General features: G+C 38.8%; 1 protein-coding gene across 2 annotated transcripts; it reads left to right on the top strand.

Annotated features, from left to right (window-relative positions):
• Positions 1 to 29,785: 29,785 nt before the first annotated feature.
• Positions 29,786 to 71,635, top strand: PKP2 (plakophilin 2). 2 transcript variants are annotated; one of them, XM_057427969.1, is made up of 13 exons: positions 29,786 to 30,063; positions 37,634 to 37,746; positions 39,687 to 40,381; positions 47,822 to 47,960; positions 50,435 to 50,642; positions 55,751 to 55,928; positions 63,794 to 63,911; positions 65,338 to 65,499; positions 66,299 to 66,472; positions 67,069 to 67,222; positions 68,135 to 68,324; positions 69,315 to 69,402; positions 70,943 to 71,635. In XM_057427969.1, the coding sequence occupies exons 1-13, from the start codon at positions 29,850 to 29,852 to the stop codon at positions 71,009 to 71,011; spliced, it is 2,502 nt and encodes an 833-aa protein (XP_057283952.1). In that variant the 5' UTR covers positions 29,786 to 29,849; the 3' UTR covers positions 71,012 to 71,635. The 2 variants fall into 2 exon arrangements, with proteins under 2 accessions (XP_057283952.1, XP_057283951.1); XM_057427968.1 differs by lacking the exons at positions 69,315 to 69,402; positions 70,943 to 71,635 and adding an exon at positions 69,144 to 69,288 and having other exon boundaries at positions 29,806 to 30,063.
• Positions 71,636 to 72,089: the final 454 nt, after the last annotated feature.

Here is a 72,089-nt window from a genome sequence, read left to right as displayed (position 1 = left end):
CTCCCTGGGCAACCTATTCCAGTGCCCCATCACCCTCACAGGAAAGAACTTCCTCCTTATATCCAATCTAAACTTCCTCTGTTTAACTTTTAACCCGTTACCCCTTGTCCTGTCACTACAGTCTCTAATGAAGAGTCCCTCCTCAGCATCCCTATAGGCCCCCTTCAGATACTGGAAGGCTGCTATGAGGTGTCCACGCAGCCTTCTCTTCTCCAGGCTGAACAACCCCAACTTCCTCAGCCTGTCTTCATACGGGAGGTGCTCCAGTCCCCTGATCATCCTCGTGGCCCTTCTCTGGACTTGTTCCAACAGTTCCATGTCCTTTTTATGTTGAGGACACCAGAACTGCACACAATACTCCAAGTGAGGTCTCATGAGGGCAGAGTTGAAGGGCAGGATCACGTCCTTCGACCTGCTGGTCACGCTCCTTTTGATGCAGCCCAGGATACGGTTGGCTTTCTGGGCTGCGAGCGCACACTGAAGCCGGCTCATGTTCATTTCCTCATCGACCAGCACCCCCAAGTCCTTCTCCGCAGGGCTCAGTATATGTGCTATACTGATTTTTGTATTATTCATGTCCCTTGATCTAACCAGGCCAAGCAGCCCTGCAGAGGCCCAGATGTAGGACACAATCATTTCTGTGAAAATCATAGGAGACAAAATATTAATTGAGTCACATGAGATCAGTTTTCCATAAATTCATATCAATTGACGTGAATTGTACTACTTTTGCTTAAAGTTGTTATGAGATGGTTCCATTGCTTTTCACTGACACTATGTTAAATTTACTATAACAGGCCACTTAACCCTTTTGCTGCTCTTAGATTTTGGCATCAACTTCAAAAGTTCTAGAACATCCTGATCTATTTAAAACAGTGTTCTTTGTCATGGTTTAACCACAGTAGACAGCTAAGTTCTTGTGCCTGCTCACTGGCAGGACAGTGTGAAAAGCAGGAGCAGCCTTGAAGCTCTGTAGGCATTTCTCAACAAAAACTAATACATTGTTAATCAGAGATAAGTTGGTACTTCAGAGCAGCATGTTTCTGTTCCTTTGATAACTCCTGATTTGTGTTGTATTTTGATTTAATTTTAATCATTCCATGTGTATTTATTTTTTGAGAGATTGATTTAGTGATGATACAGCGACTAAATTTTACTTATGGTTAGGTATAGAATGCACAAAGAAAAGCTTAAATTTCAGTTATGGTTATTGTTACAATACAAGATAAAAACTTAGAACCTGCATATATTTAAGCCTCTGCTTTACAAACACCTCTGCAAGTGAACACATTTAGTTCAAAAGTTAGACTAATAATTTTATCAGGCTAATCAGTATTGAAAATATGACTCCACAAAATAAAATGGGTAGTAGAAGGGGAGCATTTTTCTTTGGTTTTGTTATCATTTTGGAACTAATTATATTACAGTTACATAATTCAGGTGATCTATACAGTTATTACATTTCTGTATTAAAAATCCAAATCAATAAATCAAATATCTTGAAAGAAGATTTTTTTATATTAACTGGCTTCACTGTGTTGTTCTTCATTCAGTTACTAATAAAATTTGTTTCAGATGTCTAAATAATCATGTGGGGTTTTCTCACATTGGCCATTCACATTTTCAAAATCACCTATATATTACAGAAGAAGCTCATGTTGTAAATTCATTTGACTGATGAGTGCAGCCAGTGCATGAATCTGTTAATAACATCATTTATTTCAGTTGAAACCAAGAAATAATGATTTCTGTTTCAGTAGCAGTCATTCTCTTTCATTTTTAAAAGCATAACAGCTCAGTTTTCCTAATGATCTATTAAAAATACAATAGAAATTGTTTGGTTTTGAGATACAAATTGAGCCCTTAAGTATTTCTGTTTCAAGCAGACTTTGTTGTTGTTTGTTTGTAATAAACCTGTCCCTTTTAGGAGCATTGCTGATTGCTCCCCTGACTTATTAACTCATTTTAGGGTCTCTCCTACCATTATGGAAAGTGTTAAAAAACAAATTAAGGGATAATATATGGCACATGTCTGTTAATAGCAAAGCTAAGACTATAAAACAAACAATCTAGTTCAGTTTCTTAGACTGTTATAAATACAACACATCTGAGCTTAGGTGAGAACAGAGGGATATGGAAAAGGTTTGCTCAGTCTTTACTATGAAGGAAGCGTGGGATGTTGTCTTGCAGAATGAGATTGTAAGGAAAAGGCAGCAGGCATAGCGGATGATATTAAACAGAATTAGAGAAAGAGATGACTTAATCAAAGGCATCCTGCAAAACTGTCTATTAGGTTTTCCCCCTCAAAAAAAAAAAAAAAAATGAACTGCTATTTTGATGTATCTCTCACCATTACTTTCAACTGAGGAAGGTAGGATCACTTGTCTAAAATATTTCTGAATGACTCAGTCTTTAAAGAATGAAAAGAAAACAATGGAGCAGTAAAAATAACAGGTTTTAGTGTGTACTCGGATACTACTGTTTAATGTATATGGTTTAAGAACATACTGTGAAATTTCTGATTGGAATTAACAAGCAAAAATATAAAGGATTAAAACCCTTCTTCAATACACTAAGCTCTTGGGAAATTTCCAAGAAAAAAACAGTATTCAGTTGCTGCCTCCCTCATATGTTGTATTCTCTTCCTCACATTATTAAATGGATCCTGAATCTAAGATTGCTGTAGAACAATTATTGTGTCAGTGGCTTTAGGAAAAAAAAAAGATGAAATAGCATTTAAAATTTTATCACTGTAGTTGAAAAATATCTCATAAAATATGTACCAGCGCCTCTTTCACTTTCAATATTTAGATGGCTTCTAAAAGAGTGCATTAAATCTTTAAAAGACTTGTGAGATAGTGACTGAAACAGTTTACAGGAATCCGTGTGATCATCCACATTCCAGCACCAATCTGCCTTATAATGTCTGCCAGGGCACTTAACCTCTTTGAACTACTTCCTTCCCATCCTTGATACAGAGATAATATATGATAAAAATTCAGAGAAAAAAGCTTCTCAGACAGAGTATTTACCAGACTGTTCCTTGTTAAGCTGGAGATATTTATTCTCAGTAACTCTGAACGCTCTGGGGACAGAAACTGTCACCTCTTATTCTGTAGGGAATGCAGGGAAGTTAGCTGTGAGCTCCACAGCAACTCACAGGCTCTTGTACAACAGGTATTTTGGCTCAAACCTACAGCACTGATTTCCATAAAAACAAGCTAAGCATGTCAGAGTGAGACAGAGGCAAGCTGTGGTGCTCCTGTTTCACTCATGCTTAGAATTGAGGATGTCCAACCTAGCTCTGGGAACAATAGCATTGCCTTCATTATTAGAGCAGTGGACTTAGGTCTGTATTTATGTATTAAATGGGGCCTTTCTAAAGATCATTCATAAGCATCTTCATATTTTTATTCTCCAGTTTTTGCCTTTTGATGGCTCCACCCTTGTTTCTGTCCCACAGCTTCTTTTCTGAGATGTTGTGTGTATTGCCACACAGACCTTTGCTCTCTGTAATCCACCTTAGCATCCAGCCAAAACATCTGGAACAATTTAGATTATTTTAAATCTGGTGCTTCTTTACTGCTTTGTCTTAAAAGGTTTATGTATCCCAAAGTTTCCTGGAATATTAAAAAAAAAAAGTCAAAAAAAAAAAAAAAAGAAATGGCATTTCACTTATCATTTATCAGTTATTAGACTCTCTCCTTTAAGGTTGCCTGCTCCAGTGAGACGTTTTAAGTAAACTCTTTAAGGATTATTTCATGTTAGTGCATTTCAACAAGAAAGGAACTGTGACCCCATTAAAATACACAGATACCTGTAAGAGTGTAAACTTTCTGAAGTATGGTATTCTATACATGGTATTTATGTACATAGTATAAAAAAAGTAGGTATTTTGAGTCTTCAAGACTTAAAGTTATGATGGGATTATCATGAGAAAAAAAAATTTTCAACCTGTGCATAGATTCTGAGAGACATTTCCTTTTCAATTTTTTTCCATGGGAAATATCCTTTCAAAGAAAACATTAAACAATTATTTTCCAAAGTCATACTATTGCTTTTATTATGGGTTTTATTACAATAATAATTGTTGTTGTAATTATAACATTATTAATATTGGTATTAATAGTAGTACTAGCAACAATATCAATACTAGCAACAATATCAATAATAAGGACTTACCGTTCCAAATGTTTTTTGCTGCCCCATCATGTGAGAAAAACAACCCTTTGCTTTTTGGCCAATATTTCCACTACTATGAGGATTTCCTTAGCATGGAGAATATCCAGATTAACAAAAAAGCACAGATTTAATTACCCCTCTGTATGATTTCACACACAGTAAAGCCACAAAAATACTGGATGATATCTAAATCAAAGCAGCTTGAGACTTGAGAACCAGATGTCTTTAGTCATGTAGACTTTTTTTTGCCTCTCATAGTGTCTGCATGTGGTAAGAAGCCCTAAGGAAATTGTCTTTTTCTTTCTGTGGCAACACTTGAGGAGCCCTAGGGTCCTCCAGTACTCCTGGTGGGAACAGAGTTGAACCAAGGTCTAGGAAGAATTTCTTGATGAAAGTTTTCTAAGAAGAACAGGGTCTTAGGTTGACAGGCCATGCCACAGAAACACTGACCATAACTGTGTGAAAAGCAGCAAAAAAAAAGGACTCCTTAAGGAATTGTTTTAGCACAAACCTCAGTCTGTTTCAGTGTTGCTATCAGTTAAAGTGCCAGCAGACAGAGAAGCAGACCAGATTACTAAGAAACGGGGCAGACGGGGCAATACTTTATGCAGCTGAGGAAGACATTTATAGCCACACTGGCACAACTATTTGGGTATATTGATAAGAGAGATACAAGCCTCACATTCTACAGGGAGAGACACCTTCTCTACCCTCTTTTTTCGTGTGAGCTGGGCCTATGGTCTTTGTATGCCTGATTACAAATCATGGCCTGGGTGATCTCAATACGGTTACACCTGGTCTAGGTGGATCACCTCCCTGATTGCTTCTCAGAGTTTCAGGAAGACTCAGCAAACTGTGATTATCTGTACTGCATGTGAAATACTGAAACCAACTCAATCCCTTAAGGGACGACATCTTGCAGGTAGCTCAATATCTCCTTACACCACCACTACCTGCCAGAAAATACATATCCAGCTAGGTCACTCAGTAATCCACCATTATCCTGGTAAAATATGTCACCCGGGATAGAAGGGAATGAGTTGCATCCCTCACCATTTGGATTAGTGTGATGACACTGATGTTACTGTCAACTGGAGGAAAGATGTTTGTTGGCTGTTAAACTGCCTAGCATTAGAGAAGATGAGGTCATCATGTTTGGCCACTGTAGTCAATGATGGTGTTTGTGAACTTGCAACTGTGGTCAGCAAAAACTCGCACAACCAGAGATTGTTGTTTCCTTCACAAATGCCTTCTTACACAGCCAAGGACTCATTCAGGTGGGTACGAAGTGTGGATGTGAATACTATTTACTGTGCTGCATGGCTGCACTGAGAACACCTGCAAGCAAATAGCGGTCACAAGAGCTACAACGTGTGAAAAAGAAAGGAGAAAACCTCTGGAAACAACAGCAGTAAAACCTACTCTTAAAAATCCACAACTCTGACAGAGTCCTGAAGCACCCTCAAAGGGTAAGATAAAATATGTATGCTGCATTTAAACCTCTTTAGAGGTTTGTGATGAAGGAAATGCAAAGCACTGGAGAATGTTCAAATAAATGCCCCTACAGTGAAAATGAAGTGCCTGACACAGGTTTGCCAGAATAAGCCATCCAAAGTCTACTGTCCTGTCCCATGGGAAGAACTGAGCACAGCTTGTAGTTTGGTGGGGAGGCTGCTGCCACCTGTCTTTATTAAGATTTAATTTAATCTTCTCCCTGTTTCCTGAGTCCCCTAAACTGTTAAGCTTTCTCCTTTGTAAGTTTAATTTCCTGCCTCAGAACAGCCTGCTGGACAAGAATTCCTTTTAAGTTCATCTTTCCAAATGCAAATGAGCTTTCCGGGGCTGCCACAATCTCCATCAGTATAGTAAACACACCTGAGTGCTTGTATAACACTTAGCTCAGACAGCAGTACTTTCATGTGCTACTTTCATGTACAATGAAAAATTGACCCTTTTCAGCAAGGCTGGTTAATGAATTTAAAAATTATTTCATAAATGCCACACATGAAGAATTTCAAAGTCCCTTCCATTTTGCAGGGTTCCAAAACAACTTCTTGTTTCTGAAAACGTATATTTAAATTTCTTATCAAACTATTTGTTTGCAAAGCAGAAAAAAAGAACAGCTTTCAGTGCAAAACTGACAGGAAGATTAAAATTTGGATGATATCCTTGAAAATTTCTTCAGTGTTTTGTTATAAATGTCTCAAAAATTTCAATGCCATAAGTTTTATTTATCCCAAAATTTCATTTATAATGAAGAGCAGGGATGGGGGTGTCCCTTTTTTTGGAGAAGTTACTCCAACATTCTCTGTAGGGCACTGGTTTTATAAACCAAGCTCAAAAGAGAAAAATATCTTGAAGTTCTGCTTGAAGCTCAGTGTGAGAGAGGCTCCCTCCTGTGGAATATGAGGTTTCCATAACTTTCCACTCACACATTAAAAATACCTTACAGAAGAAGGACATGCTTTATTTAGTTATACTTCTGTTACATTTTTGAGGCACTCAAGAATATAGGGTAGTTAGACAAAAAGCTATTAAAAAACCTTTGAAATTAAAAAATATGGGCATTAAATTCTCAGTGAAATCTCAGCAGAATACCTTCCTGAATTTATTTCCAGTAAGCTGAAATTTCTCCCTTCATTTGGAAAGGCTAGTCTAGAAACCATACTAAAGGATGCTTTCTTCAAGTTTTCTAAAAGAAGGTAAAGAAGATTTGAAGAAACTCATGAAAAAAACAGAGTGATGAAGGAATCCCCAGTTGAGAATATTTGCAATTTAAGAAGGGCACTATTCAATAACTGTGAAGCCAAATAGGTCAAGAAGAAATTGGGAAGCTCTCCTCACAGCATCCTCTCTTTGTTCTTCTTTCCTGTTTAAAAAAATAAAAAGAAAACAAAAAAATTTTGTGTATTTAGAGATCTGCAAAAGAGATTTGCAAATGGATGATGCTGACTTTAGTTACAGTTTCCCATTTTTTTTCAGGGAAATACAAGCCTCTTAAATACCAAATGAGCAGTAGTTCTTAGGTATATATCTAAAGCATGGTATTAAGGACTTGTTTACCTTATTATCAAAAATCTATAGATTAAACACTTATTGAACATAGTCTCTTAATTTTCTACTTTTATTCTCACGTTTTAAAAGTGTTTGGAGCATTCTTAGAGCAGTAAGACATACATCAAAGACAAAAGAATGGTGTTGATTTAATAATGTTAACGAAATATTAAACCAATTCTGCATAATTTAATTACATTTTGCTTTTGAGTCCTTTTTAATGAATGGTATACATGTAATATCACTGCTACACTTCCAATGTTCCATTTCTTGCTGTGCATCACATTTTTAAAGAGCCTAGTGTGCTCTGGTTATATAAGATAATCAGAAAATTCAATCGAGGAGAAATATTTGTCTGAGTTTATGATTAGTCTCATTAGATTTTTTTAATGTTGTATTGCAACATTACCTAGATATTAAAATATACAAAAAAAAAAGAAACCCAGCCCAAACAAATAAATGTTATATTACATCCATTTTATTGTTTCAATTTTCAACAACCTATTTCAGCTTACATGAGCAAATTGCTGTGCATTTAATCCTAGATATATAGGAGCTATCACAATGAGGATAAGCAAAACACTCCTTTACTTTTCACATGCATATGTACTAGGCTAGGCTATACTAGGAGTATAGTTTATAATATTATACTATTATTATAATAATAAATATATAATTGTCCTTGGTTCAGCTGCTATATACAGAATAATTTATAATAATTATTGGCAATGGATATTTTGGTTACACAACTCCTGTAAAGAATTGGTTTAGCAATTTGAAATAAATATACTTTGCTGGATCTTGCTTTTGGATGTTGATTATTTGCGTTCATTCCCAAGCCAGTTGTTGTTTCTGAATAGATTAGTCCTACTCAGATGTTATTGGTTTATATAGCCAATACCCCCTGATAATAAAGTTCAGTTTCTGTTCTCAGTGACTATGTTCGATTAATTTCATTACTGGAGTACAGTAAGCAATAGCCAATTTGTACTTTAAATTATGGTATTCTTAATAAACTAATCATGGTGTAGGCTTTTTCTCTTAACTAGAATGAGCAAGAAATGTATGGGGAGAGAACAGTAGCCTCAGCTCTATTCCCTTGAGCATTGCTCTGCTGCTAGTCCCAGATCAGCTGATCCAACACTTACATGGTTCTTTTCCTTTCCACCAGGACAATTTTTAAAAACACAATTCTATTCAGACATCAACTTTGATGTCAGTCGCATATTGCAAGTTGAGGTTGTTGTGTATATTAGCATATTTTTTTTACAGTTCTTTAGAGCTCTTCATTTCTGCATATCACCTCTGACTGTAAAGATGACAATTTATATTTTACTGAGATAGAAACACCTATCTTTGTTTTCTAGACAAACTGTTGGACCTGTTTCATTTTAAACAGGTAACATTTGAAATTAAAAATATAATATGAATTTATAAATAGACATAAACAAACTGAGAGAACACATACAATGTCTGAGAGAACAATTTCCTTGCATGAAAGATGCTGAACCCATACACACTGATTTGTACCCTGCTCAAATGGTAAGTAAGTGTCCTATTTCTCAACTAAAGGTATATTTCTGTATGTGCCCAGCATAAAGCCAGTGGTACATATATATATTTATAGAAAGATTATTATTACACTATTCAGAGAAAGGACAGTAACATAAACTAAGAGTGTCTTTAAAACACAGATAGCTCCACAGTTTAAATTCCATCTTGCCATGGTAAAGTGGCAAATTATCTCACTCTTGATCAAAATTGTTCTTGAAAGTCTTAGTAATTACACACAACATAAGTAATTTCATTTTAGAAACTATACAAGACGGAAGATGAGCATTCACATATTAAAATCCAATACTGCAAAATCAGATGCAGCTGTAAAATTAGAGCTCAAGTAAGTAATCAGCTCAGTGTATCAGGTCTGACTGCAAGCATAATTGCTCCTCTTGTAATTAATTTCAATTAGGTGAGAAGAAAATAGGTAGACCAGTTTAGTAAACAAATCTTAATAAACATAATCAAGAATAGTATTGCAGAAAAATTGCTTGATAACACTTTCTTTTCTGCTATTAGGCACTTACATTCATCTGTTTTCTTTTAAAATATGTATATTTACTTGAGTTTCTGCAGGAATAAGAGTGTTTGTAATATGTAATTTGTGTTACAGACATAGCTTTTTTGCATTTTAATTACTACATGCTTTTTCTCACGCCTTGAACAGGCGGGTCAGAAATTAAATTGCAGACTCACACAACGGTCGGGGTGGAAGGAACTCAGTAAATCAAGTAGTCCAACACCCTGCCCAGAGCAAGGTCAGAGCAGGTTATTCAAGTCAATGTCAAGCCAGGTTTTCCATATCTCCAAGGGCAGGAGCCCCACAGCATCTCTGGTCAACCTGTCCCAGTGAATGATCACCCTCAGAATATTCTTTTACCGTATACCACTGAATCTCAAAGGTGACAGCATCAGGGTCCATATCAGTGCAACAGGCTCAGTGGAAAACAGCAGGATCTGTGATGCCACCCTTCCCTGACTCATCCAGAGCAGGTGTGGAGGATTTCACTTGCATTTGGAGCTGGAGTAGGGGGGTTGTTCTTTGCAGTGCATCTGGGCTTTCAGACCCCCAGCTGCACTCAAGGCAGGGTGAGTGTCACACATTTTCCACTGCTTGCTGCCCAGTTGAGAAAGGACACCTAAGCGAAGTCCCTCCCAGCTATATGTGGCAATCTTCATTGTGCAAAGCTATTCTGGTGCCAAAAACCTTTCCTGGTCCAAAGGTTATGACTTGGGAGCAGTCACCCTGTTACTTTTGTATAAAGGATGTTTTGGCAAAGTGTGCAACAACACCTACATGCCTCTATAACTTTGCTGTCTCAACTGAGCTCTGGCATCACTGTAAAGTCTCCTCAGCTCTGGCTACACACGGAAGCACTGACTGCACATAAACACTCCCACGCAAACCATATTCCCCTGTGAGTGCCTTCCAGTACTATAATGTGCTTAGCTGGGGGATTTTCCTTCTGTCGAGGACTGAAGCAGGTATTTCTGCTACCCCGTATGCATCTCAAACCAGCACTTTGAAGTGCCCCAGTCTTGGTACTTCCAGTTGGAGGAGTGTGGTATGAGGGTTAGCTAGAGATCCTTTTTCCCTTAGTTTATATTAGCCTGCATCTTGATAGAGCAGATGGTTACTTGTGTCCTAACAGTAGATCACTCTTGGAAAATAAAATCCATAGTGAAATGAAGAACAAAATAGCTCAAGAATACTGACTATATTCACAGTGACTTGGCACAGACCAAATGAAGGCTTAATAAAATGAAAGGGAAAATGTCTGTCCAGACTGTACTTCATTTGCTTACAGATGAGTATTAGGACAGTTGTACTTTTGAACTCCAAGGAGATGAGTTCTGCTGTTTTTCTTATACAGGTGAGGATAAGGGCATTGGATAAAATGCATCACTCCTGGTTTTAGCTAATATTTTGAAGCAATATCAAGCTGGATTTATTTTGTCATAGAAATTTTATATTTGAATTTTTCTAATTAGTCGTGACAGTGACACCACTAGGTGCTTTTAAGATCAGGACCCCTGCTTTATCACAGAAAAGGTGCAGCAGAGAAGTGTAAGATAGTCCAACATTACAATGTTATCATCTTCCTTCACCAAGGTTTAGAAGATTTTGGTTCCAAAGAAAAGAGTGCATTTTTTTGGCATTTTTTGTCTCTACTGAGGCTGAGAATAAAGGTCACTTACAATGATTTGTGAAAATTACCCTGATCAATTGAAAATTGGCCTATTGGCCCCATCTTATCGCACACAAACAGCCTAATGCAACAGAGCAATAAATTCCAGTGTCTGGGAGGCTAGCCCTGGGATTTGAACTGGCATTATAAATTCCTTAAACTGTCATCCATAAACAGGTTTGATTTCCCCCTTCTCTTGCCTCATGAAAGTCACCACAGCTTCACAGCTTGGAGGACACAAGAATTATCTGTAACTCCTGTGTCAGCATCTGCAACAAAAGTGAAAGGCCTTTCCTCAGCCCTGTCCATCTGCCTGGTTTACCCCATATAAAAGGGACAGCTTCTGTAGTATCTTTTTCTGGAAGCCTATTGTAGGACAGCTGTGGCTGACTTTTGAACCTCAACAATATCGATATTACCTTTCCTATATTTTACCCTTTTCCACCATACACTTGGATAGCACATGGCAATATTTAACTGCTCTCAAACCTTTCACAGAAAAAGAGAAGACTAAAAAGGAATATACCACTTCTTCCAGAGCACATTTTGTGACATGATCACTATGCAGACCAGCATTCACCTAAAAAGCTGTTTTCTTTTGCTTACGACTACATTGGTTTTTCTTCTATATGACATATGTTGAAATTTTGACATCAATATTTGCAAGTTTAGTGGCATCAGTTATCTACCTGGCAATCTCAACATCATCTCCCTCTCCCCACAGGCTCCTCTGGGCTCCTCCTTTGAGCTCCTTCCAATTTTAATCTTTTTTTTTTCTTTTAACTACAGTTTTGGAGACAGCCACAGCAGTACATGTGTGAGCCAGTCTGTTGCAGCTAATTGAGATTTTTGATTGTCATGATTTTGGATTGTATGCTTTGCTTCTTTTCACTTGACAATTACAAAGTTAATCAAATAATTCTGTATACAATTTAAAATTATAACTAAGCAATCTATGAATTGATACCAGCTTGTACATCCCACATAATACTTGTAAAATGACTTTTTACTTGTCAACTGCAGGGCAACTAGCACAGCTGTGATTGTCAGATGATAGTTCAACAATCTTTGACATAAGAATAAACTGGTGTTTAAAATCAGCCTTATGCTTTGATTTGTTTTTTAACATAGCACAATTTGGCTTTTAATACAGCACAATTTCCTCTGTAGGTTCGAAATACCCAGAACAAGAAACTAAAATAAAAAAGTAACACGAAGGTGGCTTCAAAAAAACCTAATGAAATGAGATTTAGAGTTTATTCCACCAAAGAAAGAACACCTGAATATGGTAGGAAGAGCCTAACTTTATATGTTACATGGTTTTCTGCCTTCTCAAGTTTCTGTATGCTCATCACTTAGGTATGTGATTCAATATCGGGACAAAAAACATTCCCTGTTTTATGAGCATAAATACCTTAACAGAATATGCAGCACTGTTCATATTCAAAGCAACTGTTTAAAACAAATAAAAATATAAAAGATAACATATTTCTCTTGCTGTCTTTAAAAAAATATAGGACTTACAATCATTCAAAATGGTAGGGTATATCTTGGAAGAACAAGCAAGTGATCATTTGTTTGATATCAAAAGAAAGTCCTAAGTAATCAATGTTTTAAGGCCTATGAATCTTCAGAAATGAATTATGCTGATGGCTTCTCTATTGGCAAGTAACTAAAGCACCCTGGACTCCCTCTTTACTTGTAAAAAATATTGACACTTTTTCAGGCACTCCTATGTTACTGAGGGTTACACCGCTGAAAAATCAGCTAAAGCAGGCATCAGGCATAAGATAGCACTATAAATCAGAATATGAAAGCATAGCTGACAACAGAAGAGCGGTTAGAGATAAGAACTGTTATTTCAATTAATATTGCTATCCAACCAAAGCAGAACTATGTAGAATAGAAAAATTCAGGAGCTGGTTTAAGAAGTCTGTGAACACACATGAAGAGTGAAAAAAGTCTACTAAAATGACCTCCCTTCAGCACTGCCCCTAGTAAATGCTGCATGCAATATTAAGATTTTTATTCACACTGGTTTGAAATAGCTTCTTCAGGATTTCATGCATGTAAGAATACAGAATTGTGTCTCCATTTTATATTTCATTCCTGAAAACTGTTGCAAGATTACAAAGAAATGTTACAGGTCAATTATTATCCATAAGAATAAAAGCAGGTTTATGATTTATACTTTTTATTTGATGGCCAACCTCCAGGTGACACGAAAAATATACACAAACCATTCTTATTAAACTTTTTTTTGGCATAGTCATTTTAATTCTTCAATTCCAATCCCTTCATATTGTATTCTCTTCATATTTGCTTCCCTCCAGTTTTATTTGAGGAATAAAACTGTTTTTGCAAGATTAATATCACAGGATTAAAGTCTTACTTCCTAAAGAAGCTGGAGTTTATATCTGAGATTGAACAATCCCTCATTTGAGCAATTTTGAAAACCCTGCTTAATGCAGTTAGGTTCGTATAAGGTTCCTTCAGTTGTATGTACTGATCAAAATCTAAAGTTCTTAACGTATCAATAGGCATTTAAACAACAGATGAGTCATTCTGCAATATCTTGGAATAGCCATTCACTGCCCTATACAGTTCCTCCTTCCATTGTTTGTACTCTTGCCTTTTACAGCTGAAAAGTACTTCTGCCCTTAGTTGTATACTCTGACCCTTCCATTTCACATTTTCCTTTATTTACCAGATTTGTGTTGTGTTGCCCAGGCTAGAACTGCACACATTTTATGTGTAGCTTAGTTCTGGCATTTCCTTAACTGAAAATCCTTGAATTTCTAACCTTGGTGTTCTTTTAATTTAAGATGCAAGCTCTAATTTACATCATCTGTCAATGATTTGGGAAATTTTATGCCAGGCACTAATTCCCAAGGCAAAGGACTTTTCAGTGATGTTAACAGTCTCCTATGATTAGATGTGACTTTAGATCCTCTTTCCTCTGACATTTTCACAGAAAAGTCTCAAGAAAAGGGAGAAGTGAAATCCAGCGAGCACTATCTTCAGTCCTAATATTGTGTGCACTCCTGCCCTATTTCAGCAATTAGTCCTCAGTTACAAAGCCAGAAAAAAACAAACACCCAAAGCTGACAAGTATTTTGGTATTCACAGAGCCAGGTCGCCTCCTCCTTCCCTCTGCATTTCCACCCTGCTTCTCTTTATCCCTGTCGACTGAGCCATCTAGGCCAGCCATAACGCTGGTCTCACTTCTTTTCCACTCAGCACGACTGGTTCCCTGTTATTTCTTTTTGTTCAGCAGGATGGCATATGCACGCCTAATAAACACTAACGCATCTGCCCAACCAGCCATTGCCTCAGTCACTCTGCTGCTTCTTTTGGAGCTTCTCATTCCTGCCAATATTCCTCTTATAAAATAAAACCATCAAAATCACCACATCCTAGCCTTGTGGTTTAATACAGACCTGCAAAGATGGAAGAATTGCATGCAAATGATGTGATGTACTTGTGACCCACACTGTACACACAAAGCAGAAAATAAAATGCTCAACACCCTGCAAGAACTTGCTTTCCTATGTTGTTTTCCTGAAAAGTTCAGGGGAATGCCACCCTGTTGTAGACTTTGTACAGGCTGGAGAAGGGCAAAATCTGATAAAAGCTACAAAATCAGCAACTCCCAAAAGAATGAGGAAAATCACACAGGCACTCTGCAGCAGCACAGCAAGGACAAAGAGCAGCAAATCAGAAAGTCATGAGGAAGAGCTGTATATAACACTACTAGCATGTAGTGTTATGTCCTGATTCATCTTAAATGTGCTTGACAATAATGCAGTAGTTCCTCTGATTTCAAGGCCTATAGTTCCATTTTCACTTGTGACTCCTAACCTAAACTGATTTAAAGAAAGAATGAAGGCTAACACTCTCACTCTCTACTTTGCTATCACTGCAGCTTGCCTTCATCACTGTAATGCAAGCAGTTACTTGTTAATCATTATGTTATGTTATATATTTTTATATATTCTTGTATCTTCTTTACTACCTACTGCTTGCATCAAATTGCCTACTTGAGGATTATTTTTAAGGAGTTATTTAATTATTTGGTTTTGGGTTTTCCGTATTTTCCATCAATATTTCAAGCACGATGGTACCTTTCAATCCTGCAAGGTACTAATGATGTAGCTCAATTTAGCTTGCCTTTGACACAGTACAGGTTGTTTCTGTGAACTCAAGCACCTCTTATAGATGAATGACCAAAGTAAGCCTTTCATTTTCCTCTATAAAAGCCATCTACTTTTGTGAGAGATTTTTAAACCATTCATGATTGCCACATCTCAAATGCATCCTCATGGAGGCTAAATTTAAAGCTAAAAGCTCTCCTAATGGTCATAGTTAAAGCTCACATCTTTCACTCCCTCATTTTGTTTGACATGCAAGAAATGTCTTCATTTCAGATATGACTTATCGCTGCTACTTCAATGCAAAAAAAGAAGATGACACTGATGTTTGAAATAGATCATGCAGCCACCTTCAGTGGCCTCCAGGTCATGCTACCCAGTCATTACTTAATAGCCATCATATTTTACCCTTGTTTCTCCTGAAGTGTTGTGCCTATGCAAAAATCCCTTTCTAGAGCTGTAAGTTTCTGCGTGGCTCATAATATCCCGGAGTTTAATTGCTTTTTTTCACTTCCATGTCATATTGAAACAATACTGCAATCTGTATGCTTTTCAGGCCTCAACCACATAGGACATATCAACAGGTGAACCTACAATTCCTTAAGGAAATTGTATCAGTTTGGTCTCGGCAGAGGAGAAGACCCCACAATGTAACCTTCTGTTTCTGGAGAATATATTACAGTGGATGTGAAACACGCAAATTCATTGGTACATTATGAATCTCCATTTCAGTTTATAGTGTGAAAGTTTCAACACATTATTTTTTCTTATACAAAACAACTTCCTTAAAACTTTTACTGGCCTGTGAGACCAACCAGAAATATTCATTTTTTTCTTATTATTTGTCTCATTAAGAAAGTATAGAAGTAGAAATCTAAAAATAAAGTATCCAAATTTTTAATGAGACATTTTATGATATCCCAACACATTTCTGCTCTCAGAAATTTATTTTAAATTTTCAGATTTATGTTTATTGCAACAGTTTCGTATAATTATGGTCCCATTACTATGCTTATTGTAACATGTAACTTGATTTGCCTTTATTTCTAGTCTTTTTTTTTTCCATTAAGGAGGCACTAACAACACAGAGGCACAATTCAAAGTTCATTAAAGTTTGCAGCAGATTGACTCAACCCTAAGTTAAAATATTTTCTTGCTATTATTGCTTAGTACCTGAAGGTTCTGTTTTATGTCCCATCCCTGGAAGTGTCCAATGACAAGCTGAACAGGGCCTTGAGCAACCTGGTCTAGTGGGAGGTGTCCCTTCCCATGGAAGCAGGGCTGGAACTAGATGATCTTCAGGTTCTTTCCAACCCAAACCATTCTGTGATTCTGCGATTGTCAGTGTGAATAAAAACTAACATCTCTTTCCATCTCTTTTTATTCTTCTTTCTTTCCCAGCTTCTTTCATCTTGATGACAACAAAAAATGTCACTCTGTAGATGGAAACAGATTTCACCTTATTCAAGGTAAGCCTTAGTTCCTTTTCTCCTGACCTCCCAATCTTTGGTCCTGCCTAAAAAACACTGCCTGTTTGAAGTCAAGGAGCTGACATGCTTCTCCGCTAAAAACAGAACATTGAAGTAAAACTGTCCCCTTCCAGAACACATGCAACTGCAAAACCTTTTCTTTGCAGTATCTTTTTTTTCTTCTTTTCTGAGCGCTACCTCAATAGCTCTTGATTTTAGTTCCCAGTGGGCATCCCTAAGTATGCAGAATCTTTCTTTGTTTCAATCAGTTATTTTCATGTGGATTCCACCCAGTAATTTGAAAGCTATCCCTTGTGCTTACGTTACTCTTATTCTGGTAGCCCTGTAGCACCTCCTACACCTGTAACTCCTCCTACATTTACTTCAGCTGGATTCAGATGTCATGAAACATACTCCTCCCAGCAAAGCAATAAATTCCTATTGACTGATCTGTTAACCCTCAGATGTGCTTTTCTTAATCTGGTCTTCTATCTCATCAAGAGCATGACAGCTACTGTTGATATGAAGAATAGACAGAGCAGGCTACAACTCAATTCCATTTCTTCAATGTCTGATGATTGTTTCTGCTGGTGTCCCTCCAGCAGAATTCTGCTATGATATCAGTAGAAACTTCACCAGGTATTCAGTCTACACTTGCACTTTGCTGCTGTTTCTTTTGACAACAGTATTATTGCAGCTTCAAATGCCTGAGTGGAATTATAGATGAGTGGGGAAGGAGAATAAGGTCTCTAATCTGCATATAAAGAAACATAATTATCCAAAGAGTGTAGCCAGACTCACAGAACTTAATTTCAATGTTTCCATGTGATTTTGAAGTCAAGTATTATATATTCACATTTTCTTATAACTCCATCAAAAATATCATTAGCCATATTCTAAGTAGTCTTTTTCTAAGCTTGCAAGAGGAAAACAAACAATACTTTAAGCAACTGTAATGCTAATTGGAGATTCAATTCAGAGAATAAATTTCAGTGCTTTTTAATTTACTTCTCAGTAGGCTTATAATTTCCGAAAAATAAAATCAATGTGTAGGAAAAGTGGCTGACAAGTGCAGTCATACTTTTCTTCCATGTACAGTAATCATCAATAAATTATGTCAGTAACTGTAAGCCAGTTTTTGAACAAGAACACATACAAAACCTTCTGTTTAACAATTGTAGTTTTGTTTAAGCAAAATAGTGTTTGATGCATAGATTCTTTCATTTTCTTAACCACATTCATTTAACACTGACATCTGTAATAATCTATACATCTATCCTTTATAAAATAGAAGATACTATTTATCTTCTAAGAGCCAAAAACAGAGAGAGAAGATTCTCTTACCTAGCTGAACAGCATTATTCATACAAGATAAGGAGCTATTTGATAAATATAACAGAAATAGCACAAAGAAACAAAAAAATTAATAATTAGAACAAGCCACTTGTCAACAGAAGGGTTAAAATCTTGGCCTAAAGCTCAGAATTCAAGACCTGTATGACTTTAGGCAAAGTAAAGTAAGAGATTTCCTAGAGATTCCTATTCTCTCCACTTTCTAATGGCAAGCTCAGAGTTGTCATACAGCATTTCACAGGCCTGTCTGCTGGACTGAATTATTGTGGCTATTTCTGAACTCAAGCAATTCAGAGTGTTTCTGAGGCAGACACAGACTGTGCCCTCACTAAATCTCAGCTTGTACAAGGGTGCAATGCACCTTCACACCTTGGCTTTCAGAGAAAGGTAATGTGGACACACAAAGCTAAATATTATACTGTGCAGCCATGGTATTCTGTGGCCAAATTCCCTATCAAATGATGAGGACAATAGCAGCAGCCCAACATATTTTCATCTCCCAGTGCAAACAGCAATCCATGAGAAGTTATATGAATGAGCTCTATGTTGCTATAGTTTTGGGAATATGTTAATAAAAAAGAGTAAAACTTCTATGATGGTTTGGATAACACATGCATTCCTTGGTCCCACATAGTACCGATGAGTGCATAAACCTATGTTTTTCACCTCCTGTTATTTTTCTTTGGTCTTTTGTCCATAGAGTATTGCAAATGATTAAAAGCTTGACATCTCTGGAAAACTATTTGCAGTCCTGTTCCATAGCTATGAGAAGTCAAGAAATCCAGAGTTTCTTCCTCTCCAGTGAACTCCCTTGGATGGAAGAATGAGAGCATTAGTCTGTGCTTGTCTGTGCATACCTGTGTGTGCTCATACACAAAACAGAAGAGTCATATCACCCATTACTAGCATACCACCATACCTCACAGCAGAATACAGTTCAGCGCTGAAGAGTAGTTCAAAAAGCCCAGAGCAGCTTGCAAAATGGGGTAGGAGAGGAAGCAGAGAAATAAAAAAAAAAAATCCTAGAAAGCTGATACAGCACCAGAGATCTACATAAACAGGATTCAACTTTCTTGAGCGAAACTGTTGCCAGCTTGCTTGCTTCAAAGCTGTGGAATATAGCCTATACTCTGTGAAGATAGAACCATTTTTTCAAACATCTCCCTATGATGGAGAAAAGAGAAGCTAAATTACTCAGGGCTGGAGGGAACAAACAAGCTGTTGCTGATAGATCCCAGTAGTGAGAGAAAAGCTAATGGAAAGTAATTCATGCATGTTTTCCAACAGTCTGCAGTTTCTACACAGACACTAATTTTCATCATCTTTTCATCTAAAATGCATACGAATATATGTATGCATTTTACATGTATATATGCCTATATACTTTTGACAAAACTACTTCATTTCTTTCCAATACTGTGCATGCTCTTAAGTTTGGCATTTCACAAGAGGCAAAGGTCCATCTCATCTGGACTGCTGCAATCTGAGTTTTACTGAACTCTTTGGAGAGAGAGAGAAAAGCATGAAGCAGCAATAGGAACTGAGAGACTCCCAAGATAAGTGGAGGGCAGCCTGCAAGAGGAAGCAGACCCATAGCTGTGCAGTTCCAGTTACCCGCCTGCTACTGCCAGAAGATTCGATCCTGCTCCTTCATCTGCCTATCTTACAGAATACTAGCCCAATAAAAAAGAAACTTCTAGTTTTTCAGCAGCAGCAAGGTAAGCATTCTTACCCTGTGGGCTAACTACTGCTACACCCAACACAAAAGAAAAAGCAGAAGCATTTAATCAAAAATGTGAGGGAAGAAGTCAGAACATTTCAGCTCATGTAGCAACTTATGTGAGAGGTGCCTTGAAGGAGTATCCTGAGACAGACACTTCATTAGAAAGCCAGAAGAGGCTGTATTGGTTTCTTCAATGACAGTTGATGGACAAGTGGAAAAAGCCAGACCTGCAAGCATCAGAATAGGCAGGAAGAAAATTTCTTATATTTCATCTGGTTTAACTCTAAAAAATGCTTAAATAATTGACATGCCCCGATTTACTATTTTAAATTTTAAGTGAAACATTTATTTAAAAACTGAAAGCCTTTGCTGTCCTTTCCATGTTAAAAAAGTAGAGTTTGGAGAAGAAATTCCATTCATTGGCTGCACGTGATTCCAGGCCTAGCAAGGAAAATTTTCAGCAGGGGTTTTAGAGAGTTCGGCAGGAGGCCTTTCAGTAACAGAAGATTCCCACAGTTATTTTGCCAGTTATATTACTGGCCACTGCATTTTGTTCAGTCTCTCCTTCCAGCTAAGATCTAGACAAAAAATGTCGTTGTCTGCTTAGACTGCTTTTCAGCTGAATATTCCAGTTTAAATTGCCTATTGAGATATGGGCTTTTTGTAACAGCAGGAAATAAGTTATCATCAACAGCATGTCTAGAGATAAATTAAATTTCATTAGTATTGGAAAAAATACAACTTGAATAAGAATAGCCAGCCTGGATTCAGATTATGGAGAGACTGACAGATTCACTTTAAAAAAAAAACAGAAGCGTATTGCCAAAACCAAATGAAACAGATTCAGTGGACGCCAAGGCAATATTCATTATTTCTGTATCTCCATTACTGCCAGTGGGTTTTACACACCATGGAGATATTTGGCTGGATTATTTCAGATTTTCAGGAAGCCCTTTAACTATTATCCCATTAGGAGTTATTGTCTGGAGTTGACAAAGAGGAGTGAAGTCCAGTGGCTGCTGGCACAGCATATCAGAGTAATCCAAAGTGTACAAGAGAAGGAAAATCCTACAGTTACAATTTTTGTTAAGCTAAAAATGAAATGGGATATTACAGAGACCAAAATGGGATTGCATACATTTTTATGATTTATCTGAAATATTCCACAAACTGGCAAAGGAAGAAACAACATCCAAATCTCGTGTTAACATTAAAATGACACTCAAGTACAGAGGCATAGCATATAGCAAGGAATACTCCATTGGCACAGAGACATTCCCTTGTTTAGATTCAGCACCTGGATTAACAGATGACAGATGCTGTGCTACTGGTAAATATACTTGCAACAGAGGAGCAAAGGTTAGGGAGGACACAAAAGTGCTTGAGTACATTGATCAAGGCACAGCTAGAGCACGTTTGTAGAAAAAATCCCCAAACTTTCATTTCATTTTGCAGATGCCTGTAGGTAGGGAACTAGTTGCCAAATATTCTGTTTTGGTGATGTTGTCAAGTGTAGTTCATGAATACATGTAAAACATTTTTGCAGTCTTTGGAACAAAACAAGCAATTCAACTTTGGATTTTTTCCATTATTTACTCTCTACAGATAAGGACTGTGTTTCTCTTTAATATTTTGGTTTAGTTCCTTTTGACCTATGGCTCTTCTCCACCGATTAAAATTCTCTGTTTGTGTGTGTTTACACACTAGACCTTCTTCATTAAAGCTGATGTGTATTCTACAGCACCTTCGATACCTTGTGAGACCACTAAAACTACAGCAGTGGTTGGATATCCAATTGCAAATCTCAGATCTTATACAGAAATGTCAAGCAAAATATTTAAAAGCAGCTCTCAAGGCAAAGTATATACATTACCACCAATCAGGTCAAGACAAGGCCAGCTAACAATAGCTAACAAGCTAGGGTAAAATCAGATTCAGGAAGTCTGCCAGGACTAGAAATACCATAATAATAGGAGAATCTAGCTACTCTTATGTAGCTTTAAATGTCACACTGGGGTATTTTTAAACACCGTACAGGAATGTTGCATGGATAAGCTAGTCAAGCAGCTCAAAGGGGAGAGTCCGATTTCAACTCTTTTTCCCAGCGGTATTTTTGGCTTGTGTTACAATATTACTAGGAAGGACTAACTCTGTAACAGTAACTCAAATGTGCTTGTATTCAACCTCCTTGCAGAAACTGCAAAGGCCAAGGAATCCTCTGCACTAGTGTTTGACTTCAAAACATCAGTTTAGAAGCTGTCAAAAAAAAGCTGCCATAGGAATTATTAGGTACAGAATAGGGAAGAAAAGAGGAAATAATGAACTTATCACTTGGGTATAAACCCAAGGTGTCTCAGCACCTTAAATACTGGGTGCAGTTCTGGCATCCCATCTTAAAAATGGTACAGCTGAGCTAGAAAAGTGAAGGCTGATAAATATGATCTACAGTCTGAAACAACTTGCATGTCAAGAGTGATTAAAAGGTTAGGACTTTTCAGCCTGGAAAACCAGTTGCAGAGGAACAAAATAGTAAACTGTATAAGCAGTAACACAGATGAAAGAAATTCTTATTCCATTTTTTTTTTTTTTTATGATACTAATGTAGATGACATCAAGTGAAATTGTCATCTAGCATATTCAAAAAAACAGAAAAGGGATTATATCTTCTCATAGGCTATAATTGGGCTGAATAACCTGTTACAAAAGGGTAATAGTGATGTGAAAGGACATTCAAATTCATGGGGAAAAAAATCATTAAAAACAATTAAAGCTGCCTCTGACTGAAGATATCCCTGAGCTGCACATTTTTATAAGCTGCAGAAGCACCCTAAAGAAGTACTATTCCACCTTCACGTTGTTTTTATACTAGACATCTACTGTTGGCCACCATGACAGTATGGTAGGCTTCACAGATCTTTGGTCTGACCCAAGACAGACATTGTTCTGTTCTTGCATTACTCCCTAAACAGTGCTGGAAATGCCTAGAATATGAACTTTTTCATTGTATTATACTGTGTATGCTAACAACAAAACCTAAAAAAGAGAAAGAGCTATAAAAATCAAAAAGTATAAGAACCAAAGCAGCTATACATAGTGCAGAACTAGTTGCATTTATTTTGAGGCAGGATCAGGTTGGGTTTGCACTTCTCTTGACGTGGCCTACTCATGGCAAATCACTACAAAAAATATGCCCGTAAAAAGTTAATCACTCTGACTTAACCCCTGAAAAAAAAAAAAGGGGGGGGGGGGGGGGGGGGGTGGTGGTGGAGAGCAGGGTGCTAATAAAAGAAAATAAAAGAAAAAAGAAAATAAAAGAAAAAAGAAAAAGCCCATTGGGAAATCACTGTGTTCATAGGGCAGCTCTCGACCGCAGTTCTTGTTGGACAGCTGGACCTGATGGCCTTACACACAGATTGCTTATAAACTATTCTGGCAACCGGGGCCTATCTGAGATATTCTTTTCCCAAGGAAACAGGCCAGGCAGCTTTGTAACTGCTTTGTACACAAAGCTGCTAAAGAAACCTTGAGGATCCAACCCAAAATGAATATGCATGTACACTTTGGTTTCCTTCCAACTTAATGGTTTAGTGCATTCTGTCATTTTCTCATGGTGACTAGCTTGGATGCATTAATCTGGCGTTATGTGAATTAGTGCCTGTTATAACAGATCTTTCATGTGTTCATCCTCAGGTTGTGGAAAAAAAAGTGTGATAAAGAAATAGCCTACCATCATGCGTTGGCTAGTATATTAAAATCAGATTAGATAGATACCTGTGATATTTTAGAGATAGTTAATCCTACTTTACAGCAGGAAATTAACAGATGTCATCCTCTAGTCCCTTTAGCTGTATTTTCTACAAGTTCACTAAATATCAGAGGAAAATAAATTAGGATATTTTCATGAAACTCATTATTTTATTTTTGCTGGGGAAGGGGTGTTGACACCTCTTATTAAAAAAGAAAAGAAAAAAAAATCACAAAATGTTAGTTTTACCCCAAAGGATGCTTTGATAGGGAAATATGACCAACAAAACCCTTTCTAATAACACTAGGGAAAAAAAGTGTTTTAAAATATTGCTTTACCATTGTCCTCAATAACTACATCTCATATATCTCAATCTTAGGAGCCAAAAAGTAATAAATGGTTTTCAGTTTCTAGGTTACCATCTTTCTTCGGGAATAGCATTGTAATTCTTCCATCCCTGACTTGTATATAAAGATGAGAGATCAGTCATTTGGAATTATTCTTGTTCCATACGGTGAAGACAAAAACCTCTGACATGCAGCCCTTAACAAAAGAGTGCCCTGATAAAATTCAGAGCCTCTAGATGGTACTGCAAGTAAAACCAGCTCCAATCAACAGTGGTGTTGTGCTCCCCTGTCAACAGTTTAAGAATATTTATACCTCCACCTACACGTACAAGATGTTCTTTTACTACAGTGACCAAAATACTAATGCATGGAGAAACAACTACCCCTGAGACAGCTGAATAAGTGTGTTACTCAAAGCAGTGATTGCAGCTTACCGAAATTAACTCTGTTTCATTCCTTTCATTCCAAACCTTAAAACAAGTCACATTTCATTGTTGCTCTTTTTAGCATAGCATCTGATAAGATCGCTTGAATATTTCTTCCTAGATCTTTCCTGGCTGTCTCTCCAGTGCCTAGATGACTCAAGAACTGATGGATGCAGAGCACAGCCTTTGTTCCAGTAACTATCCACGTGCATCGCTGAGTCTAAAAAGAAGGGGGAGGAGGGGGAAGGGGAGAGAAGGTGGAAATCACACTTTTGAAGAATTACACTTGTTTACTAAAGAAAGAACCTAGGAATGGTAGGATAAAACAAAGCACAGGACCCTGGAAAGAAAGGAGATGAGATCAGGAAAGCAAGCTTTTAGGCACAGGCAATTGCCTAAGGCACCAAGTACTCAGGCAGCAAACAGTCCAATACATGGACAGCCCATGCTACCACTTTAGCATTGCTTAAATGCAGCATTACCAAAATTGCCCATGCTTCCATGCTGCTCAGTTTTGTCTGCTTTGCTAGCAAGACTTGAATCAGTTGTGATAAACTGTATGAACAAGGGAGCAGTGAAGGGATTGTTATCCAGAAGATATTGACTATGACAGAATGGGCTTAACCACCTTGCCCCCAGAACTTTTCCCCCTCTGCCTATGGTTCACAGTGTGCAGCTGGACCTGTGAAACACAAAGGATCTGTAGGGAGATGGAGAATCTACACTAACCCTGTCTCCTCTGCTCTTACTCACTAAAAAATATCTTACCGATGGAGCTGTGCAATCAGGATCTTCCCTACCCACAGTGTGAAGAGGAACCCACTAACAAGTAAAACAGGCCTGGATGCCTGGGGAATCTTCACGGAGGTGATTCATATCCAGGCCTGTTAAAAACCTTATCTCAGTTCTCTCTGTTCCTGCTGTCTTGTCCACTGTGTCAAAACCTTTTTACAGCACAGTAATGACACAAACAGTATTACCACAAAGGACAGATGTCATCATACACAAGGGTAGCCACACACATACACGCACACACCTTTCTCTTGGAGACTGTTCTACCTACTTCATGTGACAGAGTATGATCTGACCCTACAAGTTGTGCTGTGCACAGCATCCAAAAATTTCCCCTGGTTGAATGCACCCCAATGTAAATCATCAGCAGATCAGCAGCATCCTATTCCCATCAGATTGAGGTCTGTGTGGCAGTGACAGCATGCAAAACTGCTCAACAGTCTGTGGCTCAAGCAGAAATTTTACCCAAGGGATACAACATTGACCAACATCAGCTGCCACCCTGGTATAGGTGAGCTAAATACCTGACTCCTCCAGTTGCAAGAAGAAACAGATTGAGGCAAGACTGATGTTAACATTGCTTTATCACCAAGGCCAGGATGCAAGTTAGTCCTACCCTATTACACAACAAAATAAAAACAAACATATGCCTGAGGAGCCACTGTTATCTGTGGCTTCAGAACCATACTGAACTCCTGCAAACCCTATAGCTCTCTTGAGACATAAAGCAAAGCTCATGGCCATACAGCAGTTTTAATACGACATTTTTCAAGTCATGACACGTAATCAGCTCTAGGCTATGGCCTGGATTTCCAAAACCAGCGGTTGCACACTCACCTCTTCAAAATGAATTAATGTTTGTGATGTTCCAATGAAAACATTGTCATCTTGTGTGTGTGTATGTGTGTGTGTGTGTATGATGTGTGTGTGTGTGTTTTCTCAGGCAATTTGCCACTCCCTTGAACTCTGTGTCAGGTAGAGTCCCAGTCACAGCTCCTACTGCTTTTATTGCTACTTCTCTGTCAAGCAGACAACTGCCATCACACACATTTTACCAGTGCAAAAGTAGCACTTTTCCTTTTGTCTCTGTGGCAAATCTTTAAGTTATCCTACAGGCCAAAGTAGATAAACTTCTGTTTCCGTCCTTTCAAAATTATGCCAGGATGAAGGAAACGTATAGGTTACTGGGAGAAAATGCAGGATTACCAGTGCCGGGTGCAAAATGCAGATGGATTGAACTTCAGTTCCATCTCCTATGACAAAATTAAAATAAAATATCGATCTCATATTATTAAGCATGGAGCTACCTTCTCCCAGGGTAATCTCCAAATCCACACTGCAAGTTTTATCTTCCCTGAGGCAGCGACAAGCAGCGGTCTTAGCCGTGCCGTTCCAGCAAGGGAACAGGCGGTGGCAGTGTGGCCTATTGCTCTTCGCAGGGCTTTTATTGGCGGAACCGTTTCCCTTTCCCTCGGCGGTATGACTCAAAAGAAACCAGAAGGAAGTGGGCAGATGTAGAAACAGTCCTGACTACGCTTCACTTGCATATATCAATCATAGGATAAAAAAAAAAAAAAAAAAAAATAAAACAAAAAAAAGAGGGGGGAGAGGGGGAGTAAATGTAAGGGGAAAAAAAAGGGGGGGGGGGCAAACAACAAAATAATAAAAAAAAGTGAACAGCACTTCATTTTCCATGTGGTCCTAGAGCTACACGTAGGAATAAAGTTCTGTGCATTTAAGAAGAAGCCCCAGTTGTTGACCTGTTTTACATTTAAACTGAACACCTCAGTGCTCACTCTTAACACCCTTTTCCCCTAAGGTTCCTGCAGCTGAAGCAAATCTGTTTCCAGGGTACAAACCCAGCTTGTTCCTTGAGTCCTAACACAGAGAGAGGGATGGAGGGAAGGGAAAGAGGAGTGAAAGGACCAACTTCAATATAAATATTATTTGTAAGGAATTCTGATGGAGAAAGTTTGCATGGTTTAGGCCAAGCACATCTGGTCAGAATAAGAAATAAGTCTTATACAGAAATACCTGGTTTTCTAATCTGCTGGACTCCACCAAACACTGCACAGAAAGCAAAAGGTTTTTGTATGTGATTCCTCGGCCCTTAGTCACTATATGCATCGTAATTCAATCTCTTTTTTTCAAAAATCTAATGAACAATCGTCTATTGCAAATTGCAGTTCTTTCAGGGATAATCCCACATACATTGCTTTGCATCTGCAAGTGGCACTGGCAAACTATTTGCCTCTCAAAAGATTAGAGGTTGGGGTTTTCAGTTTTGTAATTCAGCTGAGAAGAGGGGTTAATCCAACATAAATCACCTTCAAGGAACTGCTATTGATGGGGCAATCAGTTACATGATACTTTCTTCAGGTAAGAAAAAGCCTTAATTAATTTCTATTTCAGATCCTGGCTAAGCAGTGTCTGAACTGCTGTGCAGGCAAAATTCTGTCTCTCTCCTCTCTCTTCCCTCCCATCCCCCCCTCACAAATTTTCCAGTCAGCATTCCTAGTTACAAGGAGAGAAATGTATCTCAGAAATCTCATTAAAGGTTTTAAAGCCCAGAGAAAACCTTTTTTTTTTTTTTTTGCCACGGGTCTCACAAGCACAAAAGTGTACGTTTTTGCAAAATAAAGTTAATAACAATTCAACAGTTCATCCAACAGAGGCAATGCTGATGTGCCAAGAGACTGTAAACCTTGTCAGTGGCATCTCAGGACACCCTCTACACGAGTATTTTCTAAATCCTGAGTCCATTTCAGGTGTATTTTGTGAATGAAACCAAACTGGTTTCAACTATAAAAACTATCCAGTTTTCAGGTTTGTGCTGGATTTCAGGAATGGAGAAGAGGGCAGGGAAAAGGAGGGGAGGAAATGTTTCACATTTTTTAGACTATTTTCTAATCTTCTCAGTGCCCCTCTCTCATACGTGCTGAGAATGTAGTTTTTATTGTTTACTGGAACTGCTTTTGTGACTGTCTGTATGTCAGCAGAAGGGTCCAGCATAGTTTCTAACATAGTTTACATTCCTTCCTAGCTGTGATGTGTCTTCCCCATTGTTTTTCCTGCCTTATCCTGCCCATTCTTTTTTTTTGTTTGTATGGTTGGTTGGTTGGTTGGTTTGGGGTTTTTTTTGTTTTTATCCTTAATTTTTCTGCTACATTTTTCCCCTGTCCGTGGAAGTTCTGCCACATACCTCCAACTTCTTTCTTCCCACAAATTCCCACTCCTCTTCCCCAGCTGGTACCCCCACAGCTTATCTCCAACCTTCCTGCTCCCGTACATAACCTTTCCCATTTACAGGGAAAGAGCATGTCACTCCATTTCTCTTAACCAGTGAAACTATTCTCACATATCGTTAACGTAACCTCTCCTGTGATATGCCACGTTAGAACAAAAGGGGATGACATTAGCCAGACCAAGTGATGAGAAAGGCTACAGCTCCCTCCCCCTCTTAAAGAAAAAAAATGGAAGAGAGGCAAAGAGTAAATCGGAGGGAAAGGATTGTGGACTCCTCAGCATGAAGCCAGTTCCTCCTCCCCATCCTGAGTGTTTTCAGAATAAAGAAGGTGCCCCAGTTTCTTACAGTACAGTATACCCAAATACAAGGATTACCCCAGTTTTTCCCCAGCCACACTGTATCCTCACTGCTGCCTAAAGTTCTGGTGAAAACCAAGCTACACCAGCTCTTTTTGAGTCCCTGCATGCCTCTGAACTAGCAACACATGAAGTTAAAAGCCACGTAAGTTTTCATTTGCGTTTAAGAAACACCAATTTCGTGTGTAAATACCTACATTGGGGGGGGGGGGTGTATTTTTTTTTTAAAGTTTTAATCATGCAACCATGGATCGTGAATTTCTTTTTTTAAAACCTACACTTTCCTTTTCCCTCCTCCTTTCAACCCACCGTTGAGTAGAGTGCCTAAACAGTAGCTCGAAGCTGTGCCCAGACATGGTGTGAGAACTTCCTCTGGCTCAGACACTGAACTGTAGCTGGGTGTGTAAGAAGCCACTTGTGGCAACACAGGCAGGCACAGACGTTTGTGGAGTGGAGCCGGTCGGGTTTTTTTCAACTTCTAGTTGCTCAAATCCCTCACCACCACTTTACAACGAAGAAGAAGAAGGAGGCTTGAGTTCATCTCTCTGCAAATCCTCAGGACAGCACAGATGAAAACCTTCAGAGAGCTGGGAAGCCCCACAAACCAGCAGCACTACCCCCTGCACACACAGTCCTGCCTGGAAGTTTAACCTTCACAGCAGGGACCAATAAAAGCAGCTTCACATCTTGTATTTCTAGGTTGAAACTTCTGTACGCACGCACAAAATGCAGCTCTGTGAAACAGCAAATTATCTTAAATATGTAACATAATGCAAAGTATCTATAGTGGAGGACACATGAGGACAGTATATGTTTTTGCGTTTAAAACGTGTGCGCCTGTTTGCTCCCGGGGGGGGGGGGGGGGGGGGGGGTGCCACAAGAACCCGGTCTCCCGGCGGGTACGGGACAAGGCAGCACAGCCGGAGCCTGCGGCTGACGGGGGCCGGGCAGGGCTGGGCCGCTGCGTCGGACCCTTCACCCCGGCGGAAAGGGAAGGGAAGAGAAAGAGCAGGGAGGGACGGGGAAACGGAGAGGAATGAGCGGCCCACTCCTGCTCTGTCCCAGGAGGCAGCGGCGGGTGGAGCGGAGGGTGCGGGCAGTGCCTGGCACCTGCGCGGCGGGCGGGGCAGAGCCCGGGGCGGTGCTGGGTGCTGGGCCCGGCCCGGCCTTCAGAGGCTGAGCTCCTGAGTTCGGGAGGCGGCAGCGGCGGCGGCGCAACAGGTTATCGGCGCGGAGCAGAGAGAGTCCCGGCGGTGCCCATGGCCGGCCGCGGCCTCGCCGCCGAGCAGGGTTACATCCGCACCGTTCTGGGCCAGCAGATCCTGGGGGAGCTGGACAGCTCCAGCCTGGCGCTGCCCTCCGAGGCTAGGCTCAAGCTCTCGGGCGGCCGTGCCGGGGAGGAGAAGGCGCTGCGGATCCAGCGGCAGGTCCAGCAGACGCTGGCCAGGAAGAGCCGGGGCTCGCTGTACAACGGTGAGTGGCTGTCCCCTACCCCTCTGTGCTGTGTGGAGGTGTCGAGAGCACGGGAAAGGGCCCAGAGGTGAGACCCGAGCCGGCCATGAGTGGGCACAGCCGTGTCCGCGGCTTTCCCGGCCCCTGGAGGAAGCTTGGGGCAGCCGCGGTACTGATCACTGGCCTTTGCCGGGTTTGGCAGAAAACGTTGGCGCTGTCTCTTCTTCCCTTTCTTTTGTTCCCACCCAAGTCATTCAGAAGTTTCTCCCTGCCAAGCGCCGTAACTAGAGTGAGTGACGGTTCACCACTGCCGGGGGAAATAGTCGAGCCGAAGCTCTCCTAATCGTGCAACCGGTTACTGGGCTTGTTTTAATACTTTAGCCTCACCCGCTGGCCCTGTTTGCGAAATTAAATGGGAAGAAATATAGGAAATGTTTGTCCTTGTTCACTTCCAAATAATAATAATTAAAAAAGAACTAAAAGTTTGCAAAAGTAACTCTAGGAAAGGCGTGACGGGGAACGGTGGACTGATAACACTACCAGGTATTATTTACCTCGTTCCTTGACGTGCATGATAAAAATTGATGTCAATCAATGCTTGCTTCTGTGATCCTGTAGCCAGAGGGCGAGACTTGTCAGTGAGGTTCATGCAGCCATGCCTTTCACCCCAGCTGGGGTCCAACTGCAGTGACGGACACACACACACAGGGTGACCTTGTCAGGAGCTGAGGGTTAAAGGCAAGCTGCTCAAGAGGTTTTGTCTTAACTAGCAATGGTGGAGAGATATGTTGTTATCAGAGTAAAGCCTCATCATAAAAACTTTAATCTTGCTTTTAAATAGGAAGATATGCCTGACCTACAGTCTGTATAACCTCTTGCTGTCATTAAAGAAGCTGTCACATTTCATTTCCAAAAAGCTGCAAGCCAAAGGTCTTTAAATTTGTAAATTTCTATTTGTTAATTTTATTCGTAAATGTAATATTTGTATACTTCACTCATCTGTCTTGTCAGGCAGAGGAATGTTTCTTTGTACCTTCAGCTGGCTTCTATCTAAAAAATGCCTACAGTGCAAACATGGACATACTCTGGTCAGAAAAATCAGGTACACAAATCACATAAACAGGTACACACAGCTGCGCAAAGGGCAGCTACACATGCAAGTCCTTAACTTGGCTGCTCTCAAATGAGATTTCTAAACACTTTTCAAATAACTTAATTTCTTTTTCTCTCAATAGAGAGCCTGGGAAATGCTTTTTAAGCAATTGTTAATAAATTATATGGTGTCTTGAACTTGAGATCATGTCCCTAAATCATGCATAAAACACTATGAAGACAAAGTTTCTGCCCTCCTAATGTGTCTTAACTTCTCTGGAATACATTAAGAGGCCTGATGGATTTGGAGATAGTTGTCTTGGTTTGCTTTGTTTTTCTAAAGTCAAGTATCTGAGCCCTTTGCATTTCTGAGATATCAAAACTTTTAAGCTTCAGGATCAGGGGTGGCATATGAGATGGTTAACTGTATTGTTCACATATTAAATGATCTTTTTCTTCTTTCAAATGTGTTCTTGTGCCGAACTCACCACACATTTTTCAGTCCCAAACTTGAAAAAAACTTGCAAAACTTGAAAAAAAAAAACTTGCAAAACTTGGAAAAAAAATAAATGGAACTGGAGTGTATTCCATTTATTTATACATACGTACATAAATAATAATGTATATCTATCTGTCTATCTGTATCTTAAATATATATAACATGAACCATGTTATCATGTATTTAACATGTTGACTTTCCTGAAAAATATACATATGTGTCTCAGTATGCTTTCTATATAGAGTTCCTCGAACTTTGACTGTGCTTTGGGAAACACTTGAATTCTTATATGCAGGGTACTTTTAAAAATATGTACTTCTACATGCAAAAACCACACTTTCTCTGAATTATATCAGTTTTCTAGATATGTTTACCAAGGGACCCATATTGTTTGCAGTGCAGGAAAGACAATACAGATTTAGAAGGAGCAGAAGCAGGCCCTTGTGATATAACTGTCCTATCTGTAGGAGTATTTCAGACTCTATTCATCAAGGTACTTAAGCACATACCTAACCAGCATATTCACATACATGCCTAAATTTAGCCAGGCACATAACCACTGGGTATGAAAAATCAGTTGTAGTAAAGGTCTTACTCAGTATCATCTGTGCACACCCATTTTTCACTGACGGTACTGGGAGCTTTGAAGTTGCAGGAAGTACTTTGTCAGGCAGCATAATTTCTCCTTAGAGTTTCAAATTAAAGGTGTCTGCTTAGCCTTCAGCATTACCTTTAAATGGAAGAACATATTTTCGCCTCCTACCCTCATGTTTGCTGTTTCATGCCCTTTCCCCCCCTTTTTGAGGGTGTATTTCTTCTTTTTTATAAAGAAATTCAGCTCATCCTCAGATGATTTGAGGATTGTATCTGCTGCCAAATGAAGTTATGTACTGCCACAACTCTTTCCAAGACTTAGTCAAACGTTGTTAACAGGTTTTCAAACAGTAGTTTAACAACAGCTGTAACTTTTCCAGTTCAGCAGTTGCTGAACCTTTATAAATTAAAGATTATGCTGCCCTTAAAAATTTTGAACAACTACAGCAGCTGTGTCAAATATTGGAATTCTATTTAAGGATGGAAATGATATGGCAGATAGTTCAGCCTTATCAAAGAAAAGTGGCATTCAGAATCATATTACCCTAACGACTAATGTTTTTCAGCTTGCATATATATGATGCAACACTACTGATTATTTTATGTGCACTTTAAGAGTCTGTTAAACCTTATTCTGTATATATCAGTCCACTTGCCTCTGATCTTGTTCGTTTGATTTTGATTGTTTTTTTTTTTCTATTAATTTGTTGTATTTCTATTTCTTTAGTATAATGCCTGGACTATAAATCCTACTTTTCTGTACATCCTTATCAGTTCCATTGTAAAAAATGAAGGCAGAATTGAGTAATACACCATACAAAACCAAACGGCCTGATAAACTGCTGTCTGTGTAAAGATTCTTTCTCTAACACAGAGTTTTATAAACACAGTGTGTTTATGAAAAACAGAATGAGAACTGTGATTTCCAAATCAACGGGATCATATGCAAGATGGTTACAAACAGAGCCTTATTTATTTTTTATGTTTCTTCATTTCTAAAATAATTTGTAGCATTTTTTGTTAAAATAGCTTGCTTTTAGGAGTTTGGGGGAGTATTCAGTCTTTAGCCTTCTATTTTGCAAAATTACTTTGTAGTGATTTTCTGTTTATAACTTTGTGGAAAAAGGAAGCAGAAAAATTCCTTGTTGGTGACTTCCACTCTTTTTTGGTTTCATTAAATTCCTCACCTCTGCTTCCTGAGCCAGCAGAAATCCTTTTCTTAAATTTGAGCACTAGTGTAAATGTACTGACCAGCACAAAGTAAAACTGTTGGAAGAGCTCCTTTGGGACCAGGCATGTGCTGGCAGAGTGATGAAGGAGCATGATCAAAAAGAAAGCTCTCTGCTGTCTAGATGAAGTGATTCAGTGAAGTTTTTTATATGCTATTCTCTAGTGTCACCGTCTCAGTCCGTTGTGAGTGGTGGAGTACAAAAAAAGGATTAAAAGATGACAGTCTAGGAACACTGAGGAGTCTCGGACGAGGATATGAACACCCACCTACCCTGAGCAAGAATGCTCAACGGGTACTCAGCAGGCGGGCACTCAGGATGCATAAAAATATCACAGTCCTTAACAGACTTCTATGTACAGGCTACAGCTACACTGTTGCCTGCGGTGAGGGATTTAAAGCCAAAATTTGTCTTTCATGGTAGCCGTTCAAATACAAAAGCACTGGGAAAGACTCACAACCGATAGTTAACACTGTGCATGATTTAAGGGGAATTTGATACACCTAACTCCTTAATGGAGGATAATTATCTTTTTTTTTTTTCTCATATATCATATATCTTAGAGATGCCTCTTGTCGTCGTTTTTGAAAGCCAGGCAAACATGCAGCCATAGGCAGTGATTTCTGGGGAGGAACTTGCAAGGCCTTTGGAGGTGTTTGACCTCTCATGTCCAAGGGAGCAAAGGGGCCTTGAGAAGAGCCTCTGTGAAGACATATGAGAGTTTTGCGCAGTCATTTGTACAGTCTCCCTCCTGATGGCATATTTTTTCAGGTCTCAAAATTTTGTCATAACTATTGCAATGTCAAAGTTATTTTTGTACAGCTTTTCTTCTAGGCATTTAGAAGAGTGAAGGGTTTAGTATTCCTCTTGCACTGACCACGATCAAAATGTTCCTGGGCTGCTTTAGGTCATACTGACAGGGAGAGGGGAGACTATGATTAATGATTCCGCTTAATTGCCCACACTTGGGTGTCTGCTGCTGTCCTAGATGCTTGCGTTTTCCAAAATATCCTCATGGGTTGACAGACATGACACAGGGCCTGCAGGAAACCCATCCTTTTCTTGACTGGCTGCTGGAAATCAAGTGTGGTATCCTATGGCCTCTCAAATAGCATTTGTTCCCTATCGATGAGTAACTGAATCACATGCATGTTTTCTGAAGAGAAAGTTTTTGTGAGACTTAAAGCACTGAGTCCTACAGTTAGAAAATACGAATCCTAACAGTAAACATTATATATATATATATATATATATATTTAATAATTCATGGGTTTTTTCTTTATTTTTTTTTAAACCAGTGCACTGAGTGCATAAGAACAGCCATAAGTTTCTAACTGTACTGAGCAAACCTGAAAGGTGGGAAAGAAATGTATGGTTTTGCAGTATGGTGGAAATAAACTGAAGGAAGCCTTACTGGCAGAGGCAAATTTTGATCAGTTCACCTATTCTGCACCTCATAACTAATGGAAAGACACAGCATTTCAGTTATCCCTTTTTCCTTTAACACTCTGATTTTGGGCACAAGTAAACAGCACACAGTAAAAAGATTAACATTTTATATCTACCTAATAAATCTACAGGTAAACTGCTGGCAAAATAACTCACTGATGCTGTAAAAGCAAGCAAGAGATACTGTAAATTCAAATGAAATTCCGTAAACCAATATATACAGTTTTTCTCTGAAATACAAAAATGCTTTCTGACTTTTTCACAGAGAGATTGAAGGTTAAAAAAAGAGGACTACTTGAAGATAACTGTGTGTTACAACTTCTGATTGACTGTATTTTGCTTTTGAAAAGAGTAAACTATTAGATACGTGGCTTGTCTTCAACTAGTTCATGGACAGCCATGTTATTTTTAAATTTGGTAAAAACAGGGAATTTAGAGTTGTCAAAAGCATGCACAAATTACTTGCTCAAAGGATCTTTATTCTCTAAGTAGATAAATAACTGAGATTATTTTCTCATCAAGTAAACTGGACAAAAAATGCTAACTATGAAGAAACAGAAATGTACATGTATTTCTATCTAAAGACTTATTTTTTGGAAGTTCTTAAATGTGTAACAATGAATAAAGTTAATCTTCAAAAAGCAGGTACAAGCAATAGCCTAAGATGAAGTCTTATTGGGCACCTGAAATAATACATTGATATGGGGATTATATCATACAAATGAGAGATTTTTATGAATTTGTAGATTTTGGATGTCGGTGTATGTTGGCAGGGATGTTTTGCAGTAAAAAACAATGGTCTTCTTTTATTGCTTTCTTATGTACTTGGGTAACCCTTGGGCTATGGTAACCTTGTAATGTCATGAAGGAATTATTGCAAACCAAATCATGAGTTTGACCAAGCTGCATCATTCCAGTCAGATGACGCAAAGTTACTATGAATGTGTCTTAACAAATCACTAAATACATGTTTAAATCTGTCTTATATGGCAAAAATGAAAGAATTTGAAAGTATGATTAAATAAGCAAAATAACTGCAAAGTATGATTGAATTAGGCCTCATATTACTGTAGTCTGCTATTATATGGTATTGTATTATACCATATTATACACAAATTTGGGCTTATCCAAGTAGCTATGTGCTAGTAAGAATCATTCATAAATTATTCTTGTTAATGAGTCTCTTCTTTATTTTCATCCTTGTCAAGCCCTCTGCTAACTGTGGGCAGTAAGGATCAAAGACACAGGTGTACTGAAGTTCCTAGGAATACCCATGTACGCTTAATGAAGCTCAGCGTCTAACTCTGAACATTAACCAAAAGCCTCAGCTGTTTGGCATACATACACCAGGTGCTTTCAAAAATCCCAGCAGGCACTTGCCTGCGTGTTTCTGACACCTGGATTTGCAAGGGCATATGACTCCTGCTATTTTTTGAAGTGGAGACTTCAGTAATTTGACTGAGTTAATGATTTGTTCTTTTGATTTCTTTTTTTCCATAGTATCTTAGATAATTCACGGCCAATTAACTTCTTGATTGACCACTGTTATCTTTTCAGCATAAACTTCTGCAGCATACACTGTCCCCATTTACGACTGATTTGACGTATATCTTGCCTTCAACTTCTGTTTCACCTTTTTAAACCTGTTATTTATATTCCTATATGCAGATTCTCATGGTAACACAGGAATCTCATGAATAAGTATTTCAGCAGTGTCTGTTGCTTTAAAAAAAAAAAAAAGCACTTCTTTCATGGTTTTGTTTGTTTTTTAAGTAAAGAAGAATGCAGTATTAATGAAAGAAATAATCACAACACACTTCTATTTTCAGTGCTGAATCATGGAAAAAAATGAATCAGAGCAGATACACTGTGGATCTTCCACATCATTTGTAGGATTAGTGAATTTTTCAGGTGCAGATTTGAAGTGTCATTAAACAATGCTACTTTACAGCATTACACGCCACCTGCCTCCATGTGGCACAGAATTTATTCATTGACTCTTTGTGCTCTTGGGTGAAGCTCTGAGAAGATTAGTGAAGCATTACTTGCTCCAATGTATTGTCATTGCAGTAGCATGTAAGAGAGAAGAAACATGAGCAGTTGAGGTAGACAACTATGAAATAAAGTTTATACACAATGTATGCTATTTGTTTGCAGTGGTACATTGTGAAAATTGCACCTGTAGGGTGCATGTTAAGACGTATACACATCAACCCATGTTTCACATCTACAATCTATAATCTACAGCTGCAATATTTTAATTTCTTGTGTACCGTGCATGTTACAATCAGCCTTTAATGTAAACCATTCATATATATTCAGAGTGGTTATCATGGAAAATAAACGTTCTCAGTAGCTGCTCAGTCATTCCATTTGTCAGTACTTAATAATCTGTCATTATCTGCGATATTTAAAATACCTTGCTTTGTTAAAATATTTTTCATTAAATAGCTGCATGAACAAGACTTCTAAAAGTTAAAAATACATCTTAAATAAAATAAATGCAAAACTGAAAAAATTACTTGTATCCTCAGAAAGCTTTGTTTAGCCATGTTTTGCATGTGACACACCAAATGCAAACATCTTTCCATTATTTCCTTGTCTTGATTTTCAGCTTATATATATTAATAGCAGTGCAGACTGTGACATTTGCCCAGTACTGAAAATTGTCCTTTTTAACATTATCATGTTTTGTTAAAATCTTACTAATGTTAGGTTTTGGTTACAGGAAGTTTGCACCGTGCATCCAGTGTTCCAGAGCGTGTCTATAACATGGGAATTACTGAAAATGATTTTGCACCAAGAACTCCCTATGGTTTCTCTTATTACCAGTCAAACCAGGTGAGGAAAACAAGGCAATGAATAGAAATAAATATAATAGCGCGTGCATAGTTTTTTTTTTACCACAAATAATATCATGTGTTTCAAGGTTTCTTTGCTTGTTTGTTAGCTTTTTAAAGCCTGAAAATGAGGCTTTTACAGCTGATATCTATTAATGTTTTCCCCCTTTCCAGTGATTTCTGAGCCCAGTGATTTAATTTAAGTCAGTCATATGGATGGGCTTGTTGCAATCGTGTTGGTTTTGTGAGAATTGGCATTGGGGTAGAAAATGAAAAACCTTATTAACACCCCACTAAGGCAAAGGCTGTGGCAAGTCAGATCTTTATCCATCCCACCAAGCAGCAGGTCAGTCAGCACTTCGGTGGCTTGAAGCTGGGGAGGCCACTGTTGGAGGCCAAACAGTTGGAGGTTGCTAAAGGAAGTCCAGCAATCCTGCAGCGTAACTAATGACATGGACAGGAGCTTAGAATGTGGTGAAAGAGCTTAGGGAATTAAGCATCCAAAACCATGGGAAAACAGATTGCTTTATTTTCATGAGGACAGGTGGAGTGTTCCTTATCATTTCAAATAATCCTGTTGTAAAATATTTTATCATTACAAGAACTTCAGCAGTACAGTCCTTGCAGTACAGTGGTGTTTCTAAACAGTCTAATCATAAATGCACTTGTTGTTTTGACCAGCTTTTCTTGGGTTCATGGCCTGAATGCTAAGATAAATAATCAGCTTTCTTCAGGGTTTGTGACACAGCTCATAACTGGTATGAACCTTTTTAGGGAGTAACTGTATGGCTTGGAAATCAGCACATAGCTCAGTACCAACGCTGCTGCATGATCGTTAGTAAACTGAAAGCAATTCAGCTTGAGAACATAAATATTTATTTAGTAAAAAACTTTATTATGGGGAAAATTCTTTCTTGATTTCAGATTACTCAAGAAAGGCTTATTGGCATTAAAGCTTCTGGCCAGTTTATGAAGCAGCTCTGACTCTGTATAGGAAGAGTTAGAGCCATTTCCTTCAGTATATTTCCTTCTGTGTCCTTCTAGCCTCTGTTCTCACCTATCATCCAGTCCGTAATATTTGAGATGAAATCCTTTTTTCTAGAAGAGAGCAGCAAGAGGAAAATTGGATGAGACATAGGAACCACAAGAAAATGCTAGTTTTCATGGGGGTGGGAAAGGAGGGAACAGGGGAGAGAGAAGTGGGAAAGAGGGAGACTATTTGTCCAGTGTAAAAGCCAGGATATGCAAGATATCCTTGCATAGTTTTTGTAGAATAGACAGATATATCCAATGATGCTTGCTTCAGCCTTCTGGTTTCAGCAACCTTTACTCATTTTGTGAGTTGAATATCACCCTCAGTAACTCCTCAACAGTTAAACTGAAGGATTTCAGCCTGACAGCTATCTGTTAAGCATGTGTTTTCAATTAATATCTCGTGTAAGCTTCTCATTTTACTTAAAAAATATGCCTTTATAATTACAAAACTTTAATACAACATGGAAATGGAATATAGGGGGCTTTGATTTATTGCTGGATGCCACTGTGCTTACTGATTTAAACAAAAAAAAGGGCCATGATGCTAGCAGACGTGGGTGTTAATACCCAAGGAGTTTCAAATTGAAACTAAAATATTAACAAGCAGACTGTTCACTACTAGGTATAATTGACTTAAACATCTATAATGACAGAAGCCTAGGTGCTTAGACTTTGTCTGCTAATGTGTAGACTGTACTACTTCCTGCTTTCATTAGGCAGATACAAAGAAGTGTTGCAGAATCCCAATACACAATTTTGATGAAGTTCACTTTTTGTTTTCTAGCACTGACCCCAGACCTGAGAATTTTCATATTTACTTTTTTTGATTTGGCTTCTTTGCTATTAATCCTAATTCTGTGATCTTACTGTGACTCCTATCATGTTCTTTCATGCACCTTTGAACAGGTTGCCTCACCATCCTCTTATACAAATGGCTGTGGGACAAGGTTTACTTACAAGACAATGGAAGAGAGAGCTCAAAGGCAGCCTCTGAAGAGGCTAGAGGTTTCACCACAGCAAAGTCCTGAAAGATTGGCATATACATCCAGTGATTTTCACTATGACGGAGGAATTTCAACTGGATTCTCCATGAGGCATGTAGATAACAGGAGACTCAACGGGACTGTCCCACCAAGATATGCTCGGTCTGAGATTGTTGGTTACACTCTTCGTGATTCAGTGAGCAGGGGACGCTCTTTTAAGAGACATTCCCACATGGGGGCTGTTAATGATGCAGTCCTTGATGGTTTTTACCCCAGCCCCACTGTACCTTTGTACCATCAAGCAGGCAACAGTCGCAGTATGTCCAACCTTTTGGAGAAAGAGAACTACCTGACCTCAGGCAGTGCAATGGGACAAGTGAGATCACCAGTTCCCTCCCGTTTTGGATCTCAGAATAGGCAATCTTTAAGGTCCAACTGGTACCAAACTACTTTCAGAAGCACACAGACCAGGAGGGAAGCTTCCCAGCCAGCTTCAATAGCCAGTGTTGCTGCAGAAACAGATGGGAAGAGGATGCCATTGACAGCTGCTGTGGCAGCAGCTGGGAGAAATGGTTTCCTGCAGAGTGAACAAGTCACCATCAATGGCTCTCAGCTGGGGTAAGCACAATGCAGGATCTGCTTTGGTTTTGGGGTGTCACAGCTGAAAGGAATCTATTTGTTTAAAAAGAGAAAGTAAACTGACAGCTTGTGGATCAGCAGCCAACAACAGTGCATGAAATGTCGGTGCAGAGGATGCAGAAAGTAGATTTGCTTTTAAAAATCCACTTCCAGTGCAACAGGGGAAAGGGAGGAAAAAAATATTAGTGTATGTACATACTGCAGGGTCCATGCTTCCTACTCTAGTTTGCTGGAGTTTACCTTTTTGCCAAGAGTTAAACAATTTTACAAGGAGACATGAAGTATTCACTGAGTAATTTACAGCCTAAATCACAATTGCACTAATGTATCGGCAAATTTTATGCTTGTAAGAGACCAGATGGTTTCAGCACTAGTTCTTACAAGAACAGGTCAGAAACCCACCAGTGAAGCAGTTTTAGGCAGAGTGACAATTTCCAGTTAAAAAATTCTTCATGGTTTCAAGGAAACTTTTTAGTTTTTATTAACTTCGACTAACTTCAGTTAAAACACAGGCAGAAATTTCTCTTAGCCCTGTAGCACCATCCCTCCCTAGAACAAATGTAAACTTCTCTGAATATCAGGACCCCAGAGCTGCTTGTTACCATGAGATTCTACATGCTCTGAGGACAATATCTGAATTTGAAGTCCAGGTAGCTCCATGGCAGAAATTCCCAAAGGTATCCCCAGATTTCAGGAAAATTGTTTAAAACTTTACAAAAATTTTTGTTCATATTTTATTCTGTTTTCTTTTTTTTTCTTTTCTTTTTCCCTCCACAATTACCTTTCTCCCCCTGAAATTCCCTTCCGGAGAAGATTTCAGACTGTCTACAATCAATTTCATTTTCAAAAGAGAAAATTTATCAGTGCTGAAATTCCCCTCAGGAGTGAATAGTTTTTTAATTTTAGAATAATTCTGAATGTTCCCAGATCTCTTCAGGTTCAATGCACAAAATAAACCACTTCGAAAGCAGTAGGTGGTTACTTGCGCTGTTTACTGTCGTTTCCATTGTTTTCATAATCCAAATAGGATCCCAAGGTTTCTTGTGTAAGTAAATAACGGTATAATTTGCAGCAGTGTTATTAAGAAGTCTTTCTTTTTCCATAACTGTGTAGCTGTTAAGTTCATTTTTCTGAAGACGACCTTTCTCCTTTTCCTAACTTTGCTACCGTGTGAGATGAGGCATCATCTGATATCGCTGCTATCAAAAGATCAGCTATTTTCTGTCATGAGCTGCATGTTTTGTGTTATGACTAGATTTACGAGCATATGGTCTTTTGCCCACATCTCATCTGAATTGAAACTTTAACCTCAGGGTCATAGCGGAGTTAAGATATCTGGTATTTGTGATGTGACTCTTAAGTTTTCAGTCTTTACAACAAATGAGTCCAGAAAAAAATAGCTGAGAGCTCACAACAGCTGAAGATTTGGGAGTAGTAATGTTGAAAAAAGGTACCTGGGAGGACTTTGTTTCTTAATAAGACAATTTACAGACAGGCATATATCCCATTGACTGAATAATCTACTTAAATTCAACCATGTTCCTGAGTGCATTTCAGAGCCACAACCAGCAATTTTGATATGTAATTCTGTGTAGGAGCAATTTTGGTCCTTTTGCAGGTGCAGACACTGGAGTCTGGATGCCTGCATGCACAAACATCAACCAAAGTGTTTTTCCTGCCTGCAGATGTAAACATCTATCTTCAGTCATTGTGCAAGTGACTTGCTTGAGACCACGCTGAGCTCAGGTGGAAGATTTGTGACCTAATGGAAATTTTTGACAACATAATAACTTAAATGCCAGTTTTTAAGTTTGGCCTTTGCTGGAAATTACAGAGGAAAACAATTTGAAGTGCTGTGAAAGCCTCTAAAGTTCATATTACAGACGTTTACAGATTTCTTTTATCTCAGTACTTCTATTTAATTTACTTGTACATATTTTGTTTAGATTTTCAAATGTCCTAGGTTCTACTTTAGTTTCATAGCTAGGTTTTGGGGGAAGCAAGGGACTCTTTGTTCTACCTGAAGTTTAAAAAAATTCTTTGTAAAATATAATAGCTTATGGTAGTGAAGAGGCTGGTAAAAAAACCTATGTAAGATACAGTTCTAAAGGAGAATTGCACCACTAGATTATTAAATGATGAGGAAGAAACTATAGACATTTTTAGTTTACTGAAAACAGTAGCTGTTTCACATGCTTATGTAATAACATGTGTGGTACCCACATACATCATTACTGTTTTCAAACATCTGAAATACACATTTAATTTGTAATTCTCACCACTGGAAGGGCTGGATGCAGAAGTCCTGTTTTGGGTGTAGTACATTCTTGTTCATCCACATCTAGCTACTGCACAGTTTAATATATAATTAAGTATTTAAAACATAAGAGACATCATTTTACTTTGTGGTATAAACTGCTGTCAAATCAGAGATATTTCACTGAAGTCCATCATTTCAGCGCTAGTACAAAAATTTCTTCTGACAAGACTTCTCAGTTTAAGAAGTTAGTAGAGACTTTCAAGTTTCTTGTTATTTCCCATTCTCTTTGATTTTAAGGTTGCGTTATCTGCGATATTGCTCACTTACCTGTTGCTCCCTTAATAATGGAAAGAGGGGAAAAGACAAACCTTGGTTTCCTGAATAATTTGATTTTTCCAAAAACTTGTCCTTTCTCATGCAGATCACAATTTAGGTCTTTCCAAGGCTAATTAAGAAGAAGTAGAATAGTTGTTTAAGGTTACAGAGATGCAGTGGACTACCTGTGTATAGTATTTGGAATATATATAAAAGCATTTTCAAACTTTCTGTAGAAAAATCAGCTCATGCTATCTAATCAAAGTAGAACAGGCAGAATATAGAGATGCTATCTCAGTATCTTCTGGTAAAGTGAAGCAATTAAAAGCATTTTCACACCAAGGGCTTAGGAAGGAGAGAGATTCAACCTGAAGCTGTCTGGGAAAAAAAAATGCTTACAGAACCTGACCCCTAAATGTGCTGTCACACAATTCTTAGACAACACAATGTTTATATCCCAAATATGTTACTGTCTGGCAATTAAGGTGAAGTCAAAACTTGTCAGATCATTCTTCTGTTTAACCACCATTGCCTAAGTGCCCATTGGTTTGTTATCATTATGCACGCTAATCAGCTATGTAGCTATTAAGATTGCTTGTAAATGTTTTGAGGGTAGGATGGAACAATTGCATCAGGTTCTAGTTTGACAGGAGTTACAGTGCTGCAACCACACCATTGAGGATCGAGGATTATATTATATCCTTTATTACTGTAAGATAAAACAGTAAATGTTGTTTTTATCTAACAAAAAGCAATCATAGTATGACAGTGCAGAACATTAAAGAAAGATTTTGACTACTGCACATGAAGAAGCAGCAGCCATGAACAGCTAACTCTGGTGAATGGTTTCAGTACACGCTCAGAAATTTGGGCTTTGGCTCTACATGTGCCAATGACTGCTGACGGACCTTTACTGCTCAGGGACATCTTTGGCATCCTGAGGCTGAGTTCCCACATAGATTCTCCGGTGTCCCACGAGAGATGAGCTTATACAGCAATCTTGATCTTGGGAAGTGCATAAGGAGAGTCCTTCTTTGCTATTAGTCACTGAAATGATTAAAAATTTCATACATTGGGAATACCTGCCGCTCTGTAGAAGGCAACTGAATTTGGTCAAAGGGCTTCAAATTTATTTCAGTGACTAACAGGCAGGTAGGCATGCATACATGTGCACGTATGTAACATGGTCATAAAACACTTGTTGATTTGACAAACATGACCCAATCTTGAAAAGCCTGTTTTTCTCTCTCATTTTAAAGAGAGTAATGTGATCTGGCCTTTTTCCATCGCTCACTGTTCAAGATCTTTAAATAAGTTTCTGATCGGTACATCCGACATGCAACTCAGAGTAACTTTGTAACTGCTTTGTTTTAAATCTGGGCTGAAGTAAACTCTGAAAATCTGGAAGCTGTAAACACTGCCATACCAGAGCCCAGGGGACTAGAGATACTAACCATCACTCTGTCTAATTTCACTTTTATTTAAACACTCCATTGACTTCCTCAACCTACTGCCCCCTTCATTTCATTTTTATCTTGTGCAAGCAGGCCTCAACACCTATAGATGTAGTGTATTTGCTCAAAACACTAACTCAGAGGAGGGAGAAGACAAGAAATAACACGATTTATACCAGAGGGAAATACAAAAGCAGGTAGAAACCTCAGGAGTATAATTTCATTTGAAACAGGTGCATCAGGATTGTTCTTCACCTCTTTGCTGTCCTTGCAGTCATACTGTCTTTTGTCTTAGCAAAAGCAAGAAGCAGATGTTGATTTACATTACAGTGTAGCTGGCAGGCAAAAATCAAAAACTATCCTTTTTTCTTCTCAGTATCAAACCATTTTGTAATTCATTTTTCTAAACATTGTTTATTATTTAATCTTTTGCTTAGTTAAAACACAAAAAAAATCAGTTTAAGCCACTTTATTTCCCATGCACCTATTTTAACATGAAAGGTAATTGTGCTAAAATTTCTCATTTTAGATGCACTTACTGAGAGGATTGTCAAATGAACCATTCTCATTCTGGTAGCTCTGAAATAAGGAGTAATTGCCAGTAACTACTTGTTACAATGCTGTTCACAGACTGTCTTCTGTTCCCTGTTTCAACAAAATTTTTTGGTTAAAAAAAAAATACAATACTCATGGGTTTGGTCACTTCCCCTCCCCCTATTTTTTTTTTTTTTTGTCTAGATGGAGAGTATTTATAACCAAAAGTGAATAAAAAGGCTGGGGAGCTTAACCACCTGTTCCAGAGCTAATGCACCTGATTGTGCCATGAATTGTTTTATGTTCCATTTCTTGGGAAAAAATGGGTCTGCTGACCTTTCTCCCCAGTTTTTTATATGGTTCTTTAATACAATCATCATTCTTACAAACATGCTGGAATTTTGAAGGGAAATAGCAATACGTATTTTCAATCTTGCCACAGGCAATGTGCATACTTGATTTAAAAAGTGTTTTTTTATTTTGTCCCACCTAAAAAAAGGCTTTGCCTATCTATTTCAAACCAGAGCAACTTGTTAAGCTTGAAAAAAGCAGGTACTGAGCCATGCATGTTTGTAGTCTGGGAACTGAGAAACTGAAGATAGGCATGTAAACAAATAAAAAAGCAGTCATCACGCTACTGAGTAAACCAGGTATCTTCATGATGGGTAAAAGGCACTCTAATTTGTTATGGCCTTTGCTGGATCTTTGTCCTTCATACTCTGAAGTTTCCGTTTTGGTTTTATAATTTGAAGCATGAATTGCTTTGTGCAGAACATGGTTGAACACTTCCATTGATGACTTTCTTTTCACCCACAATATTAGTATCTCTTAAAGCTTTTATAGTATTTTCTGCTACTGAAAGGGGAAACAAATTCTAAGAAAAGCTAAAGTTAGAATCATAGAATCATAGAACAGTTAGGGTTGGAAAGGACCTTAAGATCATCTAGTTCCAACCCCCCTGCCATGGGCAGGGACACCTCACACTAAACCATGCCACCCAAGTCTTCGTCCAACCTGGCCTTGAACACCACCAGGGATGGACCATTCACAGCCTCCCTAAGCAACCCATCCCAATGCCTCACCACCCTCACAGGAAAGAATTTCTTCTTTATATACAATCTAAACTTCCTCTGTTTAAGTTTTAATTCATTACCCCTTGTCCTATCAATACAGTCCCTAATGAAGGGTCCCTCTCCAGCATCCCTATAGCCCCCCTTCAGATACTGGAAGGCTGCTATGAGGTCTCCACACAGCCTTCTCTTCTTCAGGCTGAACAGCCCCAACTTCCTCAGCCTGTCTTCATACAGGAGGTGCTCCAGTCCCCTGATCATCCTCGTGGCCCTCCTCTGGACTTGCTCCAACAGCTCCATGTCTTTTTTCTGTTGAGGACACCAGAACTGCACACAATAGTCCAAGTGAGGTCTCATGAGAGCAGAGTAGAGGGGCAGGATCACCTCCTTCGACCTGCTGGTCACGCTCCTTTTGATGCAGCCCAGGATACGGTTGGCTTTCTGGGTTGTGAGCGCACACTGAAGCCGGCTCATGTTCATTTTCTCATCCACCAACACCCCCAAGTCCTTCTCCGCAGGGCTGCTCTGAATCTCTTCTCTGCCCAACCTGTAGCTGTGCCTGGGATTGCTCCGACCCAGGTGTAGGACCTTGCACTTGGCATGGTTAAACTTCACAAGGTTGGCATCAGCCCACCTCACAAGCGTGTCAAGGTCCCTCTGGATGGCATTCCTTCCCTCCAGCGTATCAACCGAACCACACAGCTTGGTGTCATCGGCAAACTTGCTGAGGGCGCACTCAATCCCACTGTCCATGTCAGCGACAAAGATGTTGAACAAGACCGGTCCCAACACCGATCCCTGAGGGACACCACTCGTTACTGATCTCCAGCTGGACACTGAGCCATTGACCACAACTCTTTGCGTGCGGCCAGCCAGCCAGTTCTTTGTCCACCGAGTGGTCCATCCATCAAATTGATGTCTCTCCAATTAGGAGACAAGGATAGCGTGTGGGACAGTGTCAAATGCTTTGCACATGTCCAGGTAGATGACATCAGCTGCTCTACCCCTGTCCATCAGTTCTGTAGCCCCATCATAGAAGGCCACCAAGTTGGTCAGGCAGGATTTCCCCTTAGTGAAGCCATGCTGGCTGTCACCAAGCACCTTGTTGTTTTTCATGTGCCTTAGCATGCCTTCCAGGAGAATCTGCTCCAAGATTTTGCCAGGCACGGAGGTGAGACTGACTTGTCTGTAGTTCCCTGGGTCATTCGCTTTCCCCCTCTTGAAAATGGGGGTTATATTCCCCTTTTTCCAGTCACTGGGGACTTCATCTCACTGGCATGATTTTTCAAATATGATGGACAGTGGCTTAGCAACCTCATTTGCCAGCTCCTTCAGGACCTGTGGATGGATTTCATCAGGTCCCATGGACTTGTGCACGTTCAGGTTCTTAAGATGGTCTCGAACCAGATCCTCTCCTACAGTGGGCCTAGGGTATTCATTCTCACAGTCCCTGCATCTGCCTTCCAAGACTTGGGTGGTATGTTCAGAGCATTTGGCAGTGAAGACCGAGGCAAAGAAGTCATTCAGAACCTCAGCCTTCTCCAAATCCAGGGTAGCCAGTTCTCCCAATAGCTTCCAGAGAGGGCCCACGTTGTCCCTAGTCTGTCTTTTATTCACTATTTACCTATAGAATCCCTTCCTGTTATCCTTAACATCCGTAGCCAAGTTTAATTATAAAGTTACTTGAAACTTTTGAAAATCCTGGCATTACAAGAAATTTCACAGGTTAACTGGTGATTTTTTGGCAGTCTTGCTTCACTATATATCCTCTGTCTATGCTTTCAAGGAGCCCAGAAGGGGAGATGACTCTGGAGCGTGCAGTGAGCATACTGAAGAGTGAAAATACACAGTCCACACCTAGGATTCTTGCTGCAGTTACTTTCATACAGCATGAATGCTTCCAGAAAGCAGATGCCAGAAGAAAAGTAAGTAATAATTTTTATGCTGGTTACAGTCAGGTAAAGCAAATAACTTTCTATATTGTATGGCTACTGTGTGCCAACATGAAAAAGGACAGTCCAAGAAACCTTGTAGTATACTGATGTTGAATGCTTTCCCTAAAATATGCTGATGCTTTTTGCTGCAGATTCTGTAAAATTTGTGGAATGGCACTGGTTTATGCTAGCAAAAATTTGGTCTTCAGCATTTTGTGATTGAAATGTAGGGTAAGGATTCACCCAAACCATCTGTAACTACAGATCTTTATTTACCAGCTCTCAGAAAATAAAACTCTGGGAGTACAGTGGAAATTTATCCAAGGTTCAGGGTTTACTGGGACTGCACGACTGTATTAATATGTTGTTTGGATTAACCAAATTTGTTAAGTCTTTGAATTTGTTAAGTCTTTGTTATGTTTTTGAAGGGGTGTATTAAAATTATTATCTTCTTCCTTTTTTTTAAACATAATTTCAAGCACTGTTATGGTTCTCTTGCTGAACAGTTCTGTACATTAATGTGTAAGGTGATTGTTTATTTCAACAGTTCAGTGCAGTCCAGTTCAGTGACAGCAAGACATCACTGTCCTTTTAGCTTGCTTCCTGGTAGATCAAGGTCTGTTTTGTAAAAAACACCAGTACAATTAGCAGTCAATCTGAGAACAGAGCTTCAGAATCAGATGTTTGAAGGTGTTTATTTATTTAAGGTGGTTTATTATTCAAACTTCTTCCAGGCAGCTTCCTAGACAAACAAGTGGATAAGTAAGAGTTCAAATTGTTTTCCTGTCTATCCCACATATCCTAGCTGAGTTTTTCTGTTTGGTGCCCAGCAAACTTGTTCGCACTGGCAGTCTTTTTTCTCTTTTTTAGCCTTTCAGCCTGCATTTCTTTTCTTTGTCTCCTGATGCGTTGTTCACAATACTTGGTAGTCCTTGGGCCTAGTGGCTTTTCTTTATCTTGTGAACTTGTGGTCTTACAGTATTTTAGTCAATTTTGTCTACCAATGAAAATTTAGAATGATGGTTCAATAGTTTTTGTAAGTTCTCCTCTGCACATTAGGTCAAAATAGAACCACTTCTTTTACAAGAGCTATAAATCCCTTAAAATTACCAACAGAAAGGCTGCATAAATGTTTTAAAAAACCAACCATCTATGGTATTGGTGTCAAAAGGGCTTATCTACTGTAATAAAATAGGTCAATGTGCCTTCAGCATGCTCTATGCTCCGCTTACCTCAAGATATATATTTCTGTATTTCATTCTACTAGCATCTAAATGATAGCTGAACGAATGCAGGGGAAATCAGGTCAGCAGTACAGTAGCAAGAAACTGTGCCTTTTGTACAAGTGTATCAGAGGAAAGGTAGACAGGCAGTGTGGCTTACCAGGGCATGAAGGGCAAAAGGCTTTGTTCCGTTTCATTTCTTCATGTTGCCAGCGCCTGTCAGCTGTATTGAATTCTTTTTATCATTAAACTCTGGACTATTCAAAACAGTTGTATCAGATTCCTAAGTGTTTCACATGCTGTTGATTCTACACAGGGATGATTTTGTCCATAAAAGCATATGGCATTTTGAGATGCTGGAAGAAACCGTCCTCATTTGTACATGAATGTAATGTATTTTCCATAGTAAACTCAGTCCTAAATGAGCCAAGGCTTGCTTATGCCACATCACAGCTCATATGGATTCATCATTTGCCACAACATGTAGAACTTGGAAACTATTTGTTTCCGCACAGCTGCTGAAAATAACACCTTCTTAATTCTTTATGCATTTCAGGCCAAAACCTCATTTTCTAAAGAATTAGTCATTTAAGAGTAGTCTTTGTTAAATGTAGGTGGCTCAGTAGCTTACTAGTTTACAATATTTAATGGTCTGCATTTTGAAGTTTACTAGTTTATTATTTTTTTCTCAGTATGATACAGATAAGAAGCATTATGTACAATTGCTATTTATTTAATACACTTTCAATAAATGCACTGAAGTTTACAGAGTTAAAATGCTGTCTTTCCAACAGGCTAGCTGCTGAGAGAAAAAGAACTCAAACCAAACTTGGCACATCAGGAACATTTCACATCCAGAAATTTCAAAGCACTTTATAACTGTTCCAGATTTAAATCTCAAATATCCATTTCACCAACATGGAAGTTAAAATACAGAGCAATTAAATGCCTTGTCAGAGAGTACAAATCTTTAGCAAAGCTGGAAGAGATTTAGTTTCATTCTCTTACATTAACTATAAAAATATGATGCCTCCCTTAGTTGTGGATTTCAACTATGAGTCATATGAAAGCCCAGAAGTTAACAGTCATGTCCAAATGATTAATGATCTGTGCTTCTAGTCTTTCAAAAAGGAGCAAATGAAGAAAAGTCCCTATGACTATTTAAAGGTTTGCTGGGGGGAAGGTGGAGTTTGTAATTTACAGTATCTAACTATTCTCTTCTGTGTTTTGTTTTCCTCGCAGGTTTTCTCACTTGGTGGTATCCCCAAACTTTTACAGCTTCTTGATGTTCAGAATGAGGACATTCAGCGGGCAGCATGTGGTGCATTGAGAAACTTGGTATTTGAGGACAATGACAACAAACTGGAAGTGTCAGAGCAGAAAGGGATCCCACTCTTGCTGCGCCTACTCCGAAATACCAGGGATGTAGAGACTAAAAAGCAAATAACAGGTAATGTTTTCTGTGCAGTCAAGTGACCAAATACAAGAACATTGTCACCTATTCTAAGCTTTTCTCTTAGGGCGAAATTTCGAGGTCCTTATTCAGGACAGTAAGAAGAGACTAGGAACTGCAACTTCCCCTCTTAAAGCTTCTTCAGAAACGAGTTCAGTCTGTCTCTTTGCAGGAACCTCAAAGTCCTAGATATTCCATAAAAGAAAGTGAGGCCCAAATAGCAAATTCTGTAAAACCTGTTTACTCATCAGTGATTGGAGCAGTCCCAATAATGGGACCATAATTAATGCCACTTTTCAGGCAGCAGCTCAGCCCTCACTTTTTGACACTATGCTGCCAGTGCATACTGGGGGGTTCCTTGCCAAAGACACTCCCCCAGAACTGTCAGGTGCTGTGGATGGAATGTGGTTGCCCTACTCCCCACAAACTCTACTGACCCAAATTTTTACTCTGAGCTCCTTCCTGCCTAGCTATTTACACCCGAGCCTGTCTTCTCAGATTAGTGACAAGGAGAAAGCTTTGAATGCTTTCTTTCTGCACGCAGGGGAGAGGATTTCTGCAGGACATCCACTTGGCTGTAAAGATCAAAATAGCACCATCAGTGGACTGACATGCATTCTGGATTCAGTTTTTGCAGGGCTAACATTCTCATCCTTTTATTTCCCATGCCCTAACAGGGGAAGAACTGTTAAAAATTAGTAGAGCCCATTGCAAGTTTAAAGGAGCCCTTCGCATCAGAACCCCAATATTGCACCTCTTGTTTACATCAATGTAGCAGAAGGAATGGTGAGAGGAAATACCCACCACTACTGACAAAGTGATGTGTGACTACTGCCTGGTTAGCTTTGCAGCAGCCAGTGAAGAAATCCCTGCACCCCTGCTTGACCATGATGTGTCTCTAGGAATTCAGCTGCTTGTGACCCACATTCATTCTAATTAGCATGCAGAGGAAGAGCAGACTTATAAATGGAAGAAAACACTGTGAATAAATTAATGGGGATTTATTTCAAGTGATCTTTAAAGATACCAGAAACATGAGCTATTAAGATAACTGTGTTTGAAAAGATATAGAGGGTGTCAAGCAGCCTTGCCTTGAAGCAAAGGCATGTTGAGACCTTCTGTAATTCTGCATTCTTTCAAGTATTTGAAATACTGTGCTCCCTAAGCTGGAGAACAAAGCTTTGTATTGTTGGCTCTTTTGGTTCAGTTGAACTGCTTTGCAACATTAAAATGTTTTAAAGCTTTTCAGATTCATCAGATGCAAAATTGGGTCACTTAGTAACTTATTCAATAGTGTGTTGTCTCTGTGCTGTCACACACCAGTGAGGGAGGCAGTGAAATTGGTGGTACAGGAGCCAGAAAGCTAATGCTGTTGTCATGATAGCAATTTCATTATTTCTGACAAAAGCTTTGACTGTTTGTCAAGAATAACTCATATGGATATTGTGAATATTACTGTCTTCCCCTTCACCAGTGTGAAAAAGGATGAAGGACTGCCTTCTTTCTACAATTACTGCTGTCACTGAACATGCAGATTTACTTATGAAACAGGCAAGACTCTTAAAATATTTAAGCAATATCGAGCAGAATGTTGCAGTTTGCACAGAGCAAAATATTTTTATATACTTTCATGCTTATCAGTTGCAAAGGAGGGCCTTAAAATTACACCAAGGGAAAAGCATTTCTTGCTTTGTTCAAGATCAAGTGTGCAGTGAGGAGGAAGAACACTTGATGGTGGGTCAGGAGGGTCCCTTGGTGAATATGGCACCAGGACATTCTTTTGTCGACACTTGAGCAATTCTTTCAGCTCCCTAGCAAGTTGCAAGTAGCCTAGAGGGCAAAGGGCAGCCTGAATGAATGAATGAATTTCAAGAGAATATTAATTTTCCTTCCAGCCTCTTTCTTTCCCAGGCCACTTGCCAACCTTCAAAGGCAGGCAAGGAGTGAGCTGCAGACAGGAGGTAGACGGTCACTGTTAAGCGTATCGTTAATAAGTTCAGTGCTTCCAGATGATCTTGGCATGTACAGTGATATCTAGGGAACACTGGAATTACTACACAGTCATTTGTACCAATTGACTGTGTAGCCCAAGATGGGCTGCAACACAAAGCTTTTCCAAGCACGCTGCAAACCTCTGAGTACCTTTCTATGAAAATGGATAATCCCTGCTGAGCAACAGTTTTCCTGTCTGACTGATGGCTTTCCTACAAGTTTTGTTCCTCCTCTTTCATTGCCTTTGGCTTCCTACAGGACTACTGAAACACCACAGCTATGCATGCAGTCGCACTGTAGTGTTGTAACAGTTCCAAGAAAAGGTTAATGCAGAACCTTTGCACTTCCACCTGGTCAGCTTGAAAAGCCCATTTGACGAAATTTCAACATCATACTTATTGCTAGCCTGCTTTGAATGTAAATTAGAGACTTACAAATGTGTGATATGATAATTTACTGAACGTCTTCCCCCATAAGAGATTAGTAGCATAGTTGTGATACCTGATAATACCACACTGAACTCTGATGAAAGACTCCTGGCCAAGAATTGAAAGCATGTGATACTCCTTAAAAAGATGTCTAAGCTCAGCAGAGGAAAGTTCTTTGTACTGGTATGTAGGAAGCATGGTACCAAAGCACTCCACCTGACCAAAATACACAAAGATAAGGAAGTGGTGGGGAGAAGGAAGTTAAAACTCTGAGACACAGTTTTCTCACTGTACTTCATTACCTGTCAGAAATCTGATCTAATACTTGTTCATAGAAGTACCTCTCAGCCTTAGAAGTTTAAGACTTATTAGTACCAGTAGTGTTGATCCAAACACTTGCCTAATATTAAACCGTATAATATTGTGTATTCTCAAATAATAATTTGATGTCCTGTATTTTCTTCAAGACCTAGGATGAGGAATACAGTCTGAGCATAGTCATACAGTGGTTTGTGTCATCCTGTGAAAAGACTGAAAGCAATAAAAGTATACAGAGATAACAAGTGCAATGTCCTGCCTCACAGTCTGTACATCCTAGGAGAGCACACAATAAGCACAAAACCAGTACTCTCACCAAAATGGCTTTGAGTGTATGATGATGGTTTGAAAGCTGCCATGGACCAGTTTACCTAATGGTTCTGTGCAGAAAATAGCTGCCCAGTTTCTCTCTGCCATTTACATGCTCATCTCACCTCTTCTTAGCGAGAATGAGATCTCAAGATCACATTGGCTGAATTTGCTGGCTTCATAAAATCATTAATACAAGTAAAGTCAAGGAACCACAGGCTGTGATCTTTGTTTGACATAGAAACAAACTTCTTGCAAATCCCTTAGGAAAGGAATGAGTTTACTGCCAAATAGCAGGAAAGGATGTCACTTGGAGACAATGCAGGAGCCAAGACAGGAATGGCATCCTGTAGTATTTGGAGAGTATACTGAGGAATAGAAAGTAAAATGAGTGTAGAAAAAAAAAACCAAAAAAACCCCAACCAAAACCAAAAAAATATTAGCTTTTGAAGATAAGCCAGATGAGCCTCCAGGGAGTACCTAACCTCTTGATCTTGTTATCGTGCAGCATAAATCTAAGAAATGAAAGAAATTTTTTCCTGCAGGGAAGATTACATCACAAACTGAAGTGTCATCAAAGGGAATATACATTTAAAAGGAGACCACACCCATTTTTCCCAAATTAACGATCTAAGGGAAAACTACACCCCTATGAATACATTACAGCATAGCTGCAAGGAAAGAGCCCACTCCTAAAGACATTTTCTAATGTGAACAAATTCATCCACACCCAGAACGCCATGGAGAGAATCCTTCTGAGCCTAGTGAGGCAGTGCCTGTGGGTTAAGGAAGGATTTTTGGTATAAAATTTACAGTGTGAGCAACATCTCATGTTTTCTGATGGTTCTGTTCTAGGTATCTGTTGATAATTCAAAATGCACTTGTTCCTATAATGTTCAGTCCTTGTGCCCTTGCTTTTGCGCCATTCTGCCTTAACCTGCTTCTCTTAGCAGTGCCCTTTGGACTGCATGTGTGATTTCCTGTAAGCCTTATTTATCCTTCAGGAAAATATATACTTCCTTTTATCCCCTGTTTCAGAGGTTGAAGAGCCAATCCCAGAAGAAGGAATGGGTCTGGCTGGCTTTTGTTTTCATTTTATTATTGCTTACAATAGCTGAAATTAAACTCAAAGTGTAAGGAGATACAAAAGAAACATTTTTTTGTTGTGAACTGATGAAAGGAACGTTCACTAATACTCTGCCAGTGTTCAGAGGAGGATGACTGTGAAACTTGGAGCAGCAAGATGGGGAAAACAATGAATGCCTTTGTAGTGAAAAGCAGAAATACATGTCTTTTTCTAGGGGAAGAGTACTTCAAAAGGAATTTTCACCTGTTGGAATAGAACATAAGCAGAGTTAATCAGTTGTTTTCGTGTTTGGAGATTGTGAGTAGGCAAGGTGTGTTACTTAATGATTTGTTTAGTGACAAATGTCTGGACAGCAATGACCAACCACTGTTTCAAAATCTTTCCCCCCTATAAGGAATTTTGCTGTCAAGTGTTAGAGAAAGTTCTCATCTCCTGTCTTCCAGCAGTTTTCCAAAGACCTATAAAGTCATTCTTTGTACCTCCCATCTATCCCTTTTGCATGCGAGTTTATTCTCCCTCTCATTGGTCTTTACTTGGTACTTAGAAGTGCAACTAGTTCTGCCAGGCGTCCAGAAAGCATGAATTCCTCCCTGGAAGTGTAGAGAATGATCACTGGTGTCAGTGTGGTTAGCTCTGTTTAACTTGTGTTATTTCAGTAACAGAGAAGATGATTGCTACAGATGGGCAATTCACATGCAGAGCCATGGGAAACTGCGCAGCTTCGGAAGGCATTAGACTGACTATATAAAGATCTGGCTTTAATTACATGGATAATTGTGCACCTTTTTCTGTCCCATTTCCATGTCCTCAGATCAGGGCTGGTAAAATCTTATCACCCCCTTCTGCTCTTCTTCAGGTTATGAAATGCCAGGCAGGGTCCTTCACAAATTAACTTCAAGGAGTTTGAGATTAGGTCTTTCAAACTGTGGTGGAGTCTTTTTGCCACTCTGATTTTATTTTGGATATTGCAGGTTTGTTGTGGAATTTGTCCTCCAATGACCAGCTGAAGCACCTGTTGATTAGAGAAGCCCTTCAGACACTGACAGAAGCTGTTCTCATCCCTTACTCAGGCTGGCCGGATAGAGATTACCCAAAATCAAGTGTTTTACCTGACCCCGATATCTTCTACAATGCCACAGGATGCTTGAGGTAAGCACTCAGTCTACAGGTACCCAAAACAATAGTGATGCTAAAACAGGCCTGCATACTTACTTTCTTTCTTGCTTTGAACTTTGATGGCTCCAAGAGAAAAGTCTGCACACAGATCATATTTTGAAATGCCTCATATGTATCAGACCCAGAAGAATTACTGCTCAATTCAATGGAAACAGCTTTCTTTATAAGGCTCTGATGTATTAATTTGATGGGTACTCCACAGACTAAAAATACCCATAACAGACAATAATAATCAGAGGCCTGGTTGGAGCATAGCTGCATTGAAGTCAAAGAGATCCTTCACAGAATAACAGTTGTTAGTATGATGTATAGTACTAGCCCCTGACTGATAACGATAGTAGTAAAACCAAAGCTTTTATAAATGGTTGTAGGAGTGGTATTACAAAGTAGCACTGGAGAAAAGCTAGCAGAAACTTTAAGACTATGTGAGCCTTTGAAAGTTATTTTAAGACTCTAGTGCCATGGTGTCCAAACCTTTTTGATCATACACCCCTGTCAATAAAAACCTTTTGAGAACACTCCCTCAGTATATGTACAGTTATTTATTTATAGTTTTTATCAGGTACTGCTGTGCTAATATATTGTGTGCATTAAAAAACATACATAGAAACTAAAAAAGAGGTTATAAAGATTAAATAATTACTGGTTTACTTTTTGAATTTTATTAATTAATGGGACAAAAATATTTCCTTCAGCACCCCAATGAACTGTCTCTTATGCACTCGTTGGGGAGACCAGTGCTCTAGTGGATGTATAGCATGGTGACCTTTAAAGCCTACATCTATAGTTGTGTGATCTGCTGATACAATACAACATTGGCACTTTCATAGGATGTGAAGTTCTTTGACCCATATAATTATCACTTATAACCTCTTTGTTAATAACTTTTTCATAAACAGTTCCTACTTTTGATTTCTAGAATTTATGAAACATAAGAAGCAACTATCCATTGGAGTCACATAAAACTATGCTTACTCTACAAGTTTAAAATAATTAAGACTCTTCACCATAGCTTGAGTACTGATTGGCAGAACAGATTTATGATTGTATTGGAAGCCATAACTGCTTCTCATCTAGATTGATTACTTGGAAAGCGGACATGGTACCTACAAGCACATAGAAGTGTTCAGTTTTCAGCTGCTGCCCAAGATGCCTACTTTGATGTATCATAATCTATAGCTAAACTGATTAGAAAATTACTTAACCTAAATTAGGAAAAAGACATTTTTGATTTCCGTAGTAAGCCCTGCCCTACTTTTTGCACAAGTTCAAGTGAATTGAGGACAGTTTGCAGCCATGGGTTGAATAATAGATTTATGGATGTGTATTTACTTCTGCAATCAGCTAATAGCCTCATGAACAGAGCAGCTACTATAAAGAAACACCAAAGGCCTTAGTAAACACACCCCTAATTGGCTGAAGTATAAAAAATGCATCTTTAATAAAAACACCTTTAAAAATAAGTGTTATTTTAATAACACATAAAATGTGGCCCTTTGTGAGTTCAAAGTCATTGCACCTTAAGTAAATACAAATATGTGTGAGAGATGCATGTCTAGTTTGCACATTAAAAAAATGCATGAATGGACATAGTTTGAAATAATTAATGAGTAATACATAAGTGCAAAGGCATAGCCTGAGTTTTAAGCTCCTCTTAGTAAAGTATAAGGAATTAAGTTTGAAATATAGAGGCTGGGAAGCTGCCCAGTTCTGCCTTACACGTACCTGCTTCGTTAACATGTCCTATAGCAGAGTAGTTTTACCTGTACTGCGTGAATTTTGACTGTGTAATTGGCTCTGAATCTGAGTCATATGGTTTCAGAAGACAAATGAATTGTTAGCTGCTCAACAATACCCAACAATAAAGCACTTTTTTTCTGCAGGAACTCCTATCAGCCCACTAACTACTAGTTAACTTCATCTGTAAGTAATAATTAACTTTTATTTACTCTGATGGCTCAAAAGCAAATACTGAGAAAGATTAACTACCCATAATAAAATCTCTCTAGAAAACACTAGTGGTGTTGTCCATGAAATGAAGTGGGCTGTCTTATTTCATATTAGTTAGTCCAAGCTGCATTTGTAAAGAAATGAGTCTGGCTGTTAGGTGTGCTGTTCTGCAGTGGCATTACCTGATCCTCTGCTGCGTTTGAACTCTGGAACCATCTCTTCTCTATGAGTCAGTCAAAGAGGGCACAGCATTATTCCCAGTTTTAGCATGGTATGACTCTCTCTGAGCTTAATGGAGCAACTTGACCTGACTTTATACGTGACGAATAAGGTGTAACAGTAGGCAAGTTGTTTTAAATTAAAGTAGATTCTGAATGTACCTTACTCTGTACAGAAAGTCAGCGAGTTACCTAGATGCTGAAGGTTACATTACCTATTTTAAAAATATGATGTCCATATCCTAGTAATTATTTTTAAGAGCTTGGACACTGAAAATTATAATTAGAACAAGAAGGGCTTGAAAATACACAGGTAGGGTTGATATGCAGGATTGCCAACATCCTTTCTAGCAGAGAATAGTTTTTAGTGAGGCTTAACATGTTTGTACAGACCAAATATCTGAGATTTTTAAGATGAATCAGTTTGTGTCTCTTTATTTGAAATTGACATGCCTCCCAAATTAGGTCACTAGAAGTATTCCTTCCATAAGTATTAATTTAAAAAAAAATAGTTAAAAAATCCCTGCAGAAAGAAAAGTGGAAAACTAAAAGAGCAGCACACTGCAAAGTAATGTGTGCTACACCACAAATTAAAAAATACTATGCACTGAGGGAATGATGTTACTAATGAAGACGTTTAAAGGGTATATATTTTTGCCAGAATATAAATCTGTAATTAGTATTCCCTTTTGTAATACTAACATGTTTGTTGTGCATGTTGATATAGTCTATAGCCTGCAGCTTCTATTACAGGGTAAAAATAGTGCTTTGAAGTGCAATACATTATGCATACATAGTACATTACCTAGTCATAGGAAAATGCCAAAACTTCTTTTCAAAAATTTACATGCACCTATTGACTGAAAAGGACACCCACTGTTCAAATCTAACACTATCGTCTGGCATAGGCATCTGCTCTGTGCCACACAGCTGTCAACTAATAAATTAAAGCTCTCTTCATCCTCCTTACAGAATTTCAGGAGGAGAAGAGAATCCACATCTGGCAGATAATATTCCAGATACTAACACACTGGAATGAGGGAATGACCAGAACACTCCCCATTCTGCTAACCAGTTACTGCCAGAAGTATTGTGGAGTCCTGAATCTCAGCAGCCTGTATACGCAATCACTGATAAGAAAGTCTGACGTTAGAAGGATTTGTTAATCCCGTTCTCTAGGTCTGTAATTTGTCTTAAAGCTTTGCTTCTGAGACGGACTTACAGAAATTGGAGGTCACAAAAGTTAACATAATAAAAAGAAGCTGTGTACACCACATATTCTGCATTAGCAATTAGTAATGGTGTTCTTCAGTCCTGAAATATGATAAAAAGCACTGCATCCTGAACAGGAAGAGTAAGCCAAATCAAAAGACTTCACTCATTGCTTGAAAACAAGCTGAACAAGTAAAGTTGGTGTATTAAACTATCTAGAAAAGTGTTGCAGACTTTTGCAGACAAGTCTTGCTGGATTTTAAAGGCAAAGACACTTTTTCTTGTCTTGAAAGACCTACACATATCAGTTCTGTCTCCAGTTCCAATAAAAATGGGTAGAAATCTTGAAGATACTTAGCTTCCTCCTCCATATGCCTTCTCTGAGTCTGAAAGAGTAAGATGCCAACAGTATGCAGAATATACGGGTTTGAATATCATTTTTGTACATAAGTGGATTTCTGACATGACTCTTCCTTTGATTAAAAGGAAGTCATAGTAGAAGCCTGTCTGTATCTTGAAAACTGGTAATGATCTTGTTCCATTTTTACCTGTAAATACCTGTATCCAAAGTTCTGCAATAACAAACTTTTCAAAATTTATGTTTAGTGGTCACATTTCTTCCTGCAAAGTATTGCATTTAAGTTTTGGAGCTAGTAATCACAACTGCTGTGTTTCATTAGAGTGCTCCTTTTAACTGCTCTGTAACTGAAGCATCCTGTAGCCCTATGTATCCTAATTCTTCAAAATTTTGTAGACACCTATGTCTAGAGATACCTCTGTTCCTGGTTCCCCAACTGGTAAAATAGTAGTAACACTTCCTTTTCATTATTAGTTTCATGCTTTGTCTGTCCCAGTTCCCTTCTAAGCTCTTTGTGAATTACACAGTGACCGACAAGGACAGTGAAAAGATTTAGTTGAAGTAAGCAATATTATTGCATCTCAGACCAGGAGGCTGCATAAACATAAATTCACATTTGTTCTGGAGAGAAGTAAAGCCATCATATGTTGGTGAGAGCATTTGAAAAGTGTAATGGCAGCTCAGTTTCATAATGGAAGCTTCTAAAAGAGAACATAAAACAAATGACTGATGATAAGAAGTCTTTGAACCAAGGCCTCTTGAGTAGCATTGCCATTCCTTTATTTCCATCCATTCTTATCTTTTCTTGCCTCCTCTTCAGTTTATCTGTTCCCACAGTTCCTGAAAGGAATTTTATTTCCAGCAAGCAGCTTGCAGCCTGGAGCCTGTAGTTACTAAGTAGATCCCATATACCTTTCCCTCCTTGTCACAATTTTGAACTATGTGAGGTATGAAGGGAATAGGATTTCCCAAACTACTTCAAGAAATTGTTACCACATAATTGAGTTAAATTCAAATTAACCAGTTTTAGCAGAGTGAGTCCCAGGGGCAAGAGCCCCATTCTTATTAGTCACATGGATCATTCACAGCATTGCAAAAACCTTTTGCAAAGTAGTCAGCTAGTATGTAACTCAGTGCTGGCTACAAGGGAGTACCCCTTTCATTTGGTGCCATTTGCAGTCTAACTGAACATACATTAGCATTGTTTCTTTCAAAATCACACTTGATTTTACAGTGTTACATTTCTTTGTATTTACTTCACATCTCTGAATTTTCCCAATAGCAAATTAGATGATCCTCCACAAATGTCACAGCAACATGGGCAAACAGCTGTTTCGGTTACAGATACATTTACACTGTGCATGTGCACAAGCAAGAACAGAAGCAGCAAACACAGGATGAGATAAATGATGCATGTAGATAGATATGGTGCATCCACATTAGCATGTGATATAGTTTGGCACATCACCAGGATTACCATGTATAAGCATGCTGGAAATCTGAGATTTGTAATAGTTAGATGACACCAAAGTTTAAGTTCTGCGTCATTCAAAGAAGAACATCTCTACAAGCAGCAATCTCCCTAAGGCTGTGGTCTTCCCATGCTGCATTCTCCCAACCATTTAACACCAATACAGGGTAGAGGTATCAGAAATTGGGTAGCAAAAGAATTCTTCTGTGATAAGAATCTTGATTTTGACTCCAGCTGATCTACTTTTCCCAGTGTACTTCTGATGGAATACAAGCAAAACAAACTTGCACAGCAGGCTTGTTGTTTCCTAGGTAGCCATGAAGTCTCGCCATGAGATTTGCCACAACCCACATTACTGAGCCAGCCCAACCATGGCCATTGCCCAAGCACTAAGATTTTAAAGGCCTCCAGGAGCTTCACTACAAGAGTCCAACTCCTGAGCTCAGAGGGGGGCATTCCAATTGTTAAGAGCCTCAAATCTTAGGAAGCCAAGATTTAGTGGTCAGTTTTGCAACTTTCTAAGCAAAATGTTTCCATTGTTACAAAAAAAAAAAAAACCACAAAAGAAACAAACAAAAAACACTTAAAAAAAGAAATAATTACATTTCTGTGATACTCCTCAGGTGCCCCACCATATTCATGCAAGACAGCAAGGCCAGAGGTGATGGCCTCTCCTTGCACAGCCACTCAGTATGATCATAGTTGTCATAAATTCAGGGATTTTTAGAATAATGTACTGTGACAAAATGAAATACTGGATCAGCTGAAGTGTCTTTGGCAAGAGAAATTCCACACTTATCTTTTAATAGTATTTTTAGTCTGTGCTTTAGAAGCTATTTTTGCTATGGACTAGAAGGGCTGTAGCATGTACATTTCTGTCAGCAGAACCATAAACATATGAAAGTGTGACATGCCTCGAATGTGACATAAAAAAGGTAAAATTAAATTCCAATGTGATATCTATAGTAGACAATATTGAGGAATCTGAATATTGATTCTGTGATACATAATTCCATGGAAGAATAAATGAACTCGTAAATAGAGATATTGTAAAGAGCATGACCTAAAGTAAAACTACAATTATGATGCATTAATATTTAATTTGAATGTGTACTTCCCAGGGGAAAATAAAAACAGAAATACATTGCCAGTATGTAAACCACTACATTAATTTTACAGTCACAAGCCACAGGAAAGTTTAATGCTGTAACTTACTGGCTTGGTCATTAATAAAATTTTAAACCATTATCATTTCTAGCGGGTAAAGTAAGCATGCAGAATAAACACCCTGAAACTACCTAAAGGAACATGTCCCTCTCTGTTTGTGATGGATGCTAAGATTGGGTTATATTTAATGCTACTTCAAATAAAGAAGCTGGAATGTGATACTGCATACAGCCTTTTGGCCAGCAGAGCTGTAGGAGTCCAAAATAATGAGGCCGAGGTTTATAATTCCAGCATTCCATAATTCAGAGTTTGTTCAGTTGTAAAAATAATTACACCCCAAAATTGTAAGTGTTGTTACCTCCCTGGTAATCAGTAGCTTATTTAGAGCCAAACTTGAAGCAGCTAGTATGTGTTTGGCTTTTCAAGAGTTTTAAAATCATTTTCATAATTCATTTTCAAGTCATAGCTGGGTTACTGCAAAACACAGGAAATGTTACTTGGAAGCCAGGCAAATAGTGGCTTCCTTTGGGTCTGAAGGAAGCAGGAAGCATGCAGAGCCATGTCTGAGCCACTGTGGTAGAACAGCAGAAGGCATCTGCAGAAGGCATTTCTCTGGCATTTTTCTCTTTGACTGAGCAGCTTCTAGTGGCTTCAGCAATTTTCTGCTTAGATGCCAGCAGCTTCTCTGGGAAGCTGGGAATCAGCTGAGCACAGTGTATTTTTAACTCTTCCTTATCTCACGCTGCTGGCCTGGCAGTGATGGCAGCCACATCGTGATTCATCTCCTCAGCCTCTCACCCAGCAGTGGGGCCAGGCTGCTGCTCTGACCTACTGGCTCAGCTGATTGGCTTCCCTTCTTGCCCACTAGCACTCCTCAGACCATTTCCACAAGCACACGTAAATTTAGCCCCATAACTGACTTCAGCTGTCTTGATATGTTAATTTCCAAATGTTGCTAGAGCTCTCAGAATGTGTATCTCTTGATGGGGCATCTTGGATGACAAGCTGGTTTGATGGAGGTGAATAATAAAGGACATTTGTGTGTTACAGATATTTTTACAGGTAACTTTCCTCTGATATTTTGACATAGCTACTGTCTTATATATTAAAAATATAATTAAAAATGGAATAACACACACACACATACAGACACACACACAGAAGTCCAGTTTGGTTTACTGTTTAAAAAGAATTAATTCAAGTCTGAGATGAAGATGTGACTCAGGTCTCCCATTATCCCTCCAAACACAACAGTTTGTTTTTCTGGAGTATTTGGTTTTGTCTGGAAATGCACTGAAGTGAAAGTTTTACCTAGCCAAGGCTCAGATTCTCGTGACAGCTCTGAAGAAAGGAAGCAGTCAACGTTAACTTTAGTATCTTTAAAATTTAGCTAGGAAAGATTGTCAGAGGAGAAAAGTCTTTGACTGAATCTTTGCTTACCAACATATTCCTTTCTGTACAGAAACATGAGCTCTGCTGGCCCAGAAGGAAGGAAAAAGATGAGAGAATGTGATGGCCTAATTGATTCTCTTGTGTATTATATTCAAGGAGCTATTGCAGACCACGAGCCTAATGACAAGGTATTCTTTGAGATGAAAGGTCTTGTCCTAGGGGAAAACCAATGTTCAGAAACAGTTGTGATGTAATTGCCAAACTTATTTCCAGAGCTTTTAGAACTGCCACCAAAGGTGTAAGTCCAGTAAGAAGCTTTTTGAAGTATTTATATCCTGGAATCTAAAAGAATAACATACCTTAGCCTTGGGAAAATATTTTCAGAAACATCAGAGAGAGCTAGAAACTTCTGTCTCATTTTAAAAGTTACATAAAATCACAGCTTTCAGAGAAAACACCTAGAAAATCAGTACTATCAGTTTAATTGTCTCAGGGAGGTAGCTAGCTAGAAGCTTAAAAAATTAATCTGGTTACTCTCCTGTATATACTTAGTGCTATATACCCCTTAGGAAATGAAGAACCTAAATCCCTTTGGGTGGCACTGTAATTAACGAGCTTGCATCATTTTGAATGGGATTCATTTCTCTAAGGTATAGTTATACTTGCTGCATAAGCTAGTAACTACAAGGACATAGACGCCTCCAGAGGCCAGTTTCTTTCATTGTCGTCCTCCCATCATTGCCTGCAGATAAACCCTGAACATTGCTTAAACAAGGTGCTTGTCTTAAAGCTGGGTGAAGTTGGGTGAGAAGACCAGCCGTCACTCACGAGAAGGTTAGCCTCAGCAAGTGAGGCACTTCTAGTGTTCCTGCTATAACTTGTGCTGTTTAGTGGCAATTACTGCACATTTATAGCTCTATTCTAGGATTAGTTACTTGAGCTTCTCCATCTCCCTGTATTCAGTGCCATTAGCTTCAGGGAAAACACAGCACATTATGTTTGTGCCAGTAAATCCCAGCTGCATTTTGTCTTAAAACCACTCATTCCTTTTACTTTCAAATGAGGAGGGACTGGTAATAAAGCTATTTGCCACTAGCTCATCACTGAGAAATTGTAGACCCAATCTTAGCTGTGCCGACAAAGGCACATATAGTTTAAAAAAGCATTCTAGCTTCTTCTTTAGGAAAGATATAAAATTTCCCTTTTGCTGATGCTACAGTGTGGTGCGTACGTGATCGTCTTTACTGTTAAGCTCTTAAATAGTCCTCCGCACACTTCTGGTCTGTGCCAAATAGCACTAGCCCAAACAATTCCCAGGCACAATTCAGGAATTATAATGTCCCAGGACCATTTCCAACAGGCATGCACCCTGCTCTGAATACAAGCCATGTGTGCCAGTTGGCCTCAGTGCTCAGGAACATCCTAGGGCATGTTTAATTCATGAGTGTAAATGCAGTCTTGTGGATCACTGGCACAAAGACTAGCTCTTCTGCAAGCCATTAGAAGCTGCAGTTAGTTGCTGAAGGTTCAAAAATGAAAGCTCTTCTCGAGTCTATGCATGTCCCTTCATCATATGCCAAAGCTTTCAAGATTTCTATTCTTTTGTTGTTTTAGGCCACAGAGAACTGTGTGTGCACTCTTCACAATCTTTCCTACCAGCTAGAGATAGAGCTCCCTGAGAGTTATGCCCAGAGCATATATATGCAAAGAAGAAATACTTCTAGCAATGATAAAACACCGGGCTGTTTTGGAACACGAAGCAGAAAAGTAAAAGAGGTAAAGCATATGTTTAGTTACATCTCATCTTGTCAATCAGCTGTAGCAGCTTCTGGAGAATAAAGATGTAATCTGCTTAGCAATGTGTTATTGATGTTATCTAGTAATGTGACACTTATTTGCCCCAAAAATGCAAATTTATAATAACACCCATAGCAATTCATTGTTTCATTAGATGAGGAATACTGCCACTCAATTTCATCACCTCTGATGGTATCGAACTGGTACTGTGCACGGCAATTGTGCAAGTGCCCTACCAAAAAGTGGGTGTTGTGGCAGTTTCACCAGTAAAACCAGCACAAGGTGACTTGCCACTTCCATGAGTTGCCAGCATTTGGGCTACTTCAGGACCTCTTCTTTTGCATGTAGTACAGATCACAAGTATTCTGGTAGCAAGGCATTCTTGGAGGAAAGCAGGTATTAACGGAAGGTAGAAGTGAAAGAAAAGGATTTATGACCTTTCCTCACCTATTGGTTTTGCTGGAGTGTATTCTGCCTTCTCCTGTTCCATCCACAGTACAGTTCTAGCTGGCCATTTCTGTTTCTCCTTGGTCTCAGCCCCTAGGGTCATTTGCTGAGAGATAAGAAGCAGCTTCCCCTGCACCTATCTCCTCTTTTTTGGATGGAGAGGCCAGTATAGTTAAATGTTGAAATTTTACATGTTGTCATCTGAGCTCACAATTTGAAAATCTATGTATAACTTGCTCATAGAGAGTTACAAAATGGCTAGTTTAGTTTGTGATGCATTAAGACATACAAGGTCAGTGTTTCTAAAGGCTTGATCTGTTTGCATGTTTAGAAGCAGCAGGACACACCGCTACCTGAGGAAAAGAGCAATCCCAGAGGTGTTGAATCGCTCTGGCATTCCACACTGATTAGGATATATCTCTCCTTAATAGCAAAAAGTACCAGAAACTATACCCAGGAAGCATCCTTGGGAGCTCTTCAGAACCTCACAGCTGGCACTGGACCAGTAAGTCAGCTTTTTATTTTTTCTTGTTTTCTTATTCTTAATGTGACTGCATTTTGTTCAAGGCTGCAGTGCAACATGCTCACTGCACTGAGCTCAAATGACCACTGATGAGTCACCAGCTAGCAGACATGATCAAGTAAATCAAAGAATATTGAAGGGAAAGTCATAACCAGCAGTGAAGCTATTTCTTGCTTGGCAAATAATGATGCTTCTCACCCTGTGTACTCCTCCATGTGTGGAATTTGCTAATTCATTGCACAACAAGGGATGAGTAGATAGATGTTAAAAGCACCACAAAAGTGGTTTCATGGAATATAATCAGTCCCATGGGGAGAAGAAAGCTTTGACACAACCATAGATCACTTTTGTGGTGAGGAAACTAATGACTTTTGTCTGATGAACTGGCCAAAGAGGACATGGGAGAAAGGGCTTGAAACTTCTTTTATATAACCTACCTTTTCTATTGCAGCTTATATGTAGCTCTGGATTTAAACTATTTTAAACATACTTAAATTGATGTAGAGAACCTGCTGTGGGTTTTTATGAGGCTATGCATTCATGGTAATGACACACTATCGCCACATGCTGTATAACAGATGCCGTTTTCAGTGGCCCGGACTGTTGTTCAGAAGGCAAATGGCCTTCCAAGTATTCGAACTATGCTACATGTAAGCCACCCAACAGTAAAGAAGACAGCAGTCTCACTGCTCAGGAACTTGTCCCGCAACACCTCTCTTCAAAGTGATATAGGTGAGCAAAGACTCATTGTCTCTTGGGCTTCCTCAGCGTTCTTTGCCTTTAAGTTTCCTTCTTTAAAAAAAAGAAATGTGCAAAAAACCTGATAACATGAGTTTAGTAGATTTTTAGGGCAGATACTTGAAGTCACTATACAGGGCTGAAAATTAGAGTTTTGACTAAGAAAGACTCTAACCTCAAGTTTTTGCTAAATTCTGTGTTCCTCATCAGAGACTTTCATTGATGTTACTTTCAAAAATACATAATGGAAATAAAATCTATACAGATTTGGAGAGGGAGTTTTTCTTCTGCTTAAAATAGGGTAAAAGAGAGTGAGTCCTGAGTTCTGTATTGCCACAGCTATGTAATCCTTTGCAAGAAATCATACAGCATCTGTAATTCTTCAAGCAAACACTGTATTTTCTTCTTTTAGACAGAAAGCTTTGTAATCTTGCGGTTCACACAGGTTTTATGCATAAGCTTTTTGAGAATGGAAGCTAGAAGGTGGTACAAGGAAGATAGCTCAGGCTTTTTAGAGGACCTTATTTCTAAAATATTATGATTATTTTCAGATCAGAAGCCATTTCTATTCTGAGTAGTCTCATTTCAATTTAATGTATATTTGAATTTTTTGCTGCTTATGGGATAAAATCAAGTCACATTATTTGTTTTACTTTGTTCCCACCAAAGGGGAGGAGATGTGGAAATTACAGGCATACAGCTGGTTCATGGGGGAGATTAACCTCCAGAATTCTGCAGAACAGTCTCTTGGGCAGTGTTTAATCCTTAGAGAGCACTCCCTATTAATGCAAATACTGTAACATGTTGTTGGGTTGATTTCAAAGGGATAATCCATATGGTGTTAAAAATTACAAGTGGTGAATCCACCAGTAAAAGTATGCATTTTGTTTCTCTTCTAACTCATAGCTAAAGAAGTTTTGCCTGATTTGGTCTCGATACTTCCTGAGACAGTCCCGGGGTCTGATATTGTCTGTGAAACCACAGCATCCATCTGCTACACCTTGTACAATCTGACACAGAGCAGTTCACACAATGCACGGCTTCTCCTGAGTGCTGATGGCCTACCAAAGATTATTACTATCAGCATGAATGACAGGTAAGATGGTTGAGATGCCTTCTCCTCTCCATTCTACTTTCCCTGGGAAAAAAAAAGAAACTGCATCCTCTGCCACTTGGAGGATAAAACCACTGCATTGCAAGGTACAAGACAGCTTAAGCAAGTGACTGTGATGTCAGTAAAATTGCACATATTTGGAAATACGGAAAAAACCTCTTATAGCAACTGTTCCATCCACAGCTAAATTTGCCATGTTCCAGCGTTTTAAATAACTCTTTGGAAGATAACTGCACAACATTATCTATGGTCTGATATATACAGTGACTGACCAGCAGATCTTATCTGTCCCCAGAAAATTTCTATCTTTCCTGTTCCTTGTAACATAGTCCTGATAATCTTTATCAGTAAAGTGCAGGGATACATTTTACAGAACCTACTGAACTGTACTTTAAAATATGTTTATAAAGTGGCATTTTAGAGAATAGATTTGAAATTCCTGTAATTATTCTTTAATATGTCAACACATGCAACCAATATTTACTCAAAAGTATTAATTAATGAATTTATGAATATGAATAATTATTCTGTCTTCCTCCCTTTTTACAAAATGGTAGAGGAAATTCATCTCAGCAAAGGAAGCCCTCATGAAGTCCTGAATACTTTAAATCCCATCTAACTAACCCGAGATTTTACCTGCTAGAAAGATCCTTTCAGATGCTTGTTATGCTGAGGTGTATTTTCCTCAACTGAAAATTTCTAGTATGATAGCTGCTCTAAGATGAAGGCTATAAAGTACTTAATTTCTCCCAAATTTTGAAGAATTAGTCAAGTAGGGAGTCATGTTTCCTTTTTTTTCAGTAGTCAGGACAGCATGAAACATGCTAGAATACCTGAAGAGCAGTAAACCAGCACTTAGGAGGAAAGAGGCAGAAAAATGCTACAAGGTTACATTTGCTGAAGTCTGAATATGCGCTGTGATTATGACATGGGAATTTAAAATGTTTTATCATTCTTTTTTCAAAACTGCAGTAACGTGTTCAGCAAGGCTAGTAGGGCTGCTTCAGTCCTCCTCTACTCCTTGTGGTCACATACCGATCTTCACAGCGCTTACAAAAAGGTAAGATCTGGGTTGGAACAAAGATATGTAATCTGTTCTTTCGGACCCAGAACCCTCTATTTGTCCTCTGGGGCCCTTAGCACTTCTGCACTGTTAAGAAACAGCCTATGATAGGATTTCAAGTGGTCTCCGAATTTGGTGTTCCTATTACTTGCACATAATGCTGCACAAGTAATGCGTGCCCTTGATTTTTTGCTCGTCTTTGTTCATGTTCTTTCCTTCTGTGGTTTTGTATCCACTGGCTAAGTTTCTGAAAAATGTTGCTGCTGCCTGCCAGAAGTGTCAGATGGTGAGAAGTGATGCGCAGTAGGTGTCCGTCCACCTCTGACTGAACCAACCTGACACACAGGGCTAAGGTGCCAGAAAAGCAAAGGAAGGGCGAGGCAGCTTCCTGCTGTAAAACCAGAGCAGTCTTGTTCTTGATGTTTGTATGGTCTGGGTGTTAGTTATATTCAAATAAAAAGCTACCACCTGGCAAAGGTGTTGGCAAACGTTCACTGCCACAGTCAAAATCAAACAAAAAATGACCAGCACGAGTCAGCCCACAAGCCAGCTTGTGTCTTTCCTGTTGAAGCTCTAGGACTGCTTTTTTCAACACACAGTGGGGTTAATTTCAACCTACCTACCTTCAACCTGCATTTCAAACTGTTTTCATTCCTTGTTCTCTTGCTGTCCAGTATTTCTGACACCTAAAATTCCCAATTACCTAAAATTATTCAATTTTAAAAGCTCTAGGCTTTAGCATTTATTACTCAGCTTATTTCTTCTTGTAGATTTTTTGTTAAAAATTGCTCAGAAAAAGTTACTTAGTGTAGTATCCTTTAAGAGTGTTGCATCACACTCAGCAAGTACACTGCCCCGCAAGCCAGAAAGCTGCTTTCGAGGAAAAGGGTGCCCTACCTATATAATCTCTAACTTGATTTTTTTTGTCTCTGCTTGTTTTCAACTATATTCCTGACTTTAATGTACAGCAATATCCCTAATGACACAAATTTTTTGAAGTCACAGGTGCATACAGCGGGTATGCCTGTAAGACACATTTGTCAGATCTGAGTTTCAAAAAATACTGATTACTTGCTGTTCTTGTGCAAATTGGGTCCCTTTAGAGATACCAGGTATGGCACTAAAAACTGCAGGCCAAGCAAATGGCTAGATGTTTTTGAAAAGTCAGTCTAATAAGCAACAGAAATCACTTGATCAAACGAGGCTGATAAAACCCTGAGTCATTTTGGCATTGCCCTGTAGTCTTTGTTCAGATAGTATTAATCTCAGCTGACATTAGTCACCTAAGAGTTAGGAGTCTGTAGAACTGACCTAGAAGAATAAGCTCCTGCTACAGTCAGTGGACAGAGTTAAGCAACTCCAGTGATTCATCGTCTCTCCTATCAGAGATTCCTGTTCTGTCTCTGCTGATTGCAAAAGACTCTGCCTAGACCCCCCCACCATGGCTCCATATCTAGCTTTTAGGCTGCTGAACCCACCTTCCCTTGCAGAATTGGTACTGAAGATAATGAATTACTCTGTTTCTTTCATTCCAAAGGCTGACTTTAAGAAGGCAGATTTCATCAATACCCGGACCACAAAAGCCTACAACTCACTAAAAGATTGAATCAGAGCGTAACACCACTGGAGACAAGTGAGATCATATGTCAAGTTAACATGACTATCTTCACGCAGTTGGTGTTGCCACCATGAACCAGGAAGTATCTCAGAGAAAAAAAAGAGGCTGATTTTATATAAGACTGGAGTGACCAGAAGATAGCTGTTTTGTGGTTTTAATCCTAATAACCTTGTAATCACTGTATATATCAATATCAGAATAACCAAAGATGGATTCTTCAGAATGTCTGAGGTGACATTTCATCCAGGTTTATCACCATTCAGTCAGAGCTTCCGATGTCTGTCTTTAGTCTAACAGGCATTTATACACAGAGGTTTGAAATGCTAATTAACAGCAAATTCTTTTCAGACTGTTTTATACAGATAGTTTTCTACAGTAGATAAGCATCAAGTGCACTGCTCAGGAGATAATAGTTTTTCACTCTTTTGTTTCTTCCCGCATGCTGAATAAGAATCTCCAGATTCTGTGAGTATACACAATGAGCTGTTTCACTACCTGAATTATAAAAGCACCTATGAAGTTAAAATGATTATTTTTGTATTGCTTGTATTCAAGAGCTCACTGGTTCTTAAGTCTCTTTCCTTTGAGATTTCATTAGCAACAGCAACAAAACTGATTTTAAATAGGTCTTATTCCTTGCTTCTCTTATCCTCCTTAACATGGCTCTTGGATTTAATAACTGTGTCCAGAAAGGGTTTTTTGATTAGAACCACTGTGTTTCAAACACTATGTTTCAGACACTTTGGGCTGAACTTAGAACCATCATTCTTTGCAAGTTAGTGGCAGCATTATTTGCCAGTGATTAAGTGATTATTTTAAGAAAATTGTATTTTCAAAACAATTCTGTTGGTAATCTGTATACAGTAAAGGAAGTAAAGTCTTGCCTTTATTTTTTAAGTAATATATACACACATACAAGAGGTTAGGCTTCATGCTGCTTAAGAAATTCATCTGATCCTGCTTCACATTCTCTCACTTGAAATCATCATCCTCCCTACAGCAATTATGTGCAGTGTGATAACTGAAGGACTGTGTTTGCACATGTGGGAATATGTAACAGGAGGAG

Source organism: Pezoporus wallicus, unplaced genomic scaffold (assembly GCF_028554395.1).
Source record: "Pezoporus wallicus isolate ANWC-B61680 ecotype Strahan unplaced genomic scaffold, APGP_CSIRO_Pwel_v1 contig_2908, whole genome shotgun sequence".
NCBI classification, from domain to species: Eukaryota; Metazoa; Chordata; class Aves; order Psittaciformes; family Psittacidae; genus Pezoporus; species Pezoporus wallicus.
Note: the sequence above shows the minus strand (reverse complement) of the source record. Positions and strands in the feature narration are given on the sequence as shown.

Coding starts and splice junctions, on each gene's coding strand:
- PKP2 (XM_057427969.1), top strand. CDS start 29,850: ATGGCCGGCCGCGGCCTCGCCGCCGAGCAGGGTTACATCCGCACCGTT. Junction 50,643..55,750: donor GACTAAAAAGCAAATAACAG/GTAATGTTTTCT, acceptor TGGATATTGCAG/GTTTGTTGTGGAATTTGTCC. Junction 63,912..65,337: donor ACCACGAGCCTAATGACAAG/GTATTCTTTGAG, acceptor TTGTTGTTTTAG/GCCACAGAGAACTGTGTGTG.